The 72,089-nt window shown below is 44.5% G+C and overlaps 1 long non-coding RNA gene across 1 annotated transcript; it reads left to right on the top strand.

Moving 5' to 3' along the window:
- The first annotated feature begins 21,436 nt into the window (after positions 1-21,436).
- Positions 21,437-62,362, top strand: LOC126191366 (uncharacterized). The gene is made up of 3 exons (XR_007538343.1): positions 21,437-21,511; positions 52,032-52,135; positions 62,179-62,362. It is a non-coding gene; the product is annotated as an uncharacterized LOC126191366 (long non-coding RNA).
- Positions 62,363-72,089: the final 9,727 nt, after the last annotated feature.

Here is a 72,089-nt window from a genome sequence, read left to right as displayed (position 1 = left end):
GAAGTTCACTGAGGCTTTTTGCAGATGATGCTGTGGTGTATCGAGAGGTTGTAACAATGGAAAATTGTACTGAAATGCAGGAGGATCTGCAGCGAATTGACGCATGGTGCAGGGAATGGCAACTGAATCTCAATGTAGACAAGTGTAATGTGCTGCGGATACACAGAAAGATAGATCCTTTATCATTTAGCTACAAAATAGCAGGTCAGCAACTGGAAGCAGTTAATTCCATAAATTATCTGGGAGTAGGCATTAGGAGTGATTTAAAATGGAATGATCATATAATGTTGATTGTCGGTAAAGCAGATGCCAGACTGAGATTCATTGGAAGAATCCTAAGGAAATGCAATCCGAAAACAAAGGAAGTAGGTTACAGTACGCTTGTTCGCCCACTGCTTGAATACTGCTCAGCAGTGTGGGATCCGTACCAGATAGGGTTGATACAAGACATAGAGAAGATCCAACGGAGCGTTACGGAGATGATAGATAAACTCCAGTGGAAGACTCTGCAGGAGAGACGCTCAGTAGCTCGGTACGGGCTTTTGTCAAAGTTTCGAGAACATACCTTCACCGAAGAGTCAAGCAGTATATTGCTCCCTCCTACGTATATCTCGCGAAGAGACCATGAGGATAAAATCAGAGAGATTAGAGCCCACACAGAGGCATACCGACAATCCTTCTTTCCACGAACAATACGAGACTGGAATAGAAGGGAGAACCGATAGAGGTACTGAAGGTACCCTCCGCCACACACCGTCAGGTGGCTTGCGGAGTATGGATGTAGATGTAGATGTAGATACTGCTGTAATGGAGCTGCTTTTGCCACAGTAACGCAAGAAATTAGGCACGGCTTTAAGAAAGGAACCGCCCTGGCATTCGCCTTTGAATGATTTAAGGAAATAATGAAAAACCTAAATCTGAACCACCATTATCTCTAATACAAATCTAGTGTCTTATGACTGCGCCATCTCGCTTGATGAGTACAATATCGGCCATAATTCATAACATAGTTTTGTGGAAGGAATAGGATCGGTGCTCTGAACACAAAGACCTTTTACCTATTGCGCTATTTTGTGTCTGTGATAGTCAAGACGTCGACTAGACCATTCCGCTATCAAACTCTGCTTGAAAAGACGAGCTGAATGACTACATCAGACCAGAGAAGTCGGAGACACAAATAAGGCCACAGACACACCTGCCAGGGATCTGCTTTGTCCCCAGTTGTATGAAAGGCCTTTGTTTCATTGGGATAAAATCACACCCGGTGTCGTTTGTGAAACTTATCTAATTCCAAAAGTACGGACTGCTACCGGTTGTCTAGTTATGTTGCTGTAAGAACAGTTCACTTGATAAATAACCCACTGAGTTTTATTTTTAATAAATGTTTAGATTTTTTTTTTTTTTTTTTTTTTTTTTTTTTTGGGATTCACTCAATATCTCAAACGTTATTCCCATACTCAGAATAGGTGATAAACAACTCCCCTAGAACTATCGACCACTTTCTATTATGCTAGTGTTCTCAAAAATATTTTTGAATCACTCATGTACATGCAGTTAAGCTATCCTGAAAAGAATGACCTCCTTAGCAACGATAAATAAGAATTTCGTCCAGGTAAAAGCACCACTCAGCTGTTATCGAAATTGTTGATCAAACTTTAACAGCTTTTGAGAACAAGACGACTGTGTCACTTGTATAATGTGGTCTAAGTAAAGCATTCGACCACATTCGTGTATACTAACAAAATTAGAGTATTATAATATAGAAAAATCCACATTAGCAGTTATTTCTTCCTACCTGAACAACAGAAGACAGTTTGTCTGAGTTAGAAATAGACACTCCCCCTTATTAGAATCTGGTGCAGATGTTCCACAGGGCTCTGTCTTTAGCACCCTCTTTTTCATTGTGGCTATGAATGACCTACCTCTTTGTATATCACTGTCAGTTATCTGCTATGCTGATGATACAACTTCATTTATTTCGCTCCACGACATCAAAGCTCTTGGTAAGACTAAGAAACTCTGCATTAAACTGATTTTTAGCCAATGAACAAAACCCAAAAGCTTATGTTAGGAGTGTCTATGAATGTAGATACTAAATATGTCAAATTCTTAGTATTACATGTTGATGCCAAACTCAGTTGGAAGTTAAATATCAACCAAGTCTGTAAAAACATTTCACCAGTGTTCTATCTCATGTGGAATCTGAGAGATACGATCAGTAATAGTTATCTCTGTATGACATATTTCGCACTCTTTCAGTCACATATATCATATGGCCTACTTATGTGGGGACATTCTCCACAAATCTGAAACATTAAAAAAAAAAAAAAAAAGAAAACTGACTGTGTAATATGCAAGATTGGTCCTAAAGAGGACTGCCGCCCTCTTTTTACCAGGCTTAGGGTTTGTTTATCTATGAGTACGCACTCTTTGTCAAAACAAAATTAAAGAATGTGTTATCAGGGAAACAATTCGCGAACATGAAACTAGAAATAAGGCAAACATTGACATCCCAAGGCACAGACTAGCAATAGCAGGAAACTTCCATAAAGTTATTTGTGTTTGAGTGCTTACGAGGCACAACCTTTTATTTTAAGAACAGTGTAGCGTACAGTACTGCTGTTGCTATTGGCTCTTGTATCAACCCTCGTATCGTACAGGCTTTTGTTTCTTTAGGATAGAACAGCTCTGTGCCGTTTAGACCGCCAGTGAGAGAGCACCACGAGTTCCTGCTACTAATAAGGCGAGTACACCATTCGTTTATTACATATTTTTACGAGTTTCAAGCAGGAGCGACTTCAATAACGGATAGGCACTGTGATTGCTGTGTACAGATGAGAGCTGAGTTGTTGACCCTTCGCTCACAGCTCCAGGCAGTGCTGGCTTCCGTCACACAGCTTGGGGCTGCTGCCAACCAGCATCACAGTGGGCGTTCGGATGCGGGTACGCGAGGGATGTCGAGCACGTCCCACGTGTCCCCCGATTGGTCCACTGCTGTGGCCGCCACGGGTACTGCCTGCACTGAGGTTGATCCCTCACCTGTGGTCGAGTGGGAGACCATTCCAAAGTCTGGCAGACAACAAAAGACTTTCCAAGGGGCCAATCGTAGGGCCTTCCTGGTTCATTTGACGAATAGGTTTCAGGCGTTATCTGTGGCTGACGAAGTCTCTGAGCCGGATGCAGTCATCTACGTTGTTCCAGAGGAAGCCTCTCAGCCCGCAAGGTTTTGGGAATTCACAGGGGGTGATTTGCATGTAGTTGGGAGCTCCAACGTTAGGCGCGTAATGGGGCCCCTAAGGAACATGGCTGCCAAGGAGGGGAAGGAAGCCAGTGTGCACTATGTGTACATACCAGTGGGAGTCATTCTGGATGTGGAAAGGGCGATTCTGAATGCCATGAAGAGTATAGGATTCAGGCAACTGCAGGTGGTGGCCCACGTCGGTACCAATGACATCTGTCACTTTGGATTGGAGGATTCTCTCTGGTTGGTTGGTTGGTTGGTTTGGAGAAGGAGACCAGACAGCGTGGTCATCGGTCTCATCGGGTTAGGGAAGGATGGGGAAGGAAGTCGGCCGTGCCCTTTCAGAGGAACCATCCTGGCATTTGCCTGGAGTGATTTAGGGAAATCACGGAAAACCTAAATCAGGATGGCCGGACGCAGGATTGAACCGTCGTCCTTCCGAATGCGAGTCCAGTGTCTAACCACTGCGCCACCTCGCTCGGTTTCTCTCTGGTTTCGGGCGGCTAGTGGAAATGGTAAAGACTGCCAGTCTTGCTTCCGAAATTAAGGCGGAGCTCACAAACTGCAGCATCGTCGACAGAATCGACTGTGGTTCTTTGGTGCAGAGCCGAATGTAGGGTCTAAATCAGAGGCTCGGCGGTTCTGTGACCGTGTAGGCTGCAGATTCCTTGACTTGGGCCATCGGATGGTGGGTTTCTGGGTTCCACTTTACAAGTCAGGAGTCCACTACACACAGGAATCGGCTACACTGGTAGTGGGGCTGTGTGGAAGGGAGTGGGCGGTTTTTTAGATTAGAAGGTCTTGGGAAACCACAGAAAGGGCGTCCACTTAAAGGGGGCAGGTCAAACACAGTAAAGTAGTTGTAGAAAAGATCGGTATTGTAGTTGTAAATTGTCGTAGCTGTGTTGGGAAAGAACCAGAGCTCCAAGCCCTAATAGAAAGCACTGAAGCTCAAATAGTTATATGTAACGAAACTGACTAAAGACGGAAATAAGTTCAGCCGAAATTTTCTCAAACGACCTACCAGTGTTCAGAAAGGATAGATTAAATACAGATGGCGATGGAGTATTTATTGCTGTCAGAAGTAGTTTACCTTGTAGTGAAATTGAAGTAGATAGTTCCTGCGAAATAGTATGCTTAGAGGTTACACTTGACAGTCTGACTAAACTATTAATTGGATCGTTTTACCTACCCCCCTCCTCCCCCCGACTCAGAAGATATAGTTGCTGAACAGTTCTAAGAAAACTTGAGTTTCATTGCAACTAGGTACCACAATCATACAATTATAGTCGGTGGTGACTTCAATCTACCCTCGATATGATGGGAAAATTATACGTTTAAAGCCAGCGGCAGGCATAAAACGTCATCCGAAATTGTACTGAATACTTTCTTAGAAAATTATTTTGAGCAATTAGTTCATGAGCTCACTCGAAGAGTAAATAGTTACGAAAGCATATTTGACCTCTTCGCAACAAATAATCCTGGACAAATAGGGAGCATTATGACGAATACAGGGATTAGCGACCACAAGGCAGTTGCTGCTAGGCTGAATACCGGAACACCTAGAACCATCAAAAAGAGACGCAAAGTATATCTATTTAAAAAAGGTGATAAAATTACTCTTAACACCTCCTTCCGATCTGATCACGTAAGCGTAGAAAAGATGTGCAATGATTTCAGAGAGATACTATCGACGGCAATTGAGAAATATGTACCATATAAAGTGATGATACTGATCCACCATGGTACATAAAATGGGTCTGATCGCTGTTGCAGAAGCAACGAGAAAAGCATGGCAAATTTAAAAGAACGCAAAATTCCCAAGACTGGCAGGGTTTTGCAGAACTTATTGATACATAACCAACACGGATTCAGAAAATATCGTTCTTGTGCAACACAGCTAGCTCTTTATTCCCATGAAGTAATGAGTGCTGTCGCCAAGGGATCTCAGATCGATTCCATATTCCTAGATTTCCAGAAGGCTTTTGATACCGTTCCTCACAAGCGACTATGAATCAAATTGCGTGCATATGGAGTATCGTCTCAGTGTGTAACTGGATTCGTGATTTCCTCTCAGAGAGGTCACAGTTCGTAGTGATGGATGCAAAATCATCGAGTAGAACAGAAGTGATATTTGGCGTTCCGCAGGGTAGTGTCATAGGCCCTTTGCTGTTCCTGATTTATATAAATGATCTAGGTGATAATCTGAGCAGCCCCCTTAGATTGTTTGCAGATGACGCTGTAATATACCGTCTAGTAAAAATCATAAGACGATCGATTCCAATTACAAAATGATCTAGAGAGAATTTCTGTATGGTGCGAAAAGCGGAAATTAGCACTAAACAAAGAAAAGTGCGAGGTCATCCACATGGGTAGTAAAAGAAAGCCGATAAATTTTGGGTATACGATAAATCGCACAAATCTAAGTGCTGTCAATTCGACTAAGTACCTAGGAATTACGAGCAACTTAAATTGGGAAGACCACATAGATAATATTGTGGGGAAGGCGAAACAAAGACCGCGCTTTGTTGGCAGAACACTTAGAAGATGCGACATACCCACTAAAGAGACAGCCTACATTACCCTTGTCCGTCCTCTGCTGGAATATTGCTGTACGGTGTGGGATCCTTACCAGGTAGGAATGACGGAGGGCATCGAAAAAGTGCAAAGAAGGGCAGCTCGTTTCGTGTTATCGCGCAATAGGGGTGAGAGTGTCAGTGATATGATACTCGAGTTCGGGTGGCAGTCACTGAAACAAATGCGGTTTTCTTTGCAGCGAGATCTACACTCCTGGAAATGGAAAAAAGAACACATTGACACCGGTGTGTCAGACCGACCATACTTGCTCCGGACACTGCGAGAGGGCTGTACAAGCAATGATCACACGCACGGCACAGCGGACACATCAGGAACCGCGGTGTTGGCCGTCGAATGGCGCTAGCTGCGCAGCATTTGTGCACCGCCGCCGCCAGTGTCAGCCAGTTTGCCGTGGCATACGGAGCTCCATCGCAGTCTTTAACACTGGTAGCATGCCGCGACAGCGTGGACGTGAACCGTATGTGCAGTTGACGGACTTTGAGCAAGGGCGTATGGTGGGCATGCGGGAGGCCGGGTGGACGTACCGTGGGGCGTGAGGTCTCCACAGTACATCGATGTTGTCGCCAGTGGTCGGCGGAAGGTGCACGTGCCCGTCGACCTGGGACCGGACCGCAGCGACGCACGGATGCACGCCAAGACCGTAGGATCCTACGCAGTGCCGTAGGGGACCGCACCGCCACTTCCCAGCAAATTAGGGACACTGTTGCTCCTGGGGTATCGGCGAGGACCATTCGCAACCGTCTCCATGAAGCTGGGCTACGGTCCCGCACACCGTTAGGCCGTCTTCCGCTCACGCCCCAACATCGTGCAGCCCGCCTCCAGTGGTGTCGCGACAGGCGTGAATGGAGGGACGAATGGAGACGTGTCGTCTTCAGCGATGAGAGTCGTTTCTGCCTTGGTGCCAATGATGGTCGTATGCGTGTTTGGCGCCGTGCAGGTGAGCGCCACAATCAGGACTGCATACGACCGAGGCACACAGGGCCAACACCCGGCATCATGGTGTGGGGAGCGATCTCCTACACTGGCCGTACACCACTGGTGATCGTCGAGGGAACACTGAATAGTGCACGGTACATCCAAACCGTCATCGAACCCATCGTTCTACCATTCCTAGACCGGCAAGGGAACTTGCTGTTCCAACAGGACAATGCACGTCCGCATGTATCCCGTGCCACCCAACGTGCTCTAGAAGGTGTAAGTCAACTACCCTGGCCAGCAAGATCTCCGGATCTGTCGCCCATTGACCATGTTTGGGACTGGATGAAGCGTCGTCTCACGCGGTCTGCACGTCCAGCACGAACGCTGGTCCAACTGAGGCGCCAGGTGGAAATGGCATGGCAAGCCGTTCCACAGGACTACATCCAGCATCTCTACGATCGTCTCCATGGGAGAATAGCAGCCTGCATTGCTGCGAAAGGTGGATATACACTGTACTAGTGCCGACATTGTGCATGCTCTGTTGCCTGTGTCTATGTGCCTGTGGTTCTGTCAGTGTGATCATGTGATGTATCTGACCCCAGGAATGTGTCAATAAAGTTTCCCCTTCCTGGGACAATGAATTCACGGTGTTCTTATTTCAATTTCCAGGAGTGTATTTACGAAATTGTAATCACCAACTTTGTCTTCCGAATGCGAAAATATTTTGTTGTCATCCACCTACCTACGGAGAAATTATCATCATAATAAAATAAGAGAAATCAGAGCTCGAACGGAAAGATTTAGGTGTTGCTTTTTCCAACGCGTCATTCGAGAGTGGAATGGTAGAGAAGTAGTAGGAAAATGGTTCGATGAACCCTCTGCCAGGCACTTAAGTGTGAATTGCAGAGTAACCATGTAGATGTAGATGTAGAAGAGAGGCGACGAGGTTGTGCAACGTGACAAAAGGGATGTGAAGCCATGCCGACTCCAGCGCCGTGGTCGGCTTCGCTACGTTTCTCGGTTGACGATCCATGATGCGAACAGCCCGATGGGAGTGTACCACAGATTCTCGACTGGGTTTAAATCCCACGAGTTTGGAGGCCGAATGATGAGATCACTCAGCGAATGGCACGAAAACTCTCGCCCGGCCGTAACGCTGCCTCCTCCGGCTTTGATCCTTCCGTCGATTGTTGCAGAGCCGTACATGCCAACGGTGATCTGTCCGATTGAGTGTTAACACGCGATTCATCTTAAAAGGCCACCTGTCGCCAGTCGTTGAAAGTCCAGTTGCGGTATCGGCTTGCAAATTTCGGCCTTAATCGCCGATGAAAAGAAGTCGACACGGGTGTGTGAACCAGGCGCAGTGTTCGCTGAAAGTCGTTGAGGAGACACTGTTGTTAGCTCCTCGGTTCATCTGGGCTGTCAGTCGCTCACCAGCTGCGCGTTTAGTCCCCGTACACATCGCCGCAGCCGTCGTTCAGTTGCAACGTACGGGGGTATAATGTCTATGAAACTTCAAGAGCTCATTACTGCTATCTGACTTATTGCCTCTGTTTAACGCAGCGAATATAACCGCAGTGTCGTTTACATCGAATTAATATGATAATTTATTTTATTAATAAAACTCTTATTCTATCAGTAGTTTGCTTCCTTGTTGTTGTGGTCTTCAGTCCCGAGACTGGTTTGATGCAGCTCTCCATGCTACTCTATTCTGTGCAAGCTGCTTCATCTCCCAGTACCTACTGCAACCTACATCCTTCAGAATCTGCTTAGTGTATTCATCTCTTGGCCTCCCCCTACGATTTTTACCCTCCAAGCTGCCCTCCAATACTAAACTGGTGATCCCTTGATGCTTCAGAACATGTCCTACCAACCGATCCTTTCTTCTGGTCAAGTTGTGCCACAAACTCCTCTTCTCCCCAATCCTATTCAGTACCTCCTCATTAGTTATGTGATCTACCCATCTAATCTTCAGCAATCTTCTGTAGCATCATGTGGTGTCACCGCCAGACACCACACTTGCTAGGTGGTAGCTTAAATCGGCCGCGGTCCATTAATACGTGTCGGACCCGCGTGTCGCCACTGTCAGTACTTGCAGACCTAGCGCCACCTCATGGCAGGTCTAGAGATGCGGACTAGCACTCGCCCAGTTGTACGGACGACATTGCTAGCGACTAGACGTACGAAGCCTTACTCTCATTTGCCGAGAGACAGTTAGAATAGCCTTCAGCTAAGTCCATAGCTACGACCTAGCAAGGCGCCATTTGTAACATTGCATGTATCTTAATGAGTCTCACTTGTATCATCAAGATTGCTGTATACCAAAGGATGCATAAAAGTTAAGTGTTCTAGTAGCTACGTTCTTTTCTTTATCGCATTCACTAATTATCCCGTTCCAGAAATCACGCCAGTCGGCGTGTGTGTACGCGTGCCTTTAAATCGGCTACCCGTCACTGTGGACTGGTTGCCTTGACAGTCCACAACATTGGCGACGAGGATGGGATTAACGGATTGTTCTTTTTTTCCTTGCTTTGCTCTGGTTTGATTTGCTTGTCATGGCTTCGCCACAATCTCCAGATGTACTGTCCGAATTTTATCGCTTGCAGAATCAGCAGACGCAGGCGTTATTGGATGCCCTTGGACAGCTCGTCCAGGGTCAACGTGCCATTCAAACCGATGCGGCAGCCGCCGCTTCATCGCTCCCGCAGCCACAACATGCAGTTGCACCGCAGTTTCGCCAGTTTGACTCAACCATGGAATCGTGGCCGGAATGGTCCCGACAGTTTGGATTCCATCTCGCCGCCTACAGAATTCAAGGTAACGAGCGGCAGCCTCACTTATTGTCTTGTGTCGACGTGCAAACGTACCGTGTGATAGTGAAATTGTTTCCCCGACGCGACGTAGCTACACTGTCCTACGAAGAAATTGTGTCGGCTTTAGATGCCTATTTCAAAGAAACAGTTAATGTGGTTGCAAAAAGGTATACGTTCTTTCGTACAAAACGTACGGCCGGTCAAACTAATCGGGAGTGGGTTGCAACTTTGCAAGGCCTTACTAGGGATTGTGAATTTCAGTGTGACTGTGGCCTCCCTTATTCAGATACAATGGTGCGTGATGCAATAGCACAGAACGTTTCTGACGTTCGCATAAGGGAACAGATTTTGAAACTAGTTAATCCCTCCCTTCAACAAGTGATAGACATATTGGACAGGCAAGACACACTTGACTTTGCTCTGGCATCATTTGAAACTTCGCCAGCTGTGTGTCGCATTAACCGGCCCGCCGGGAGCGCTGCAAGGAACTGTAAACAGCCTTCGCGCACGCCAAGCGCACCATCACGTGCCCCGCGAAAACGAGCGAATGCAGTGCTGAAATCATGCCCGCGGTGTGCAACTAGACATTCGCGTGAACATTGCCCGTCACGCCAAGCTATTTGCTTTTTCTGTAATAAGAAAGGACATGTTCAAAGTGTTTGCCAGAAAAAGCTCAGATCAGACAATCACAACCGTTCCGGGCCCTTTGCTTCGCGCCGGAATCGAACCAAGGACACTCAGGCTCGGGAACCTTCGCCCATGGACATTCATGTAGTTAATGCCACTCCGCCCAGTGTTACTCTTTCTAACAGTGACTGTGTTCGTCCCACAAAAAGTGTGCGTCGACGTCGACGGCAATCCCGTCACGTCGCAAGTGATTCTGTACCAGTGTCTGTTCACGTTGTACAAAACAGTCGCTCTTGTCGTCAGCAGGACAATAAACTTTTTGTAGATTTGGACTTTGCCGGACAAGTGATACCATTCCAGCTCGATACCGGAGCTGCAGTTTCATTGCTCAATCACGCCACGTACAAACAACTGGGCTCCCCGCCGTTGCGTGCCGCAAAAGTTCAGCTCACTAGTTATTCAGGACAGCATATCCCTGTGTTAGGACAGTGCAGCCTTCTTGCAACATACAAGGGACAAACGAAACTTGTGTCGTTTTACGTTCTTCGTTCTTCTGCTGCAGTGAACTTGTTTGGTTTAGATTTATTTCAATTGTTTAACTTGTCTATTGTGAATCAGGTTCTCTCAGTGAACCAGACTGTGCCTTCAGCCAGTGTTTCTAGTCTATGTGAGGAATTTGCAGACATTTTTGCACCGGGCCTTGGTTGCGCTAAGAACTATGAAGCACATTTGGAACTAAAAGTCAACGCGCAACCGAAATTTTTCAGAGCGCGCAATGTTCCCCACGCATTGCGTGATGAGGTCGCAAGAACATTAAAAGATTTAGAATCGCAAGGTGTCATTGAACGTGTGCAGGCTTCTCTCTGGGCCTCACCCTTAGTGATTTTGCAAAAACCTTCCGGCAAATTGAGACTTTGCGTGGACTTCAAAGCAACAGTGAATCTACAACTAGTGACTGCTACTTTTCCTTTGCCCCGCCCGGAAGATCTTTTTGACAAACTGTGCCCGGGAAAATATTTTTCAAAGTTGGACCTCGCAGATGCGTACTTGCAAATACCGGTGGACGAAGAATCCCAGCGCGTATTGGTGGTTAACACGCATCTTGGACTATACAGATTCAAAAGACTGCCATTCGGGTGTGCATCCGCCCCTGCATTGTTTCAGAAATATTTACAAACTATTTGTGCGTCGGTCCCTACTGCGGCAAACTACCTGGACGACATAGTGATCTCCGGAAAGACAGAAGCAGAACATTTACAAAATCTCCGGACATTATTTCAGGTCTTGCGACAGAATGGTCTTCGCTTGAGGAAGGACAAATGTGTGTTTTTTGCTCGTGACTTGCCGTATCTGGGACATGTTATAAATGCCCAAGGCATCCATCCGAGTCCAGAGCACCTCCGTGCCATACAGGACCTGCCTGCACCGCAAAATTTGAAGCAGCTACAGAGTGTGTTGGGAAAAATTAATTATTATCATCGCTTTCTGCGCAATGCCTCTTCCATTTCAGCTCCACTTCATCGCTTACGCCGTAAAGGTGTTCCGTTCGTCTGGTCGACGGAATGCGAACGCGCCTTTCGCCAATTGAAATCGGCGTTGCTTTCAAATACTTGCCTTACGCCATTCGATCCCCAGAAACCCCTTTTGTTGATGGTAGATGCATCGGATTTCGGGATCGGTGCTGTGCTTGCGCACAAAGATGGTTCGCATGATCGCCCTATTGCCTTTGCGTCCAAATTGCTCTCGTCAGCGCAAAGAAATTATTCCCAGATAGAGAAGGAAGCTTTGGCTCTCGTGTTTGGTGTTACAAAGTTTCACGATTTCTTGTATGGTCGTCACTTTACCATCATCACAGACCACAAACCTTTGACATCGCTTTTTCATCCGTACAAGCCTGTACCTCCTCGTACAGCGCAGAAATTCATTCGCTGGTCTATTTTCCTCTCGCAGTACCGCTACGATATCTTGTATCGGTCCACTGCTAAGCACGGAAACGCAGATGCGTTGTCCCGTTTGCCTGTTGCTGAGGATAAAGCATTCGATTCTTCCGAACTTGCTTGCATGTTCATTGATGCGGAAATTGATGACGTGGTCGACTCGTTTCCGATTGATTTTCGTCGTGTAGCTACAGCCACAGCTGCTGACCCTGTCCTTGCTACCGTTTTGCGTTTTGTTGCTACGCAATGGCCCTTGTCGAAGTCGCGGATCGAGGATCCGATGGTTCGCCGATTTTTTGCTCACAAGGAGACTTTTTGTGCGACGTGGTGTTTTGTTGTTGCGTTCTGACAATGATCAGTCTAGGGTCGTGGTCCCACGTTCGTTACAGTCCTCTGTCTTAAGGCTTCTCCACCAAGGACATCGGGGTATAGTGCGTACGAAACAATTTGCTCGTCAGCACTGTACTTGGTTCGGAATCGATGCTGCGATTACGAATATGTGTTCTTCTTGCATGGCGTGTGCCGAACAACAATCCGCACCGCCGCGGAAATTCTTTGCATGGCCGAAAGCCGCTTCCCCTTGGCAACGCTTACACATAGATTTTGCTGGTCCATTCTGGAATGCTCGATGGTTGGTTGTTGTCGATTCCTTCAGTAATTTTCCTTTTGTTGTCCGGATGTCTTTCACGACGTCCTCTGCCACCATCCAAGCGTTGTCTGCTATCTTTTGCATTGAAGGTCTTCCGCAGACTATTGTTTCTGACAATGGTCCACAATTCATGTCCGCAGAATTTCAGTCATTCTGCAAGGCCAATGGTATTCAACATCTGACATCCGCGCCGTTTTCGCCTCAGTCAAACGGTGCCGCTGAACGTTTGGTCCGGACTTTCAAGTCACAGATGTTGAAGTTGAAAGAGTCGCATTCTCGGGAGGACGCGTTGTTGCTCTTTTTGTCTTCGTATCGCTCTCAGCCCCGCGATGGTCGCTCGCCGGCTGAGTTGCTTCACGGTCGTCCTCATCGAACCTTGATGTCTTTGCTGCATCCGCCGCATCAGGTTCCTGTGCAGCGGCAGACTCCTGCTTTTGCTCCTGGCGACGCTGTCTTATATCGCAACTATCGCGGTTCAAGGCGTTGGCTCGCAGGGCGCATTCTTCGCTGCCTCGGCCGCGCGATGTATTTGGTTATGGGGGCCTCTGGTGAGGTGCGTCGGCATCTCAATCAGCTGCGCCTCTGTCGTCGCCTGGGTTCTGCCGCTCCCCGTCTGCTTTCAGCGACGGAGCCGTCCGGTCAGCGCCCTGGGGACCCATCTACTGGCTCGCCTCATCCCCAGGTGTTACCGACGATGCCTTCCATTCTGCCCCATGGCGTCGCGCCGCCGCAGCCGCCGCTGCAGCCGCCGCCGCTGCCGCCCGCAGAGGACGCTTCGCTGCAGCCGCCAACCGCCTCCCTGGATCACGCGCCGCCGATCGCTTCCCGTGACCAGCTGTCGTCCGCCCTGGACCTCTTGCCCGCTCCGGACCACATGGCGTCATCGCGCGTCGGATACCCCGACGCAATGGAGGTCGAGCCTTCGGCCCCTCCTGTCTCATTACGGGCGCATACGCCGCATGTTGACGTGCACCCTGGAGTAGTTTCCAGGCGTTTCCTAGCTCCCCTCGGACCGAATGGCCGGGTGCGGGTGGCACAGCCTCGCCTGTTGTTAGGCTCCCCACCTCATCGTATACGTCAACATGGGGCCCTCCCCACGGCGGGCGGAAGCCTTATAACACGACCGTTCGCCGATTTGCGGGGGAGGAATGTGGTGTCACCGCCAGACACCACACTTGCTAGGTGGTAGCTTAAATCGGCCGCGGTCCATTAATACGTGTCGGACCCGCGTGTCGCCACTGTCAGTACTTGCAGACCTAGCGCCACCTCATGGCAGGTCTAGAGATGCGGACTAGCACTCGCCCAGTTGTACGGACGACATTGCTAGCGACTAGACGTACGAAGCCTTACTCTCATTTGCCGAGAGACAGTTAGAATAGCCTTCAGCTAAGTCCATAGCTACGACCTAGCAAGGCGCCATTTGTAACATTGCATGTATCTTAATGAGTCTCACTTGTATCATCAAGATTGCTGTATACCAAAGGATGCATAAAAGTTAAGTGTTCTAGTAGCTACGTTCTTTTCTTTATCGCATTCACTAATTATCCCGTTCCAGAAATCACGCCAGTCGGCGTGTGTGTACGCGTGCCTTTAAATCGGCTACCCGTCACTGTGGACTGGTTGCCTTGACAGTCCACAACACATCACATTTCAAAAGCTTCTATTCTCTTCTTGTCCAAACTATTTACCATCCATGTTTCACTTCCATACATGACTACACTCCATACAAATACTTTCAGAAATGACTTCCTGACACTTAAATCTATACTCGATGTTAACAAATTTCTCTTCTTCAGAAACGCTTTCCTTGCCATTCCCAGTCTACATTTTATATCCTCTCTACTTCGACCATCATCAGTTATTTTGCTCCCCAAATAGCAAAACTCGTTTACTACTATAAGTGTCTCATTTCCTAATCTAATTCCCTCAGCATCACCCGACTTAATTCGACTACATTCCATTATCCTCGTTTTGATTTTGTTGATGTTCATCTTATATTCTCCCTTCAAGATACCATCCATTCCGTTCAACTGCTCTTCCAAGTCCTTTGCTGTCTCTGACAGAATTACAATGTCATCGGCGAACCTCGAAGTTTTTATGTCTTCTCCATGGATTTTAATACCTACTCCGAATTTTTCTTTTGTTTCCTTTACTGCTTGCTCAATATACAGATTGAATAACATCGGGGAGAGGCTACAACCCTGTCTTACTCCCTTCCCAACCGCTGCTTCCCTTTCACGTCCCTCGACTCTTTATAACTGCCATCTGGTTTCTGTACAAATTGTAAATAGCCTTTCGCTCCCTGTATTTTACCCCTGTCACCTTTAGAATTTGAAAGAGAGTATTCCAGTCAACATTGTCAAAAGCTTTCTCTAAGTCTACAAATGCTAGAAACGTAGGTTTGCCTTTCCTTAATCTTTCTTCTAAGATAAGTCGTAAGGTCAGTATTGCCTCACGTGTTCCAGTATTTCTACGGAATCCAAACTGATCTTCCCCGGGGTGGGCTTCTACTAGTTTTTCCATTCGTCTGTAAAGAATTCGTGTTAGTATTTTGCAGCTGTGGCTTATTAAACTGATTGTTCGGTAATTTTCACATCTGTCAGCACCTGCTTTCTTTGGGATTGGAATTATTATATTCTTCTTGAAGTCTGAGGGTATTTCACCTGTTTCATACATCTTGCTCACCAGATGGTAGAGTTTTGTCAGGACTGGCTCTCTCAAGGCCGTCAGTAGTTCCAATGGAATGTTGTCTACTCCGGGGGCCTTTGCTTCCTATGGAAACGATAATGCTTTGATTATGGTCTGTTATCAAATCTTATATTTATTCATTAAAAACAGGATGATCAATATTCCTAACCTAAAACATCACAATCAAATTAATTCCCTAAACTAACTATCCTCACATTGGCACAATGGAGACTTTATGCCTAATCGTCCCTTTCCCTAACTTACCTAGGTTAATACTGGCCACGCAAGTGGTTTTACTGAAGTTCCACCTAGACGGACACAGAATCAGAGAGCTCAAGCAAAGAGATAGTGGAAGGCGTACGCAATTTCAATTACAGTGCCCTACATTGCCAGATGTTTGCTGTAATATCGCCATAATTCAGCACGTAGACTGCGACAGTCACCGAGCGAGGTGGCGCAGTGGCCAGCACACTGGACTCGCATTCGGGAGGACGACGGTTCAATCCCGCGTCCGGCCATCCTGATTTAGGTTTTCCGCGATTTCCCTAAATCGCTCCAGGCAAATGCCGGGATGGTTCCTTTGAAAGGGCACGGCCGACTTCCTTCCCCGTCCTTCCCTAATCCGATGAGACCGATGACCTCGCTGTCTGGTCTCCTTCCCCAAAAACAACAAGTACGACAGTCGTCCCAGGCACCAGCGTGATGTCGCCTCTCCCCTGTCAGAGCAGACCCTCAGCTTCCGCCTCGCACCGCCGCCGATCTTGCTGCCGCCAAACTTTGTCGTTCCTCGCACATGCATCCATACGCTTTTCGGCGAATCAGGACTCTAAAATTTCGCGCGGATCTCCCGCCTTTCATGGGCGCGCCGTATTTGTGTCCCCCGTAAGCTGCAACGGCGGGAGACAGTCTCTCTCTGTCCCGGACTTACGCCCTCTCTCTCTCTTCTTCCACCTGTGAGGTCTCCTGCTCTCCCAGTACCCCCCTGTGGTCACAAGTGCCACTCAACTGTCAAAGCAGCCGCCGTGTGAAGCACCGGCCAGCTGCCAGCCACCTCGCTTGTTCGACATCACAAACAACTCTTTCCTGTGTCCGTCCAAACAAGAGATGGGCAAAACTGTTCTTTTCAGAGATCGGATCAGAACTGTTCACTCCCTGAAATGAATTAGCTCTTTTTCATGACTCACCACTCATTTACAATAGAAAATAAATGGAAGGCACATTCCCCTTTAAACTTGGTTTATTCCAGTACTATACCTGTATTTTGATCTTATTTGATCCTATTTTGAAGTAACACAGATAATGAGTAAGAATTTTGTATTGTTTATTGAAATTTCCACGATATGACAAAGTTTTTGATTATTGATTTATTTTGCACTATCGTGGTTTTTTGGGTGATCGGAAAATGTTGTAACTTGAGATTTACATTAAGAATATATTTGGCTATAATGTATTAAAATTTCATTAACCACATACAAATACATCGCAAGCCAAATATCTTTAAAGTGAACGTTTCCTTCCGAAGACGCCTAAAATCGCAAAATCCGTGTACCAGAATAAGAAAAAATATATAAATTTGACTGTAAAACGAAAGTGCTGCATATAGCCTTACGCAAAATGAAACAAGGAAAATATTGGTGTATCACACTTTGCGATACGTTTATCGGTTCGCTCGTAATTAAAGCGTAAATTCGAGTGTCCATAATAAAAATCCTATAGTAAGAGGAGTCATCAGGAACCTAATCTAATCAGTTTAAACAAATTAAAATAAAATAAAAACAACTGATGTATACATAACATAATAATGTAATATACATAGCGGTATTACTATGAAGAACAATATCCAGTGGGGACGAACTCTGATGCAGAGGTGCTCAGTCGAGCAGGTCGAGCCGCGAGCTGTATTACTGCATGAGCTGAGACCGCAGAGACCAGAGTGACACCTGAGTCGCTTTGCTCAACGCTCTGGCTAGAGTCGAGACGGTGGAGTGAGCGTTGAGCGGGTGAGTTCCGAGGGTGGGGGGAGCGGTGAACTCACCCACTCCGAGGCAAATCGTCCGTTCCCTTGCAAGCAGGTTGTTGCAAGTAGTTCCTATGTTATCCGCTAGGTGGCTCTCTGTCCTGTTGCTCGCATCAACTGCCCAGAGGGCAGGACGTGCGACTGAAACGATCGCCGACAGAGTGCGATGCGAAGTTAAGCTGCGCCAGACACTGCACACGGCAGACAACGCACAGAGACGGCACGGCATATGTGAGACACAAAATCCAATGGGGCACTGCACAATGCAGGCAGCCAAGGTGGAAGCAGGGCAGAGGCCGGCTCTGGCTGTGTTGTTGGCGTGCACTGTGCTGTGACCAGCAGAGGCGCCGCTGATATCCTCTGTCTCTCTCTCTCTCTCTCTCTCTCTCTCTCCCTATCTCTCTGCCGTGGGAAACGTTTGGAGCTACCGTTCTTTTTTTCATAATCACTGATTGTTCACTCCTTTGAAAGATTCAACTCTATGAATCAGTTCAAGAGCGGATCCCCCATCTCTACCTGTGAGGTCTCCCGCTCTCCCGGTACCCCCCTGTGGTCACAAGTGCCACTCAACCGTCAAAGCAGCCGCCGTGTGAAGCACCGGCCAGCTGCCAACCACCTCGCTTGTTCGACATCACAAACAACTCTTTCCTGTGTCCGTCCAAACCACGTTCCCAATGATAATATGCACGGTTCTAAAATCTTACGTACCAGTATTAACATTTATATGTTGATACTAGTATTGTTCTGTCAAGTGTCTATCTCTGTCCGCGTGGTATTTCTCTCCTATTATTTTCTGAATAAATACCACGTGAGGTGCTGAAATCTGCCACCTTACACAGTCCTGTCATCTGTGGTCGGCGTTGCCTCAGGGCGGTTTTGGATAAAGCCATTTATGCCATGCACGGTATATTTTAACCAAGGCGCTGCGCAAACAGTTTACAAACCTAGCCGCTTCGTAACTGTTTCCACTCTTGGCCCGTAAGCCAATGGTCGTGCCCTTTTCGACGTCAGATAAATCGCCCCGCTTCCTCGTTACAACAACTGTTTTCGGCGTCCCGCAACATGCTTTATGTTCCCTCCGCTGATGCTGCTGCCTCCTGCCCTCTGTGAGTGGTTACTGCACGTTGATGCCAAACATAGGCGGTGGTCACGTTAATGCGACTGGACCGCGCAAATTATGTCAAGTTTCTCAACAACGATTGCGATTACTGTCAAATTTAACCACTGAAAACGATTCGTTGAACTCAATAGACTTAGATTCCACGAGGGTATGCTCAAAAGTAACGCCTCAAAATTTTTTATGTGAAAACTCCTACAGATTATTAAATGTAACAAACGTCACTAACATTATACATCTTTATTCTTCGTATCTACATATTTACTTCTCAATATAGTCACCCTGGCGACGGACACATTTCTCCCAACGAGAGACCAGCCCGTTGATGCAGTCACACTGGTATGTTTGACTTTGTTGACGGAGGTACAACCTCAGCTCTGCTTGCTCCCGTTCATCACTGTCAAAGTGACGTCCTCCAAGGTGTTCTTTAAGATCTGGAAACACATGGAAACAAGATGAGGGCCCAGTCGGGACAGTACGGTGGATGACAGTGAACCCAATGCGTCGTATTGTTGCAGCATTCGCAGCGCTCGTGTGTGGTCTGGCACTGTCGCGTTGAAGGGCAGGGTGTTCAGTGTGAGGAGGAATTCTCCGAATTTGGGTTTTCAGTTCTCTGATGGTCTCTGAAGCGCCACTGTATTTACGTTACACACCGCGACGTTACAGCCTACTATTCGAAGCCTTCTAACGGCAGAGGACAGCAAGTTGCCTCAGCGAAACGGGGAATTCACCCGAGTAATATGCATAACATGAAATAGCTCAACAGATATTGAGAACAGAATAAAAATTTCGGAGGCGTTACTTTCCAGCACATCCTCTTATTTTCTAAGCGTTTACTAACTCAAATAACAGAAAAAATTCTGCGTAATATTTTATACAATACAAAACACTGTTACTACGTACACTACTAGCCATTAAAATTGCTACACCAAGAAGAAATGCAGATGATAAACGGGCATTCATTCGACAGATATATTATACTAGAACTGACATGTCATTACATTTACACGCAGTTTGGGTGCATACATCCTGAGAAATCAGTACCCAGAACAACCACCTCTGGCCGTAATAACGGCCTTGATACGCCTGGGCATTGAGTCAAACAGAGCTTGGATGGCGTGTACAGGTACAGCCGCCCATGCACCTTCAACATGATACCACAGTTCATCAAGAGTAGTGACTGGCGTATTGTGACGAGCCAGTTGCTCGGCCACCATTGACCAGACGTTTTCAATTGGTGAGAGATCTGGAGAATTTGCTGCCCAGGGCAGCAGTCGAACATTTTCTGTATCCAGAAAGGCCCGTACAGGACCTGCAAAATGCGGTCGTGCGTTATCCTGCTGAAATGTAGGGTTTCGCAGGGATCGACAGAAGGGCAGAGCCACGGGTCATAACACATCTGAAATGTAACGTCCACTGTTGAAAGTGCCGTCAATGAGAACAAGAGGTGACCGAGAAGTGTAACCAATGGCACCCCATACCATCACGCCGGGTGATACGCCAGTATGGCGATGACGAATACACGCTTCCAATGTGCGTTCACCGCGATGTCACCAAACGCGGATGCGACCATCATGATGCTGTAAACAGAACCTGGATTCATCCGAACAAATGACGTTTTGCCATTCGTGCACCCAGGTTCGTCGTCGAGTACACCATCGGAGGCGGTCCTGTCTCTGATGCAGCGTCAAGGGTAACCGCAGCCATGGTCTCCGAGTTGTTTGTCCATGCTACTGCAAACATCGTCGAACTGTTCGTGCAGTCGGTTGTTGTCTTGCTAACGTCCCCATCTGTCGAGTCAGGGATCGAGACGTGGCTGCACGGTCCGTTACAGCCATGCGGATAAGATGCCTGTCATCTCGACTGCTAGTGATACGAGGCCGCCGGCCGGTGTGGCCGTGCGGTTCTCGGCGCTTCAATCTGGAACCGCGTGACCACTATGGTCGCAGGTTCGAATCCTGCCTCGGGCATGGATGTGTGTAATGCCCTTAGGTTAGTTAGGTTTAATTAGTTCTAAGTTCTAGGCGACTGATGACCTCAGAAGTTCAGTCGCATAGTGCTCAGAGCTATTTGAACCAGTTTTGATACGAGACAGTTGGGATCCAGCAGTGCGTTCCTTACTACCCCCCTTAATCCACCGATTCCAAATTCTGCTAGCAGTTATTGGATCTTGACCAACGCGAGCAGCAATGTCGCGATACGATAAACCGCAACCGCGATAGGCTACAATCCGACCTTTATCAAAGTCGGAAAGGTGATGGTACGTATTTCTCCTCCTTACACGAGGCACAACAACGTTTCACCAGGCAACGCCGGTCAACTGCTGTTTTTGTATGAGAAATCGGTTGGAAACTTTTCTCATGTCAGCACGTTGTAGGTGTCGCCACCGGCGCCAACCTTGTATGAATGTTCTGAAAAACTAATCATTTGCATATCACAGCATCTTCTTCCTGTCGGCTAAATTTCGCGTCTGTAGTACGTCATCTTCGTGGTGTAGCAATTTTAATGGCCAGTAGTGTATGATGCGAACAGCCCGATGGAAGTGTCCCACATATTCTCGATTGGGTTTAAATCCCACGAATTTGGAGGCCGAATGATCAAATCACTCAGCGAATGCCACGAAAATAATAATGATACGTCGCTTGTGTGGTTACTGAACCGGCCCTGATCGGTGTATCCAGCTAGCCAACTACTGGGGCTGGGGCCAAGGTCACGCACAAGGACTGCGGCCATGCGACGGACGTGAGCTGCGGGCGTGAGATAACGAGCAGGTGATTCCCCAGGCAGAACGCGAAGCGCGCAACAGTCGGCTGCGGCTATAAAGGCCTGACAGTTCACTGCTTCGGAACAGACGCCACCCGCTGCCGAGTTAACACGCCACGTGCCAGAGGCAAGCCTTCAGCCAAGTAAGAATGCGCCACGGTTCTTCCTCCAGTTTACCAAGCAGCTGCACAGACCTGGCGAAGTTATAACACTACATAAAAGACGAACACGAATTCTACCGACTAAACTTCGCACGTATGCTCAGTATTATATTAATTTATTTCGAATCTTTTATACGCGACTACCGCATCTTTCGTTTTCGATCGAATTTTAGTCCGGAAACGCTTGTACACATAATTTAAGCATCGCTGCGGCCATTTTCGTTCTACTTGCTGACTGTCAGAAACTATAAAAAACTCAATGTCAGTTTTATGACCCACACTTCTGTGATATTTTACTCTGCGATAGCCAACTTCTAAGATAAAAAAAAATTTCTTGCTTAGGCTTCTCTTCAGAACAACTTCATGACAAAGTTTCAAGCTCTCAATGTGAGCATAGTGTGTCGAAGGAATTCTAAGGCAATGTAGCTGTGAACCATAAAAGCATGCACAGTGTGGGCTTATTTATAAGTGTGAATTATTTACCGAACCTTATTATTGGAGTACTTAAGTAATACTAATACGAATTCATCCTGCTTAATTCAAAGTATTTTATGCGCAAATCTCAGTATCTAGACTTTCTTGGTACGTATTCAGACAGTTTTTATTTTTCTGAATCTGCTGCAGGCGTCAAATCTAAATGTTCAGGTTGTTCAAACTAAAGCTTGCAATAATTAAAAATGTTATCCAATGCCAGCTGTCGCCAAATAAGTTGAGTATTATTGTCCTATTGGATTTTAGCGTTCGGGAACAATGCACAGTATTCGCGACTATTGTAGTACTCGAAATTTTCCAACAGTGCCTGGCAAGCGTCGTTGAAGTATGTTGGGGAAGGGGACCCATGGTCTCGTTTCATTTCTAAACCCCCATTCATTGTTGTTGTGGTGTCACCGCCAGACACCACACTTGCAAGGTGATAGCTTTAAATCGGCCGCGGTCCATTAGTACATGTCGGACCCGCGTGTCGCCACTGCCAGTAATTGCAGACCGAGCGCCACCACACGGCAGGTCTAGAGACGTACTAGCACTCTCCCCAGTTGTACGACGACTTTGCTAGCGACTACACTGACGAAGCCTTTCTCTCATTAGCCGAGAGATAGTTAGAATAGCCTTCAGCTAAGTCCATGGCTACGACCTAGCAAGGCGCCATTAACCATTTCTAGAGAGAGTCTCACTTGTATCATCAAGAATGCTGTATACAAATGATGGATTAAAGTTAAGTATTCCAGCAGCTACGTACTTTTCTTTATAGCATTCATTACGTATCCTGTTTCAGACCTAACGCCAGCCGGCGCGTGTAAACGCGTGCCTTTCGGTTACCCGTCACTGTGGACTGGCTGTCTTGTCAGTCCACTAAAGTTGTATTTGTCTTGTACTGAAAATATCAGCATAACAGTGCAAATATCTGTTGTGAGTACTGTGTGTTTTGTGTGTAAACAAACTTCTTCCATTAACACACAGTATTAGTGCGGGATTAGCCGAGCGATCTTAGGCGCTGCAGTGACCTTAGTAGCTAAGTCCCATAAGAATTCACACATTTTTGAACATTTTTTTGTTTTTTTTGGACTACAACATTGTTCCAGATGCGAATGAGGGCGCTTTGGTTCGCTGATTGCAATTTTTTGTCGTGATATTTCACGGGGACACACTGAACCACTTGATAGTGGTATGCAAAAGTGTCCTGAAAGCTTTCACAGTGTGATGCGTTTTCCTTAATCACCATTGTACTTGTTTACCGTATCGTCAGCGCATGCTTCTGATAACGGTCACGGGAGGGGGCAAGTGCAGTAATATCGTGCTCGAGCAGTACTTTTTGTTGAAAACAGTAATGCCCACCTTACTCTTGCTCCTCAAGCTTGCATTCAGTACTGCTCTGTGCTGTCTCACGTTTGTTTTCTAAGTGATGTTTGTCGTACGTTAGCAGTGATACAAAGCAGTACTATGAATAGATTTACTCATGGCAGAGTTGGCCAATATGCACGTCATGTATGGGCTCCACTGGAAGAGTGTTACAACGACCTTGAACTGTTCCAGAAGCGACAGCAAACACATAACAGTAGTTTTCATTTGAGGGTTGATGCGTTACTCTGTTTTCTGCATTATACATTATCATGAGTGCATGTTACAGGCTTTTTTTATTCTTGTGACGATATTTTTACAGAAACGAAGGTAATGTGGGTAAAAAAGTGAATTAATCATAATTACATTATTTCTCTGTAATAAACTTTCGGAGACCATGGCTCTATTGTGCTAAAACATTCGGAAAATGTCCCAGGATCTCCTGGTAACTGTCGTCGGTGGAATTCGGATTCACCCTGTATAAATCTTTGTCCTTAAGCTGCGGTGGGACGGAGCTTGATCCTGATTATAAATATTAATAAAAGCGTAGTATGTACGCATTACTTCATCACTGCCGAATATTTAAAGCTTTTTTGGCATATATTTTGTAAAGTAAATGACTCCTAAATCTCAGCGTAGTCTATAAATTATTCTAAGATGCCTGTTCTTGCCATTGTGTCAATTTTCTTTAATGTTTTCTTTACAGTATACCACAAATTACTGATAACAGCTGAATTGCAAAGCAGTTCATTTGTTTCAACAACATAGTCTGCAACACTTTTGTGCATCGATCATGTCTGTTCGTATTGCACAATGCGCAGCCAACCTGCCCTATAGCGGATCGGTTCTCGTATTTAATGGACTTTAAATCATTCGCCTTAACTGATAGCTGTCCCAATACCTAACTCCCAAGTGCTTCACAAATAATATAGATCTGGCTTGGGTCAAATGTTCACCAAACAGGAGCCAACACGTTAAAGCCCCATTAATGTGCAGCGGATAATTATTTAAAAGTCTTCGCATGACTTTAAATGTGTATCTGACACCAAGGACACACGTATCTCCTACAACCGCAAAAAATGAATTTCAGAGAGTAAATAGCACTTTCAAGGGATAACTATATCTCTCTAATTCGTGCAATTTTCATCAAATCAAAAGATAATTGAATTACTACATTCTTGCTAAATTAAAAATCTACACAGACGCTCATATCTTCTCAGAGTATCAAGAAAAACCTTGAATTATTTGAATAAAACTAACTTCCGCATTTGTTCTGGAAGTCCATGTTACAGGTGCAACGTCTTGCGAAAACTAATCAAATAATATGAAGAACATATCAGCGTTAATAAAGGTCTACCGATGTGGCCGAGCGGTTCTAGGCACTTCAGTCCGGAACCGCGCTCTGCTGCATCGGTCGCAGGTTCGAATCCTGCCTCGGACATGAATGTGTGTGATGTCCTTAGGTTAGTTAGCTTTAAGTACATTACTGGTCATTAAAATTACTACACCAAGAAGAAATGTAGATGATAAACGGGCATTCATTCGACAGATATATTATACTAGAACTGACATGTCATTACATTTTCATGCAATTTGGGTGCATAGATCCTGAGAAATCAGTACCTAGAACAACCACCTCTGGTCGTAATAACGGCCTTGATACGCCTGGGCATTGAGTCAGACAGAGCTTAGATGGCGTGTACAGGTACAGCTGCCCATGTAGCTTCAACACGATGTCACAGTTCATCGAGAGTAGTGACTGGCGCATTGTGACGAGCCAGTTGCTCGGCCACCATTGACAAGAAGTTTTCAGTTGGTGAGATATCTGGAAGATGTGCTGGCCAGGGCAGCAGTCGAACATTTTCTGTATCCAGAAAGGCCCGTACGGGATCTGCAACATGCGGTTGTGCATTATCCTCTTGAAATATAGGGTTTCGCAGGGATCGAATGAAGGGTAGAGCCACGGGTCATGAGACATCTGAAATGTAGCCTCCACTGTTGAAAGTGCCGTCAACGCGAACAAGAGGTGACCGAGACGTGTAACCAATGGCACCCCATACCATCACGCCGGGTGATACGTCAGTATGGGGATGACGAATACACGCTTCAATGTTTTGCCATTCGTGCAAAATGAGTACACCATCGCAGGCGCTCCTGTCTGTGATGCAGCGGCAAGGGTAACCGCAGCCATGGGCTCCGAGCTGATAGTCCATGCTGCTGCAAACGTCTTCGAACTGTTCGTGCAGATGCTTATTGTCTTGCAAACGTCCCATCTGTGGACTCAGGGATCGAGACGTGGCTGCACGATCCGTTACAGCCATGCGGATAAGATGCCTGTCATCTCGACTGCTAGTGATACGAGGCTGTTGGGATCCAGCACGGCGTTCCGTATTACCCTCCTGAACCCACCGATTCCATATACTGCTAACAGTCCTTGGCTGTCGATCAACGCGAGCAGCAATGTCGCGATACGATAAACCGCAATCGCGATAGTCTACAATCCGACCTTTATCAAAGTCGGTAACGTGATGGTACACTTTTCTCTTCCTTACACAAAGCATCGCAATAACGTTTCACCAGGCAACGACTGTCAACTGCTGTTTGTGTATGAGAAATCGGTTGGAAACTTTCCGCATGTGAGCACGTTGTAGGTGTCCCCATCGGCTCCAGCCTTGTGTGAATTCTCTGATAAGCTAATCATTTGCATATCACAGCATCTTCTTCGTGTCGGCTAAATTTCTCGTCTGTAGCATGCCGTGGTGTAGCAATTTTAATGGCCAGTAGTGTAGTTCTAAGTTCTAGGGGACTGATGACCTCAGATGTTAAGTCCCATAGTGCCTAGAGCCATTTGAATCAATTGAACCAAGAATGGTTTACTACCTGATGCATTACGTTATACGCCAGGCTGTTCCAGCTGGTCGGCTCCGGTGTGAGCCGCGGAGCGCTCCCTGCTCCAGGGAGCCGCGTCGCTCGCTGTGGCCACTCGAGTGGGCCGGCACGCCGGCGCGTGGCACGGCTGCCTGAGGCAGGCGGCAAGGCGAGCGTTTTGACGTGCCAGCTGCGTCTTACAAGATCGACAACCTCATACTCTTAGCTGATAAGACGTGATGACATGCTACACCAGGAAATACGATGTTCGGGAAATAAATAGGAAACAACTGTTTTATAAGAAAGTGCATACTAAATTTATTGGGCCTCTGTAGCTTGATACTTTCTTTTCATTACAAACCGAGCGAGGTGGCGCAGTGGTTAGCACGCTGGACTCGCATTCGGGAGGACGTCGGTTCAATCCCGTCTCCGGTCATCCTGATTTAGGTTTTCCGTGATTTCCCTAAATCGTTTCAGGCAAATGCCGGGATGGTTCCTTTGAAAGGGCACGGCCGATTTCCTTCCCCATCCTTCCCTAACCCGAGCTTGCGCTCCGTCTCTAATGACCTCGTTGTCGACGGGACGTTAAACACCACTAACCTAACTTTTCATTACAAGATCGGAAATATCAGGCGTCAAAGTGTTCGCAGCGTTAATGCGGAGGATGAGCTTCATTGTTACATCCTGGAGAAACGATCGTTCCTTACTATTTACTCTTTTCATTGCTGAGTAAAGCTGCTCACAACAATACGTGCCAACATGCACATGATCTGAGTGGCATTGTTGTGAAGCTTGGGAAATGTTTTTTGCTGTAATGAACGATACCATCGTGACAGATCCGACGTGTTGTAGTACCTCTCTTTCAACAAAGTTGAACTTTGCAAATCAATAATCTCTAATTGAAGTGACAATGACAAGCATCGGGGGAAACTGAAAAACGAATGCTGAACAACTTAAGTTCCAATTCCAAACTAGTGAGGTCTCGGAATCGTGTTTCAAACGACGTGATGAGCTGCTTTAACTTTGCTTGGTAATCGCCGAAAGTAGTACCTTCAGGTAGTTTTAAAGAAGCAAGACGATTGAAGAACGTTAAATGTCCATTATTCATATGCCTCTCAAGTAAACGTAACTTTTGCATGAACGCTTTGATCTGGTCGTGCATGTCAACTATTAGCTGCCCTTTGCCCTGCAATGACAGATTTACATTATTTAGATGCATAGTTATGTCAGCTAGGAACGCCAGCTCTGATATCCATTTTATATCTTTCAGAAAACTCATTTCTTCCCCTTTCATTTCGAGAAAAAGGGTTATTTCCTCACGAATGGCAAAGAAAACATCAAGAAATTTTCCCCGACTCAGCCAACGAACTGTACTGTGGTAAGGTATATCCCCATACTCCGCTTCCATATCTTTCAGGAATCCTTTGAATTGGCGATGATTCATACCGTGACGCCGCAAAAAATTCACACACTTCACGACATCTATCATTACGCCACCTAGCTCTATTGTTTCAGCGCACAGTGCCTCTTGGTGAATAAAACAATGAAGAGTCAAAATGTCTTTCCCGAATTCGGCCCTGAGTTTATTTTTCAAACGAGAAGCATAACCTTGGTGACACCCGATCGTTTGTGGTGCACCGTCTGTCGCTACAGAATGGAGCTTATCCCACGGCAAATTCATATTGTCCACTGATTCACAAACAGCTTCAAAAATGTCACGTCCTGTTGCGGTGTAATCGAGTGGTACCTCATCCAAGAGTTCTTCAGTTACTTGCAGCTCCACGCACAAAAACTGCAAGCTGAGCACAGTCCGATATGTCGGTGCTTTCGTCAAGCACTAGCGAAAATGCAACAAAGCTCTCCGCCTTTTTCCTGAGCTGTGTCTCTAAATCCGCTGCCATGTCCAGGATTCGACGAGACATTGTCTGCTTCGACAGGCAAACCCCATCAATTGCCTGCACCTCCCTTGGAAAGAAACATTCTGCAACTGCTACAATGCACGATTTTACGAGTTGTCCCACCGAAAACGGCTTGCCGCTCGTCGAAATGATGTGAGCGACCCTGCAGCTTGCTCGAACTGCAGATTCAGTAGTGTTTTCTCCGCTCTCATTCACCTGAAAATTCTACACGCATTACAGAACACGAACTATGTTGCATATTTTGATACTCTCCGTATTACGAAACCGTTTTTAAACTTACGTCTCCTGGTATGTCGTTATTAAGCCTGGCTTCAAGTTCTCTGCGTGAAACGCCTTCTACCTGATCGTAGTGCGCTGCGTGAAGACGCGTATAATGTCGTTGTATATTGTACCTCTTCGCAGAATTAAATACTTTATGACATACAAGACACTGCCGACGACCATCCCTCTCAATGAATAGAAAGGTATCCTCCAATAGAGGTACAGGGCTCCCGCGGCTAGTCATAGCTGTCATTGAACACGGATTATTGCGTCAGTTGCGGCTGTATGCGGCCAGGGGGCAGTGAGTTCGCTTTCCCCCTCCACGCGGGCTCCGAGCTGCCGCAGTGAGCGCTCCGGAGCGCTCCGGCTCCCTGGAGCTCGGTTGGAACAGCCTGTTATACGCAGTCCAGTAACATTAACGTGACGCTCACTCAAAAGCCTGAATAGCAGCCTTTTGGAACGCGGACTGCAGCGAGACCTGCAGGAAGAGAATCGGCGAGGTCCTGGAAGGTACCGACAGGGCTGTGGAGCCACGTCGACTCCAGTGACGTGGCCAGCTGCGATAGGTTTCACGTCGGAGGAGGCACGGTGCGCGGTGGTCCCACAGATTCTCGATTGGGTTTAAACTCGGCGGTTTTAGCGGGCAGAGGGGTACGGGAAACTCATCCGGGTGCTCGTCGACCCGCACACGTGCACCGTGAGCCGTGTGTCACGTTGCCATGTCCTGGGAGTAAAAGCCATCTTGCAGAGGCAAAACAAACTGCATGCAGGGGTGGACATTGTCCCCAAGGATAGATGCACACTTGTGTTCATCCACTGTGGCTTCCAAAACGACGAGATCACCCAGGGAGTGCCAGGAAAACATCCCCCACACCATATCTCTCCCTCGATCGCTGCAGGGTGTTTGCTTTCAGATGTTTCACGCCGTACACGCCAACGACCACCTGTCCGATGGAGCACGAAAGGTGGTTCATCTGAGAAGGACAACACTCAGTGGGCATTCAGTTGGGGAACTAGCGTGCACATTCCAGCCTTCGTCGCAGATGAACACCGGTCGGCATAGGTGCGTGAACAAGGCGCGTACTGCAGGAGCCTTATACGCAGCAACGTTTGATGAACGGTCGTTGAGGAGACGCCGCTGGTAGATCCTCGGTTCAGCTGGGTGGCCAGTTCCTCAACACTTTCAGGTCCAATCGCCCGTACACATCACCGCGGCCGTTATCCCCTGATCCACCACAGTTGCCTCGGCGCCGGTTTTGGATAGCGCCATTTTGCCGTGCATGGTATACAGGTGGCACGCAAACAATTTATAAACTTAGACGTTTCGAAAATGCTTCCATCCTTGGCTCGAAAGGTAATAATCATGCCGTTTTGGAAGTCAGATAAACTGCTCCGTTTCCACATTACGACAACGACTGCACTGCTTCCTGCATCCCCCGACGCGCTTTATATACCCTCCACTGCTAGTGCTGTCATCTGGCGTCTGTGAGTGGTTATCGCACGCTGACGTCGACCGGACCGTGTAATTCACGACTACTTTTGAATCAGCATCAGCTGCTTTACGGTCATTGCTCCCCGGTCTACTGCCATATTGCCGTCACTACTCATACTCCTTACGAACAGGTAGGCCGTTTCCTGGTGGACTGGAATGCAGCGTGGCGGTTCGTTGCTTACGTGAAATAATTTTTCAAAACTATTGGCTCAAATGGCTCTGAGCACTATGGGACTCAACTGCTGAGGTCATTAGTCCCCTAGAACTTAGAACTAGTTAAACCTAACTAACCTAAGGACATCACTCACATCCATGCCCGAGGCAGGATTCGAGCCTGAGACCGTAGCAGCAGCGCGGTTCCGGACTGAAGCGCCTAGAACCGCTCGGCCACAGCGGCCGGCCGGAAACTCTTCCCGTGCCTCTTGTGTATACAGGGTATTCGGAAATTCACGTTACAAACTTCTAGGACTTGTAGACGGGAGTGAGTGTATAATATTTTGAACAGGAACCTATGTCCGTAAACGTACCGTTTCTGTTCTAAGGCTGTTGAAATTAAGTCGTTTAACTCATCCACTTCTGCTTGGGGAATTGAATTACATGTGACGTAGTTCAGTTATTAGGTAAAGATTCTAAACGAAACATAACAAAACATCCTCTTATCATTTAATCTCATTTGATTGCGTTAACACTTAAACATTACGTGTTTCTGTTATTCCAAAACAGAAGCCAGCACGCCATCTATACAGAATAGTACTGATGCATTACAACAGCGGCTCGATGTGGCGACGACCAGCATTGTTACAGGCGTTGTACCTACGAAGTATGGTACACATTCTCCATAGCGCCTGGTGTCTCTTCAGTTTCTAGTGCAGCGGCCAGAAATCGTGCCAGGAGATCGTCTTCCGTCTCGTAAATTAAATTTCCCCTACGACCCTACAAGAAGCAGTCCATGGGAGTAATACACGTCAACCTGTCTACTTTCGTGCATACTAAGACAAGCAACTCTGACGCATTTCTGCCGGCCGCTGTGGCCGAGTGGTTCTAGGCGCTTCAGTGTGGATCCGCGCGACCGCTACGGTCGCAGCTTCGAATCCCGCCTCGGGCATGGATGTGTGTGATGTCCTTAGGTTAGTTAGGTTTAAGTAGTTCTAAGTTTTAGGGGACTGATAACCTCAGAAGTTAAGTCCCATAGTGCTCAGAGCCATTTGAACCATTTTTCTGACGCTTTCCTGTTTCCCTTAGCAGACATGGACGCGATACACATCTTGACTGAAACCGTCTTAGAATGGAAAGCGTGCGTTTCCGGATATGCGTTCCTATTCAAAATATTATCTACTCACTTCCCTCTACAAGTCCTCGGGGAAGCGTTTCGTAGTATGTGAAGTGCAATGGAAACTTGTGTGGCCCTGTCTTTCGCAGTTGAACGACAAGAATGGTACATAGTAGTAAAGTGTGAGGCAGTTAGCTGGCATGCACAGTCGAGTGCACAATGGGACTTGAGATATGAAGTTTGTAACGGGAATTTCCCAACTCCCTGTATACTCACGCGGTTATCGCCTATTTGTCAATGTGGACTAGGCACTGAAGAAAACGTGAAAGATATTTAGTCTTAGCAATGCGGTAGGTTAATTGCAGTTCTCCTACGTTAGGTTTGTAGTGGTATCGAAGACATTTTGAGTAATAGGACGGCCTACATTGACCAAGAAGGCAACTATTCATCATAACTATTGCTAACGCCAGGAATGCTCGGGGAATTGTGTTATCATCGCTGCTGTTTTCCAGTCACGTTAATGACATGTCAGAAAAGGCGGGCAACAAATCAGAACTGTTTTTTGATGAGGCTGTTGTGTAAGAGGAAGTGTTGTCGTTGAGCGGCTGTATAAGATACTGAATGACTTTGACACAGCTTCTGTTTGGCGCATTTAATGTGAATAAATTCTTCAAATCTTTGGCCATGGCGCTCGTAGTTGTTGTGTAATTATTTAAGGTATTTCAAATCGTCTTTGCAGCTACTAAGAAGCATGTTTATTCCGTGTTACGCCTTTTGTTTTGTTGGATTGAAGCGTCATCGGCGACTGCATTTTTCCATTATTTCTGCTTACATCCAGAAGTGTCGCCTGCAGACAACACAAAGGGAAATTAGACAGAAACAATACAAGAAGACGTGGGAAATATGTACGTAGACGACGCTTTCAATAGATGCAAAGACTGATTTCAAACACGGAAATTAACGTGAATAATTGTACGTTAATGTGAATGGGTAGAGAAACATTCCCCAATGTTCGATTTCATTATTAATGGAATGCTGCTTCACAAAATCACGTCGGTTGCGCGCATGGGTGTAAAGCTGCTAAATGACGTTAAATTGAACGAGGACGTGCAGTGGCGTGGGGATGGATTTGTTAGCCATCGATTCGATAGATATAGGAGTGTCAAGAAAAATCTTCACGGTCTTTCGTGGGAATCATTACAGGGAAGAAGACTACCGTTCTGCGGAAGGCTGGGAGGAAGTTCAGAGAACCATCTTTTACAGAAGATTGCAGAACGATTCCACTTTCTGCAACAATCATCTCGTTCGAGGACTGAGGACAGTAATGACAGCATATGGGAGATTAGGAATCTGACAGAAAGATACAAACATTTTTCTGCTGCTGCATTTCAGACTGGAACAGCTAAGGAAATGACTGGCGCTGAACATGCCACCCATCGCCACACACGGTACATGAGCTCGTGGATTATGTACGTAGATGTCAGTACTGTAGTGAAACGGATAAGAAAACGTTTTTCAGATTGTGAAGTGCCGAACAGTGAAATCAGAACAAATTGCGTACAGTACATGGTTAACCATTTTTATTTACAACTTATAGTTGAAGCCTTCCAGAACACCGCAAGCCCACTAACCTTACTTCTGGGAAAATTAATTATTTTCGTAATATCTCTGAAACAATTCAATTTCTTACAGTGATATTTTGTGTGCGGCTAAATAATATATGACTGTATAATCTTGTTTCATACGAGCATTATCAAATGAATGGTTTCAGTATGAAAAAACTGGTCACATTAGAGTGGGACTCGTGCATTGAGGGTTCCATGCAAAATTAATTTTAGGCACATTCAGAAGGATGTAGGTCGTTGCAGTAGGTACTGGGAGATGTGGGAGATGAAGAAGCTTGCACGAGATAAAGTAGCATGGAGAGCTGTATCAAACCAGTCTCTGGACTGAAGACCACCACAACATAACAATAGTTCCTCAGACTAGTCCGGACATACAACAAGAAGCGTGCAGGGGCCTTCAGTTTATACTAGATGAATCACCTAAAACTTGCACCACAAATATTGCGAAATTGGAAATCGCTATTGATGTGCAGTTTTCACAGAATGGATTGGTAGTCACGTACACGTATTGTTAGCCAACACACAGCCAGCAATAACATTAGAAAGTATATTTTTTTCTGCAAACATACACTTTGTAAATGGAACAATGACTATTGACATTAACAAACAAAAAGTAGGGTAATTTAGAAGGAATCAAGTGCGAATCGTTAACGAGTTATCGTATTTTGAAAAGTTCCCACACCGACACTTCTAGGATACCTGTGGTAGCAAACAGTAAAGAACAACACAAGTGCACACACTAGTTATGTGGATTCTGACCAGCAACGAGATAATTGACCATCACAGGTGGTGTTCAAAATGACTACAGCAGCTGCAATACATGCTTCCAGTCTGGTACGGAACGACTGCTGCGCACATGCCAACATTTTAGCGGAGTTGTCCGAGCAGGCTGCAGTAATACGTCGTTGCATAGCATCGGGTGTAGTTAGTATGTCTTTCAGCTTTCCCCAGAAGAAAAGCCTACAGGCATCAAATATGGGGAACGGGCCGCCCAAGGTACAAGTCCTCTGCGTCCTATGGAACGGTTTGCAAAGAATTCGAGAAGACATGCTGCAGTACTTTCTTGCCCTATAGGCTGGACAACAATCATATTGGTAGCACAAGTTCCTCCTAGTCAGCAGAGGAACGTCTTCTAGCATCTGTGGAAGATGGTCGATTAGAAGGCTGCGATACATGAACTGTTTCAGTGTTCCGTCTATGAAAAACTGGCGTATGAACTGATGGTGCACTACACACACCGCACGTATACACTTCGTGGACGCTGATGTTCCGCCTGCCGTAGCCAACGCGGCTTGTCAAAATACCTGGTCATGATTGGTAAATGTGGCTTCATCTCTATACATGATACATCTGGAGTATCCCGTCGTAATGCCCATCTGCAGAAGATAATAAGATTCTCATGATCGTTCTCATGGAGGGAGATTTGATTAGAATTGAAGCTATGTCGATGGAAAATGCGTAGGGCACTTGCCTGACTCATGCACTTCCTCTTGCAATTGCGTGTGAACTGAGGTGCGGATCAACCGCAATATCAGGAAAAACATAAATTTCTCTCTTCTGTCTTCACCTTTTTCCTTCTGTCTAGATATTACACTACCACTTTCACGTCACTAGGTGTTGATAAATAACTGCAGAGGTGGTTGACATTTATTGGGATATCTTGCCGCATACACAGTAGAAGAACGAACTGCATTCTTCTTCCATTCTCCACACACCATGAGTATGTCGGCCTTTTTGCATCGGTAAATCCCCTCGTCCACTCACGATTTATTGCTTGGGCTGTCACACACTAAGTAACTAGCGAGTCGCGATGCACTCAAGCAACACGCAAGCACACTGTCAGCAAGCAAAACAACTCCGTATCTTGCAACTACACAGGTTTAATGGCACAAACAAGTGTTGGTGTGAAAACTTTGCAAAATACGATAGCTCGTAAACGACTCACACTTGACTCCTGCAACAAACACCACTGACATTCTTGCATACCCGGCTATTAGTTTGTTAATGTCAATATACACTCCTGGAAATGGAAAAAAAGAACACATTGACACCGGTGTGTCAGACCCACCATACTTGCTCCGGACACTGCGAGAGGGCTGTACAAGCAATGATCACACGCACGGCACAGCGGACACATCAGGAACCGCGGTGTTGGCCGTCGAATGGCGCTAGCTGCGCAGCATTTGTGCACCGCCGCCGTCAGTGTCAGCCAGTTTGCCGTGGCATACGGAGCTCCATCGCAGTCTTTAACACTGGTAGCATGCCGCGACAGCGTGGACGTGAACCGTATGTGCAGTTGACGGACTTTGAGCGAGGGCGTATAGTGGGCATGCAGGAGGCCGGGTGGACGTACCGCCGAATTGCTCAACACGTGGGGCGTGAGGTCTCCACAGTACATCGATGTTGTCGCCAGTGGACGGCGGAAGGTGCACGTGCCCGTCGACCTGGGACCGGACCGCAGCGACGCACGGATGCACGCCAAGACCGTAGGATCCTACGCAGTGCCGTAGGGGACCGCACCGCCACTTCCCAGCAAATTAGGGACACTGTTGCTCCTGGGGTATCGGCGAGGACCATTCGCAACCGTCTCCATGAAGCTGGGCTACGGTCCCGCACACCGTTAGGCCGTCTTCCGCTCACGCCCCAACATCGTGCAGCCCGCCTCCAGTGGTGTCGCGACAGGCGTGAATGGAGGGACGAATGGAGACGTGTCGTCTTCAGCGATGAGAGTCGCTTCTGCCTTGGTGCCAATGATGGTCGTATGCGTGTTTGGCGCCGTGCAGCTGAGCGCCACAATCAGGACTGCATACGACCGAGGCACACAGGGCCAACACCCGGCATCATGGTGTGGGGAGCGATCTCCTACACTGGCCGTACACCACTGGTGATCGTCGAGGGGACACTGAATAGTCCACGGTACATCCAAACCGTCATCGAAACCATCGTTCTACCATTCCTAGACCGGCAAGGGAACTTGCTGTTCCAACAGGACAATGCACGTCCGCATGTATCCCGTGCCACCCAACGTGCTCTAGAAGGTGTAAGTAAACTACCCTGGCCAGCAAGATCTCCGGATCTGTCCCCCATTGAGCATGTTTGGGACTGGATGAAGCGTCGTCTCACGCGGTCTGCACGTCCAGCACGAACGCTGGTCCAACTGAGGCGCCAGGTGGAAATGGCATGGCAAGCCGTTCCACAGGACTACATCCAGCATGTCTACGATCGTCTCCATGGGAGAATAGCAGCCTGCATTGCTGCAAAAGGTGGATATACACTGTACTAGTGCCGACATTGTGCATGCTCTGTTGCCTGTGTCTGTGTGCCTGTGGTTCTGTCAGTGTGATCATGTGATGTATCTGACCCCAGGAATGTGTCAATAAAGTTTCCCCTTCCTGGGACAATGAATTCACGGTGTTCTTATTTCAATTTCCAGGAGTGTAGAAAAGGGCGTAAGACAAGGATGCAGTCTTTCACCTTTCCTGTTCAATCTATATATGAGAGAGAAAATGACTGAAGTAGAGGAAATAGTGAAGAGTGGGAATACAATTAAGGATCAAGACAAATCAGAGATCAGATTCGCTGATGATATTGCTACCACAATGAAACTGAAGAAGAATTACAGTACCTGTTACTGTAATGCACTGTCTAATGAGTAAAGAATATGGACCGAAGATAAACTGAACAAAGATGGAAGTATTTAGGATTAGCAGAAATTTGAGATTAGTGATAAACTAACATCGCGAAGTAGACGAAGTGAAGGCCGGCCGCGGTGGTCGAGCGGTTCTAGGCGCTACAGTCTCGAACCGCGCGACTGCTACGGTATAAAGTGTTCCATTTAAAAAAGTGTTTGCTTGCACAAAAAATACACTTTCTAAGTATTATTACAATGGGTACGTTGGCTAACAATAGGAGCTCCTGACTATTATTAATAGCAAATGGTTCAAATGGCTCTGAGCACTATGGGACTCAACATCTTAGGTCATAAGTTCCCTAGAACTTAGAACTACTTAAACCTAACTAACCTAAGGACATCACACACACCCATGCCCGAGGCAGGATTCGTACCTGCGACCGTAGCAGTCCCGCGGTTCCGGACTGCAGCGCCAGAACCGCACGGCCACCGCGGCCGGCTATTAATAGCACTTTCGATTTCCGCAGTATCTGCGGCGCAAATTGTAGGTGCATCACATTGTACGTATAGAGAGAGAAACCATAATAAAACGTATTTATTTACTTACTAAAACATGACTTCAACTTCCATGTTATGTTGACATGCAGTAATATTCGTCTAGTATGCTTTTGACGGATGATGAATGCGATGTATGTTCAAATGGCCAAAGATATTTTTAGTGTGACATAATTACAATTTGACAATTTTCAGATTACTTACGTTATTTGTACTGTGAAACCTTGCTTCTTGCCAAATTTCATGATCCCAGGTCAACCGGAAGCACCCTGTAGATTTTGATGAGTGAGTTTTCGAGTATCAAAGTATGTGACATAAATGGCCGTATCTTTTGACTGCATTGATTTAGAGGCTTCCAATTTTCACACCGCCAAGGGGACCGTGGACCTTATAGTGTGCGACACAAATCTGAAATTGATATACCAAACTGTTCAATAGAAAAAGGGGCTTAACAGACGGACGGACAGACAGACAGAGAGACGGACAGCAAAGCGATGCTATAAGGGCTTCATTTTTATAGGTTGAGGCATGAAATACTAAAAATGTTTTAAAGAAATCTTGTTTTTGTGTTGTTTTGGAAGTAACTGTATTCCAGGTTGTGTAGCTTCGCATTAAGGCATTTTTAATTAAGTTAGCAAGAAAGTAATGTTGTTTATTTTGACCTAAATTTGTTTATGATAGTGTAAACTATTGAAACGTCCCCTTTGAACAATTTTACATGTGAAACGTCCACTTAGAACAATTATACAAGCCTGTGCTTAACCTGACACACAATATTATTTAGCGCAACGCAATCTGACTTTCAATAACCCCTACAAAACAATGGCCCTGACTAACTTTAACCTATACCTTTTACAAATCACTTACCTCACAAAAATCTTCGCTACTGGAACTACGGCAATACGGCGAGCGCCACTACTGCCAGCTAAATAAAAGATTCAAACTACTGAAAGTACTAACTACTGATAGGGATAGTTAGCAAATGAAAGATATTAATAGAGAACAAACACTGTATTTACCTTAATAGTCATCAATAGTCATAATATATACAGCAGCTCATGACATCAATTTTTACAAATTTCAAACTCCGCCATCTCTGTCCTCACATCCGCCACTGCTGGCGGCTCCCCTCCAACTGCCCAGCGCTATGCGCTGTTCGCATCCAGCTATAGCAGTTCATGACAACAATGGCAGACAACAATGCAAACTAGCCACATACTGCACACAGCACAGCCAGTGATTTTCATACAGAGTGCTATGTAACGTTGCCAATAAAAAACATAAACAGCAAACTTACATAAAGAAAACATAAACAGCCTACTTACATAGCCCCCATGCTCCCCACAAAAAATTTTACAAATGTTTTTGGCCAGTGGCCAATACAGATTTGAAAAATTTTTTCATAATTACAGTAAGAAAGATATCAAATGCACACACTTATTAATACAATGTTGGTCAACAGCTAAAATTTTCTCACAGTCAATAAAGACAGTCCTGATCATTCACCACAGTAAAACTGCCATTTCTTTTATCAAAGTCTGAGCAATAAAAGGCAATGCACACGGAAGTAGTGGATATCCATGCAGTCTTGAAGAAGTAGTGTTGTCCTTCCAACAGAAAGACAGTGCTGACTCTTGAAATGCTGACAGGTAATGGGCCACAACAGAGCAAACCCACAGCAGAGTTAGTCGACGTGTTGAAGAAGATTGGTAGGTAGGTCATCACAGAGCAGACCCACTGCAGTCCTGGTAGAGAGTATTGGTGGGCCACCAGAGGTGCAGACCCACTGCAGTCCTCGTAGAAATAATGGTACTGGTGAGTCAGCAAAGGTGTAGACCCACTGTAGTCCTGTTAGAGATGGCCAGCAGCCATCTGGTGCGACAGTGCAGGTGCACAATCACCATTGAAGAGTCTTGCGTATAATAGAGCAAGTCCATGAACCACCACTTGTGCACTCACAAAGTTTTTGGAATTGTCCTTAGAACCAGCAATGCTGTTATCCAGTCCCTTGCGGAATTACTAACACACGTGCAAACACTATCAGTCCCTATTTCTCACATATTGTCCATATACTATGACCAACAGAATGTGTGCAGTGAAATGAATGCTTACAAGTTACTTAATTTGATTAACTGGTGTCAATTACAATTATATAACATAAGAATACAATTACAAAGATACAAAATACATCATTAAAAACATAACAATACAGATAATATTTGTAGTGCAGGCTTTACAAAAAAATAGAAATAAACATATACATCAGTGTTACAGGAATGATGACATGAGTACATACATAAAAGATCAGAATAACTTTTGAAACGTCAACTTCACACATGAGCATTAAAACAAAACAGAATAAATAAAGTCTAAGCATCTTTACAAAGAAAATAACAGAGTATTAGAAAAATTCTACAACATAGCTCTCATCAGCTAAACACATAAAGACAGAAAAAAAAACACAAATACACAAGGGTACACAAACACATAGTGGGATAACACCAAAAGGAAAGGACAATACACAATTACATATTTGGAAAAGGCAGCAAAGAGGAAAGGACAGGGTTTGGTTTACTGCAGTATTTTGCTTGGAGATCTCCCTTCATTCCATAGATCGTTCGTCTTATTTCAACCTTTGCTTCCACCAAAAAAATCCTATCCAAGCATGCTTTCTGTATTTATGTGTTCACATATTTCTTACCTCATTATTTATTTCCAAGATAATCCTACCTATACCTCCTTCCTGTATTCTATTCATATTTCTTTCAAAGTAATTATTTCTGATTGTACAATACTCATTGGGGCCCAAATCTTTCTTCGCAATGCATTCTTTACCTATTCTCCATAGTCAGTTTCTTATATAGTCTACCCCCTCTTCAGCTAACTTAAATCTACTGAGCTCAGATATATACCAAGGGACGAGGCAATGCAGCAAAAAAAAATAATTAACACAAACATCAATGACAAAATATAGAAATGGCAAAGCAAGCAGCATAAATTAGCAAAGCAAGTGCAATATTACAACTAATATAAGGCAATGCAGGAAACAAGAAAAACTAGCTTAGAAGAGTAACACAAAGTCAAATTCAGTAACGGAATAATTTTTTTCAGATTTTGTTAGCACTCGGCTAGCAAAAGCAATGGTTTTCTGAACAGTAGTGTCATTTTCTATGGCTTCTTGAAATAAGTGGGCACCAAGACCGACTTTAGAAGAATCTGTGCTAAGGCAGAAATCTTGTGACAGATCTGGATGAGCTAGTATTGGCGCGTGAAGTAACGCTTCTTTCAAAGAATTGAATTCCAACTGTGCTTGTTCGTCCCAGTTCCAAATAGTATTTTTTCCAATGAGAGAACAAAGTTTTGGTGTAACTAGAATTTGCATATTCAGAAAACGACGGTAAAAATTTACGAGACCTAAAAAACTACGTACTTGTTTTTTTGTAGATGGAACTGGAATGGCTCTGATTGCTTCTAACTTTTCAGGATCCGGCTGAATGCCTTCAGAAGAAATAATATGTCCCAAAAACTTCACCTTTGTCCTACCGAATTCAGACTTTTCCAAGTTAACTGTAATTCCAGATTCTGCAAAAATACGTAACAAACTGTTGAGGATGCGGTTATGTTGTTCCCATGAAGCTTCTGCTATTAGAATATCGTCCACATATAAGGTGATGTGACGTTTTAAGAACTCAGGTAATATGGAATTTAACCCGCGAATGAATGCTGCGGAAGAAATGTTCAAACCAAAAGGAAGTTTCCGAAACTGATAACAAACGCCGAAACAAAGGAAAGCTGTGTATTTTCTGCATTCTGGATGAAGTTCGATCTGATAAAAGCTGGATCTGAGATCAATGGAAGACAACACTTTTACACCATTAAAATTTTGAAGAAGTTCTTCCATCGTCTGCGGCCTGTCTGTTTCAGGAATAATGATAGTATTGATTTGTCTCGAATCTAAGACAAGTCTGATCGATCCATTTTTCTTCTCAACAACATGTAACGGATTGTTGTATGAGCTTACTGCAGGCTCAATAATGCCCTCGTCAAGCATAGATTGTATTTCTGTTCTAACACGGTCCCTATAATGTGCTGGAATTACGTATGGTCTAACACAAAATTTAGTATGCTCACGAACACGAAATTGGTATTGAAACCCCTTGATTGTTCCTGTTTTGCGAGTAAAAACTGTGGAATGTGCTTGTAAAATCTCAAAAAGGTCCTGCCTATCAGTGTCATTACAATTCTCAATTGTCTGAATTTTATTCTGAATTAACTCATTAATTTCAAATATGCCGTCGATGTCATCCCTGTCAGTACTTGCAGAGTGATTGTTAGTGTCTAGTTCCGTAGAAAATTCCGAACTGTTATCTAACAGAAGGTAAAGCCGATTAATTTCCTCATCATGGTTTGAGAGCCAGCCTTCAAATTTCAAAGCTATTGACTTACCTTCTTTCTCTAAACTTATTTCAGCATCGTGAAAGCTTAAGATTGCTTTGTATTCATTCAAAAAGTCTACTCCCAGTATAATTTCCGTCGACAATAATGGAACAATAAGGAAGTTCATAGAGAAGCTGTGGCTTTGACAAAAGAATTCTAAATTGGTTTGTTGGCGTACATCTACACTTTTTCCAAAGATTGCACCTTGTAATTTAATCTTACGTAACGGAAGTGTGGGGCAATCGTTCGCTTTGTTGCATTTGCTAAAAGCTGTTTCGCTAATTACTGAAATGGGACTGCCAGAGTCAAGTACTGCCGTAAATTTTACGTCATTTACAGTAATATGAATCACAGGATATGCAATGTTGTTATGTTTTACGTCGTGTTCCTGGAGTAAGATGTCTCTAATGTCTTCCATTTTTACGTAATTACTAGCTACGGCAGCTGCGTCATCAGTTTCATAAGTACGTCTTGTGGCTGCCAGTGGTGTGAGTCATCGCCTATTGTCTCTTTGTTGGCGCGCGTCGTTATTGGGATTTGGAGACCTAACTTCTACAAATTCACGTTGCCCAGAGGGCCCAGCTCTGTTAGAAACCCGCCAGTTCTGATGAAATTCACGTCTGTCGTTTTGTCGGTAGTTTACATAGTTTCTTTCTTGTCTGTCACGTGGTGGAGAATTTCTCTCTGAGTCGTAACTGCGTGCTGGACCGTTGCGTCTAAAGTTATTCTGTCTCCCTTGATAATAGTTATATTGGTTCCCATATTGTCTGTTTCTCTGATTGTCTCTGTGATAGTCATTACCACGGAAAGGTGATCTTTCCCTGTAACTATTACTCTGCCAGTGGTTGTCATATGGGTGGTGTCTGTTTTGGTCACGATTTACGTTGTAAGAATAGGTTTGTCGTGGCCATTTATTGTTTCTGTCGTCACGGAATTGTGACGGATGTGACCTGTAGTGATTGTTTTCCTGTTTTCGCATCCCGCGACTGTCTGTGTCAATTTCCAGTTCTTGTAACAGTCCCTGAAAAGCTTCAATGTCGTCTTTGCAACGTCCTGCCAAAATAATATGCCGTAAGTGTTCAGGTAATTTGATTAAGCAAATGCGGATGAGTTCTGAGGGGCTGTATGGGTTTGACAGGTATTGATTCTTGTGCAACATGTCTTCAAAATATTTCACAAGACTGGAAAATTCAGATTGTTCGAAGTGTTTCCTCATCATGATGCTATGTTTCACTCGGTCCTGTGTGGCTTGAGACCAATATGCTGAGAGGAAGGCATGGTAAAATTCTCCTTCACTGTGGCAATCGTGAATGACCGATCGCATTCTTACAGCTGGTTCATTCTCTAAGTAGCCACACATAAATTCTAACCTGTGTTCTAATGACCAGTTGGGAGGAAAACAATGAGAGAATTGATGGAGCCACGCTTGTGGATGAATGTCGTTGCCAGAATTCTTAAATGTTTTGAATTTACGTGTAGTAATGAACAGCTTATAGTCAAAATCATCGTGTCGGCGAGTAGCATGTCGGTCATTGTCACGTCGTTTCGGCGGTTCCATCTCAAAATTCGGTGTACCTTGCCAATTTCTTTCATAATTACCGAAATGCCCTGTGCTATTATTTTGTGGCTTTTCCGTATTTCTAAGTTCCTCTTCCCGTGTTGGAGCGCGAGTATCCTCTGAAATATGTAATTCTTGTATTACCTGTGTCAACTGATCTTGTACTTCCCGGATTTCTTTTTTGTACTGTGTATTGATTTGATTTTGATTTTGTTTGAATTTTCTAATTTGTTCATACTCTTCTGTGTCAGTGAAGGCTATGGGTCTTGTGTCATTCAGATCATCATCTACCTTTGTAGATAAGTTAGTAACCTGATCCGAAAGTTCGGCTACTTTCTCTGATAATGAACTAATTTCCCCCATGTGTCTTTCTACTGTGTCCTTTAAGTTTTCCTGAGTTTTTGCAAGTTGCGTAACCGAATCGGTAGATGCAACTGAGTCCATTTTAGCTTGCAAGGTCTCATGATTTTCATGAACAATAGTTTGCAGCTCTTTTATGGCTGCTTCGTGATTCTGTAATGCATTTTCATGCCGCGAAAAAATAGGCTGAAAATGCTCACAAATTTGTGTTTTTACGTCATTACAGACTTTTTGGCATTTCGATTCAATGTTATGTAACTCAGTAGTTAGATCTTCACGTGTTTGTTCAAGTGTGGTGTCTAACTTCCGAAGATTTTGTTCCATTGTGTCTAACTGTTGCTGTGTTCGTCTCTGGTGTTGTTCCATTTTTTGCATTAATTGCAATAATAATGTATTAGTGTCTGGAATCTGTTTCTCTACTCTTTTCGGCAGTGCATTTGCGCCGGCAACATTCACATTTTGACAAGCTGAAAATGTGTCTTGACTTATTTGAGAAAACGGTGAGGACGCAAAACCTGAATCTACAGTATTTGCAATATTGTGTCCTATCATTTCGGATTCCTGAGGCGAGCTGTTGCCGACCGACCGATCGATAATGCTTCCCTGTTCACTACCTGTTTGACTGTCTACGCCATTGTTTGACGTCCGCTCCATTTCCCTATGCACAGTTACCAAATTACTACTTTGAACATTAGTTAACTCATTACACAGTGGCGCTAACACATTGCTTTCGTCTTCACTGTCGTTTCTCAGTTTACTTTGGAGCCGAGTGTTACGTTTTTCACACGCCATTATTGTGACAATATTTCACACGATAACACAGAAAAACACAATTTGAAGAGCAAAAATAGGAGAACACATTAACATAGCACTGAAAATAATATCTAGTTAATTGCAGCTGCGAAATACTTGGTGCAAATCTATATGCATGCCACAACTGTTTTACAGTACAACAATGAAAGGCTGCAACTACAAAGGAGATTCCCTCTACAATTACGCACTAGCAATAAACAAAAGCTACACTAAATACACAAACTACAAGAAAAAATCAGAAGATTCCAGTGAGGTATCCTAGGCTAAGGGTCGACATATGAAACGTCCCCTTTGAACAATTTTACATGTGAAACGTCCACTTAGAACAATTATACAAGCCTGTGCTTAACCTGACACACAATATTATTTAGCGCAACGCAATCTGACTTTCAATAACCCCTACAAAACAATGGCCCTGACTAACTTTAACCTATACCTTTTACAAATCACTTACCTCACAAAAATCTTCGCTACTGGAACTACGGCAATACGGCGAGCGCCACTACTGCCAGCTAAATAAAAGATTCAAACTACTGAAGGTACTAACTACTGATAGGGATAGTTAGCAAATGAAAGATATTAATAGAGAACAAACACTGTATTTACCTTAATAGTCATCATTAGTCATAATATATACAGCAGCTCATGACATCAATTTTTACAAATTTCAAACTCCGCCATCTCTGTCCTCACATCCGCCACTGCTGGCGGCTCCCCTCCAACTGCCCAGCGCTATGCGCTGTTCGCATCCAGCTATAGCAGTTCATGACAACAATGGCAGACAACAATGCAAACTAGCCACATACTGCACACAGCACAGCCAGTGATTTTCATACAGAGTGCTATGTAACGTTGCCAATAAAAAACATAAACAGCAAACTTACATAAAGAAAACATAAACAGCCTACTTACACTATAAATACATCTCCACTTTTAATCTGATCCCAGACTTCACTTTCTGAATCAACATATTTCTCATTTTGTGTTATGTATTTCTCCATCTGCTCCTCAAAGTATCAGCGATGATGTGATTTGTTGATTAATGGCTGCTGCGCGCTTCCCCATGGCCTTTGCTTTAGAAGTTTTTATTGGTGTGTCATTTTCCTAACCACATTTAAGCATTCGATCATTACGGAATCGTTTGTGTCTGAACTAACATCTATCGGTGACAAGACCACTTATAGTATTACTTACAGTCACACGATTATAATGGTACTCAGTGTTATTATTTGTCGTCGTTTTGCACTTCCCTTAATTATTTGTCAGAAGAACATGTTTTTTCGAACTGGACGTAAGTGTGATCGGAGGCTTTCCCGGCGTGTGTCCAGTTTCCAGGGCTCTCGAGCGTCCAGCCGGATGCGATCGTTAAGTCCGACTATATTTCGGTGAATAACCTTTCCGCCATCATCAGGTGGCTCTGATGGAACGGTCTGTCTGCTCATTGTCAGTGTTATTTATGCCCGTCAGTCGGGCTTCGAATCCCTGCGCCGACGGTCCGATTGCGGCCGCCATGTCGGCGCAGGGAATCGAAGCCCGACTGTTGGACATAAATAACACCGACAACGAGCAGACAGACCGTTCCATCAGAGCCACCTGATGATGGCGGAAAGGTTATTCGCCGAAATGTCGCGGGACTTCAACGATCGCATCCGGCTGGACACTCGAGAGCCCTGGAAACTGGACAAAGTGTTTCATAATCTTCAATCAAGGATTGCTCAGCATCAACAATGCTTATACTACTAGCACCTTCCTGCATCATCTTAACCCACAGATTTGGTATGCAGCCAGTATCTTGCTTTCTTTTCTTCAGTTGTATATGGGCAAAATTACGGTCACAAGGCAGGCAAATTCAGCGGAATGAAATGCATCATTTCTGCTCAGAATCAGGAAAGCAGTAGTTCATGGTCCTGAGCTGTTATGAGTATCATTACCTCTGTAAAATGAGGCTACAGAGGTCATAGGGTACCTCCTAATATGGTGTCGGATCTCCTCTTGCCCGGCATAGCGCAGCCACTCGACGTGACGTGGACTCAGCAAGTCACTGGAACACCCCTGCAGAAATACGGAGTCATGCTGCCTCTATAGCCGTCCAGGTGCCACATAAATGTTCCATGGCATTCATGTCCAGAATCTTCTTAAAATCAATCGCGAGCAACTGTGGCCTGGTTACATGGCGCATTGTCATCCACAAAAATTCCGTCTGTGTTTGGGAGAATGAAATCTATGGATCACTGAAAGCGGTCTCCGTGTATCGGAACATAACCATTTCCTGTCGACGATCGGTTCAGTAGGACCAGAGGACCCAGTCCACTCCACGTAAACACAGCCCACACCATTGTGGAGTCACCAGTAGCCTGCACAGTGCCTCGTTGATAACTTGGGCCCGTGGCTTCGTGGGGTCTGCGCCGCTCACTAACCCTATCGTCAACTCGTAACAATTGAAATCTGGGCTCGTCTGACCAACCCGTGGCTTTCCAGCCGTCTACGTTGTCCTCGATGGTGAGTGTTCGTCGGAGGTGAGTGTATCATCTGGAGTGCCCCAGGAAAGTGTGGTAGGTCCGCTGTTGTTTTCTATCTACATAAATGATCTTTTGGATAGGGTGGATAGCAATGTGCGGCTGTTTGCTGATGATGCTGTGGTGTACGGTAAGGTGTCATCGTTGAGTGACTGTAGGAGAATACAAGATGACTTGGACGGGATTTGTGATTGGTGTAAAGAATGGCAGCTAACTCTAAATATAGATAAATGTAAATTAATGCAGATGAATAGGAAAAAGAATCCTGTAATGTTTGAATACTCCGTTAGTAGTGTAGCGCTTGACACAATTACGTCGATTAAATATTTGGGCGGAACATTTCAGAGCGATATGAAGTGGGACAAGCATGTAATGGCAGTTGTGGGGAAGGCGGATAGTCGTCTTCGGTTCATTGGTAGAATTTTGGGAAGATGTGGTTCATCTGTAAAGGGGACCGCTTATAAAACGCTAATACGACCTATTCTTGAATACTGCTCGAGCGTTTGGGATCCCTATGAGGTCGGATTGAGAGAGGACATAGAAGAAATTGAGAGGCGGGCTGCTAGATTTGTTACTCGTAGGTTTGATCATCACGCGAGTGTTACGCAAATGCTTCAGGAACTCGGGTGGGAGTCTCTGGAGGAAAGGAGGCGTTCTTTTCGTGAATCGCTACTGAGGAAATTTAGAGAACCAGCATTTGAGGCTGACTGCAGTACAATTTTACTGCCGCCAACTTACATTTCGCGGAAAGACCACAAAGATAAGATAAGAGAGATTAGGGATCGTAGAGAGGCATATAAGCAGTCATTTTTCCCTCGTTCTGTTTGGGAGTGGAACAGGGAGAGAAGATGCTAGTTGTGGTACGAGGTACCCTCTGCCACGCACCGTATGGTGGATTGCGGAGGATGTGTGTAGATGTACGTTCCAACCGATATGGTCACGAGCCCAGGAGTGGCGCTGCAGGCGATGTCGTGCTGGTACCAAAGGCACTCGCGTCGATTGTCTGCTGCCACAGCCCATTAACGCCAAATTTCGCCGCACTGTCCAACATTGATTTCTGCGGTTATTTCATGCAATGTCGCCTTGTCTATTATCACTGACAACGCTATGCAAACGCCGCTGCTGTGTGTCGTTAAATGAAGACCGTCGGCTATTGTACTGTCCTTCGTGACAGGTAATGCCTGAAATGTAGTTCTCTTGGCGCACTCTTTACACTGCGGATCTCGGAATATTGAGTTCACTAACAATTTTCGAAATGGAATGTCCAATGCGTTTAGCTCCAAATACCATTCTGTGTTCAGTCTTAATTCTGCGTTCAAAGTCTTCTTAATCACGTCGGACACCTTTTAGTCAGAATCACCTGAATACAAATGACAGATCCGCCAATGCACTACCGCTTTATACCTTGTGTAAGCGATACTATCGCCGTCTGTATATGTGCATATCGCTATCCCAAGACTTTGTTCAAAATTTTGTGCTGTTCTGGCTGTTAATCATTTGTATAGCGTGGGATGAATACACTGATATCAATAACTCGTATACTGCCAAAAGATGGACTTGTGCTATTTGGAATTAATGGCTTCAATTTGCTCACCTATTTTCAGACTGACGGGAATTGTCTTTAACGCAGTTCAGCCTATTTATAGCCGTAAAAAAAGTAATATTCACCTTTTTTTCTCTGTGCGACCTCCTTTTCAATAATAGCTCCGGATGTTACTACTACGCCACAGTTGCCAAAGAATGTGTGCCGTAGTGTAACTATTGCTGTGAAACTGTTTTGTGAGGGGCTAATAAGTTTTTGCTATCTATATTATGCGTAATAAGCTTCTAACACATTTTCCAGTACATACTGTCCTGAGAGTATGTGCTGCGCAAATGTCTGAAAAATAGTTTCTCTGATGTCTGAATGTCACTCCTATGCCCACCATTAAGAAGAATATTCAAAGTACTCTGGAAGTCAAACCTTATTTCTTAACATCTTGCTTTTACACCGAACAACTACTCACACTTACTGTGCCATAATATTACAAATAAGAAAATTAAAAATAAAAATAATATTATTCACCGCATTTAAAGGTACAAGACGCAAGTGGGAAACTAAAGAAAACGAGGCAGGCTACCTAGCTTCACAGTTTCAATCGAAGTCGTTCAAAAAAATTACAGGCAATGCCACTGTTGTCAGATTTTGGTACTGTGTGTCACGAAGAATTTTCTTTGTAAGGAGCTTGTAGGTGTAATCTCATAAAGTGTGTAACAATGACGTGAGTTCATTTGTAAAAAAAAAATCAATCTGTAGACTGATGTTTCGTCCACGTTTGTACTTTGCTGACCACTCAGTTTCGAAGCCTAGGCATGTCAATTTCTTGTAAATATATACCTGCAGTTACGTTGTGTGTCTGTGTAATTACAAACACTGGTATTTTGTCTTTTATCGGAGTCTTGGTGCTTATTTCCGTTGAGTTAGGTAACGGAAATATGATCCTGAGACTGAAAGACTATATATAGCCACAACAAGGAAAACCACAAATACATCCGAACAGTTCGAGTTTTCAGAGGTTTACGCTATGCCACTTGTATGTTTACCTATATTCCTATCTCAGATTTCTACTAGACTTCATAAAATTCAGCTGCTCATTGGTAAAAATTTTCCTTGAAAAATGAAGCCTTCAGTTCATGATTATAGCACAAGAAAAATTATCTGAAAAGACGTAAGTGATATTTGCTTAAGAGAACCAAGTACTTCAACTTTGGCTCCTTTGTATTAAGATGCATAATTTTTAGCAAGCGAATATAAATAATATTTATTTACGTGTGCCTCTATTTGTGACTGCATTGGAGTTAATTATAAAATGTAGATGTACATTCAACAGCACTGTCCTAGCCGCTCATTATCGTGTACGTAATTGTCTTGTTTCAGTGTTGCCCCTTACTCGTCTAAAAAAACATTGAACTTTAAACGAGAGAAGCAAAGGAAATTGTTCGAGAGATGGATGTTGCGTAACGAAACACTAGCAGTTTGTAAGTAAATAACTTTACAGGAAGAAGCAGTGACACGTATGACCAATTTGCTTTGGATTTATTGTTTTTGCGTAAACATGTCACTGCATCTTGACGAATTTTACGCTGAAAGCTCTTGATAAATCTGCAAATGGGCCTGCCTATATCAGTTTACACATCATCATCTACAATAATGGTACAGGATGAAGACGTTATACAGGGTGAGTCACCTAACGTTACCGCTGGATATATTTCGTAAACCACATCAAATACTGACGAGTCGATTCCACAGACCGAACGTGAGGAGAGGGGCTAGTGTAATTGGTTAATACAAACCATAAAAAAAATGCACGGAAGTATATTTTTTAACACGAATTACGTAGGGATCCAAAAGGAACGGTGATGGACCTTAGGTACAGAAGAGACTGGAACAGCACATTACGTCCACATGCTAACACCTTTTTATTGGTCTTTTTCACTGACGCACATGTACATTACCATGAGGGGTGAGGTACACGTACACACGTGGTTTCCGTTTTCAATTACGGGGTGGAATAGAGTGTGTCCCGACATGTCAGGCCAATAGATGTTCAATGTGGTGGCCATCATTTGCTGCATACAATTGCAATCTCTGGCGTAATGAATGTCGTACACGCCGCAGTACATCTGGTGTAATGTCGCCGCAGGCTGCCACAATACGTTGTTTCATATCCTCTGTGGTTGTAGGCACATCACGGTACACATTCTCCTTTAACGTACCCCACAGAAAGAAGTCCAGAGGTGTAACATCAGGAGAACGGGCTGGCCAATTTATACGTCCTCCACGTCCTATGAAACGCCCGTCGAACATGTACCTTACTCCTCATGGTAATGTACATGTGCGTCAGTGAAAAAGACCAATAAAAAGGTGCTAGCATGTGGACGTAATGTGCTGTTCCAGTCTCTTCTGTACCTAAGGTCCATCACCGTTCCCTTTGGATCCCTACGTAATTCGGTGCTCTCCGATACACACGATCGAACAGCGGAGGAGTGGTACTCAAGCGTCAACTTTAGGTTACAATATCTCCGGATGTAATTAACATTTTACAATGCAACAAACGGCACTGATTACGTATTTGTTTATATGTTCAGATGTGCTAACAAAACTAACGGGGCTCCATTTAAAAAAACGTAGGTTTGTGTTAAAAAACATACTTCCGTGCATTTTTTTTATGGTTTGTATTAACCAATTACACGAGCCCCTCTCCCCACGTTCGGTCTGTGGAATCGATTCGTCAGTATTTGATGTGGTTTACGAAATATATCCAGCGGTAATGTTAGGTGACTCACCCTGTATACGTATGTAATTCTGAACTGAAGAAAGACTAGGAAAAGTGGTGGAATATTCCATTTGTTTTGGAAAGCGGTTTTAAGCCTTTAGACTGAAATGAAGAAGCGGTAATCATCTTAAGGTTTTATTTGTAACATATTCAGTTTGCGACTAATACTATTTTCTTTCCTTCGACTTGCAAAGAGATCAGAAGGATTCATAAGGGTATGTAGGATAACGCATCTGTAACAGAGAACAATAACACCAAAATGAGGTAAAATGAAGGTACGTGAAGGACAGTTGAATAATAATGGTATCCGGAATGACAAATTGCCATTCGGAAAGGTTGCGCCCTATTTAGCAATGCCCCTGTGCTTTAGTTTATATCAGATGGACGAACTTTATTCTGAATATATCATAAATGAATGCAGCAGTTCAATATTTACAATTTAATTCACAAAACTAAAAAGATGAAAACATTCCCATTGAAGACATAGAAAACAAAGAGCTAACAATGAAATGTGTTGGTGTGGTCTTCAGTCCTGAGACTGGTTTGATGCAGCTGTCCACGGTACTCTGCCCTGTGCAAGCTTCTTCATCTCCCAGTACGTACTGATCGTAAATATTTATGAGGTGTATTCAACAATTAATGAGGAAGATGATTACATTGACCTTCATTGCAAAGAGACAACAACTGATTCTACAATGTATAGTGTCTATACTATATTGCTATGGAAATTGCCGCAAGTAACAAAATGAGACCAAAGGAATATAGTTACGGTTAGTCTGTCATATCAGCACTTTCTGACTTGTCGTTCACAACGTCAGATCCGCAAAAGCATCAATATCACCCACTTTATGATAATTGCAAGTGAATTTGAGGTATTGAGAAATGGCAAAGACTATTTAAAATGAAACGATAATATGTGCTTTCAGAAACAGTGGAGTTCCAGTGAAGTGCAAAATGCACCTGCAGTTTGTTATTGTATCTGAGTCATTTGAATGTCATGTCTGTGAAAGGTCTCTTAGAAGCGAATGGTATCGTTTTCTTACAGAAAGTTGCAAACGCTGCTACTGGTGGATCAACATGGAAAGGAAGTCGATGAGTTGTTTCATCTTGGCCGTGCTGCTGGTTGCTGTTATACTGCCTTCAACTACGGTGAGGAATTATTACCATTATAATAATTTAATCCTCACATTAAAACACTGGAATCGTCCTCTTAATACACAACATATCTTTAATATTTCCGAACGCATGCGAAATGAAATGAAACGTAGGGCTTAACGTTTAGTCGACGAGAGTCTTTGGACAGCCGATTCTGGAAGGATACGGAAGGAAATGGGTCGTGTACTTCTGTAAGGAACCATCCTCGGCACAGTTTTTAGCGATTTACGGAAAAGCAGAAACACTAAATAAGGGTGGCTGGAATGAACTCGTATTCTGGGACATGACTGTTCGCAGTACTGCCTGATCATCTAGATTTTGGTTCCGTGGCTTCCCATAATCTTTTACGACAAATTCCTGGAAGATTCATGTAACAGTGCACAGAGGATTTTCTTCTTCCTCCTCCAATATGAGCGCGTGCTAGGTCTCTAATGATAGTGTTGTCAAACGGATGTTCGACATTAATCGTTCTTCCATTCTTCCACATTCCCTGGTCTGCCAGTTCTGCCTGCTTCACTAACCTATGCAGATATCTAAAGTACTTGTTTTCGAAGCAGCACCGGGCATGGATGCAGAATTATATGTTCGAATGCCACAGCCCTACTAAGGGCAATGCGGGTCTGGCGATGAAGAAAAAATAGGACCTTATTGTGGAGTCAGTCAGAAAGTGTTCTTCGTTCCAGAATAGCTGGCATTAGGCGGCATCACAGTCTGCACAAAGTGTTTGCGTTGATGATGGTGACCCGTGGTGCTTTAAACATTTAACCGACAGGCTAATGAATATCTGAGGATGCTCGTGCCCGATGAGCGAAACTATCAAATAAATGAAATAATACGCAACCTCTTGCGGGTAAGGACACATTAACTACAACGGTCGCTGTGTTCCCTGGTGGTAATACATGGGTTTGCTATGTCATTGTTGTAGTTGAGACTATAGGCTGAAAATAAATACACAACCTGACATAAAAAAGTGAAGCACGTAGGAGCGGAAACGAAAGAAACACGACGGGTTGCGAGAGTATGTCATGTTAATTCAATGATTACAAAACTGAGAAAAACTAGTAATGAAGTTCGTAGTCTGAGCATGTCAAGATAATGTTGCACCCCCTCTCATCTTGATTGAGAAAAGTGTCGTAAAGCCATTTTACCCTTTCCTGATGCACGATGGTTCAAAACTGCTGTAACTTATCCTTGATGTCTTGGGCATTGAGCATTGTGTCTAAGTTGACATCAGAGCTGGTCATACATTCTATCAGGGACAGATCTGGGGAACTTGCTGGCCACGAAAGTACCTCAGCATTACGCATGTCAAGATAATGTTGCACCCCCTCTCATCTTGATTGAGAAAAGTGTCGTAAAGCCATTTTACCCTTTCCTGATGCACAATGGTCTAAAACTGTTGTAACTTATCCTTGATGTCTTAGACATTGAGCATTGTGACTAAGTTGACATCAGAGCTGGTCATACATTCTATCAGGGACAGATCTGGGGAACTTGCTGGTCACGAAAGTACCTCAGCATCACGCATGCAGTTCGTAGAAACACATGCAATGTGTGGATGAGCGTTGTTCCATAGAAATGGCACAACGATACTGTCGCATGGGTGGTAACGCATGAGGACGTAGGATGTTTGTGACGTACCGTTGTACAGTTGAAAATTTTCACAATCACTGTCAGACGTGGCCTGTAGTCATACCCGATGCCTCCCAACAGAATGACACTAGGTGTAACGCTGATGTGCCTCTCCAAAACATCGGGTGACAGGGATCTCTCTCCAGGTCGCCTCCACGGTCGCCCACGAAGGTCATCCTGAGTAGTGCTTTTATTGCGTATGGCATCGATAATATACTACTTGGATTCAACTGCAGTGGTGTTAATGGTAATACAGTATACGTAAAGTACACATAAAATAAATTACATTCATTCCTGATTGGGAAAGTCTTAGATTAAGTGGATAAGACAATATTATCCATTTGATAAAATAAATTTAAAAAGAACAATTGGATGAATTACACATAGAAGAATAAAGCCAATTTTGATAAATAGGATAGAGATTCTAAGTTTGTAATCGTTAGGAAAGTTCTTTAAATATCTGGAAGCAATTGGTTGTAGGTTTATATCTAAAATTTCCATCAAGGAGACTGCATCCTCAGAGACCTCATGTATATTGGACATGTAGTGTATTGTTTGTCACTGGTGTCCGCAGTCACACTTGGCACTTTTGGCGATTCCCTTCTCGCACTGTTCTAGGCGCTACAGTCTGGAACCTTGCGACCGCTCCGGTCGCAGGTTCGAATCCTACCCCGGGCATGGATGTGTGTGATGTCCTTAGGTTAGTTAGGTTTAAGTAGTTCTAAGTTCTAGGGGACTGATGACCTCATAAGTTAAGTCCCGTAGTGCTGAGAGCCATTTGAACCATTTGAACTTAGTCGCACTTCTAGTCCTGATATTGTTCGTGCTCGGTGCTTGTGCGACATAGGGTGGTCCGCAGCCTAGGTAAGTGGCATCCACGTGGGGCTCGTGTAGGATCGACAATGAGACCAGAGTCAGGATTAGCTGCGAATCACTCATCTCGCCTTGCTGTTTCTAGCTGGATTCCTTCAGAAGTGAGCCTTTTTCCAATTCTTAAGGAGGGTTTCCTAGTCTAAAGTCGTTCCCTTTGAGTGGCATGACACTCGTGGCGTAGTGGATGCTCGCGATTTCTGGAGCATTTCTCCCATTCTCCCAACACAGCTCGACGTCGTATCTTCGGTGGTTGATATTAGACAGAACACATTCTGGGGTGTGGATTTTATTGTGCCACATATACTTCTCATGACCACATTCAGTTGTGTAGAAACCATGTCTGTATGAGCAATATTCAACCATAGTGGGCAACATTATTCACCGACATACCATACAAGTGAGAGGGCAGTTGTTTTCAGAACTGACGCCTTAGCTGCCCAACTTGTTCCAGAGAGTTTGTTTAATATGTTGTTTCTAGTTCTCATTTTGTGACTGTTTCAGTTCGGTGTTTTCTGTATGTTAGTGAGCGATCCAGGATCACGTCAAGATATTTTGGGGAAGGTTTATATGACGGCAACTGATTTCTGAATGTAGTTCGCAGTTTACAGCCAGCATGCCTGTTATTCGGATGGAAGGTGGAAGATCCAATTTTGTTTACATTTACTTTCAGTCGTCAAACATTAAAAAATCATCTAGAGTTCGCAAATCCAGAGTCAGATCCTTTCTGAAGTAGTAAACTCAGTAGACTGCGTTACGAATGCTATTTCATCAGGATGGATAAATGTTCTTGCTTTCGTGTTTGGTAACTCGGGAACAGATAGACTGAAAGGTAGCGGGGTTAATACGGATCCTTGAGGTAGTACGTCACTTAAATTTTTCATCTCCGATACTTGAACACTGAGGTGAACTTGGAATTTCTGTTGGACAGCTTATTATTGAGTAGTTGTGCAATTCTTCTACATGGAATTGTTCTTAAGAATTTTAGAAGATTGCCTTTCTGCCACACTGTATAGTAAGCTGATGTTAGGTCAGTAAATACAGCCATTGTTTTCTTCTGATCGTCCGAGCCCTTCCCTATGTAAGTTGTCAATCACAGCATTTGATAGCTGCAGTTGTGGCCTGGTCTAAAGCCAATCTGTTCTAGGGATATGTGTTTCATGATAATTGGTGCTGTCCTATTGTAGAGTACTCTCTCCAGTCGGAGGGCAGAAGATCTATAACCTTCGGGGTTGTTACCAGATTTTGGCAATTTCTTCAGGATGGTAAGTATCTTCATTCTCTTAAAAAGCAGTCTGCTTCTTACGACAACATCGTTTAACAGTGCAGCTAGCCGCTGCACTGCACCTTGACCAGCATGTTTAAGGATCTCAGGATATATGCCTCCAAAACCAGCAGCTTTACAAGGTTTGAAGGTGTCTAAGGCTGCAGCATCTTCGGCTGTAGAGATTTTTTGTGCAAACTGGGATGGCTGTGCTTGAGAAATTTTAGACTCTAGCTTATGTTTCACTCCTTTGACTTTCTGTTTGTTGTCGTTCTTTTTACACCGACAATCAAAATATGGTTCAGATGGCTCTGAGCACTATGAGACTTAACATCTGAGGTCATCAGTCCCCTACAACTTAGAACTACTTAAACATAACTAACCTAAAGACATCACACACATCCATGCCCGAGGCAGGATTCGAACCTGCGACCGTAGCGGTCGCGCGGTTCCAGACTGAAGCACCTAGAACCGTTCGGCCACTCCGGCCGGCTACAGCGACAATCCTAGCTACTATTTTGTTAGGATTTATTTTGTCTGGTAAGGTGTTGTTAGCTCTTGTGGCACTAGCAGCTTTCTTATAAGTTGCATGCTTTCTTGCCTGAGTGTTGGAAAGACATGTTTTCTGTTAGATCCCTCTGTCTATTTTGCCTAATTGTGTCTAGAGCAGAGATCTAATTCATTCGATTGCCAGAAAACATATTCGAAGGAGCTATATGGAGAACTACATCCCCGAATGGAGTCCTAGATGCTTGAAACTGTATGCAGAATTTCAGACGACTGAAGACACCGAGATAGCACATGATATGATCTGATCTCTGCTCTAGACTAATTCATTCGATTGCCAAAAAACATATTCGAAGGAGCTATATGGAGAACTACATCCCCGAATGGAGTCCTAGATGCTTGCAATTGTATGCAGAATTTCAGACGACTCAAGACACCGAGATAGCACATGATCTGTCTGTCAAAGCGATCATAATGCCTAACTTTATGGATAATGAAGTGAATAATATAGTCAATCTCTTCAGAAAATTTTTCCCAATTGTTCCATTGTGGGTTTGGTACAGACCTGACTATTTGGATTCACCAAAACAGGTCTGTGGTAGCTTTTAGGAAAATCATGTGCACCTTCCTGCTGCTCTGCAACTGTAGTTCATTGTTGTGGGTGATAACAATAACAGAGGTCTGGGTTGCATTTTTGAGCCCATCTAGCTGAGTGGAATGTCCACTTGTCCTTCCCGTCGAATAATAAGAAAAGACGTTCCATTTTAGCCCTTCCGATACCTTCGTGCCATCTTCATCCGTTTTTCTGTAGCCTCGTTGTGAGTTACGCCTATTGAAGTCTCCAGTTACTGCTACCAGGTGTTGGATATCTTGATCATCTTCTTTCATCCGTGATTGTCTTGGGTCTTATGGATGCCCACAATCCATGTGTTGGCCCCTTTCAGCCTGATGGTATAGATGTTATTTTCTGTTTTTGTTTGGGCATCTGTTACATTCGTCATTCTTGATGGACGTTGCAGATACATAGCTTGAGTGATATGTGGCAGCAACTAACGGACATAGCCAGATATCGTACAGGTGGAATGAAGCTGGATTGCATCTGACCAGTGAGATCCTATAGTAATATGATATCCACCTCATTTTCAGTTGTTATTTGAGTCAGATTATCACCTTTTGCTCCCCTTATTCGTTCTATGTTTAGTTGTAAGAGCCGCAGAGTATCCCCCAAGTCCTTTGTCAAGTAGTTCTGGGGAGAACTGTTTTGTTTCACTGCTGTGTATCTTCTAAGGCTGGTAATTATGAATCGCATCTGTAGCCTGTTCAGCCGAAACTTAGTTACGTTTCCCGGTGTACGACAGTGGGAGGCAAGTCTACTACTCTACCAGTTGCTGATAACGCTGTCTCACACAACTACGTAGCATCTCCGTGTCCTTCGTTGTGAGCTCTTAGTGTCAGACGCTGTTCCCGCCCCTTCTAACCCTCTCAGGACTGGTAACAACACTAAACACGAACAACAGCAATGCGCACTGTTGGCTGTTCTATTTATAACAGAGAACTACAACTCTGTTCGTTTACACACGTGGCAATTGTGTCTACAAGTACAAAGTTATATTGACAATCCGACAATTTCTTCTAGGTGCTTCACTTTTTTTGTCAGGCACTGTACAATATAAAGGAGTTACTATTCGTCACTGATTCCCTCACAAACATAATGCCTGACTGATATATGACATGTATCACTGTTGCTGTTGTTTTCGTTATCAAGTTTTTGAACGAAGATACAGCGCTGTTATTCACACATTACTGCACTTTTTTCCGACAAGTGAGTCTCGCACTTTCTGTATTTGAACACATTTTTAGTATCCCCTTGTCAAGCAAAAAAAAAATGTAAGAAGCCATTTTTGAGACTTACGTACGACCCTCTGATTATCCATTCCTCAAACAAACTGAGCGACACCACTGAGTACCAGGAAACATAGTACCAACTTGTGACATCAGTTGGCATCGACTACTGTACGATCCAGCATTCCTGAAAACCACTCTATTAAGGGGGGTAGGACGTCAGACGGGCCGACTTGGAGCAGGAGAGGCACCACAGGACATTTTAATTTCCACTCTCTATACTTTTACAAATAAATTCAAAAAACTTTGCCAGCATGACCAGAAAGGATTCAGGATTCATACTCATAGCAGTGGAAGTTTCTTTTTAACATGTGAAATTTCATCATTTTTTCACTTACTATTGGCTGCATTTGTTGCTATAGGTATAAATCTATTAAAACTGTGGTAAAAATTGAGATAATTAACTATAAAATTTGAGTTTTTTTCAAACATGAAGTTTAAAATGTAACAGCTCATTCAGGTTTTCATAAATTAAATAAATTCTAGAGTTTCATACACCCTTAAGTATGGTTTGCATGCTGTGCAAAATGCATCGACATTCGTCATCCGCCCTCCCGCCATTTCTCTTTCCCGTTCCTGAATAGCGCACTGTTTTGACCCTGACGATTATTTCAAGAGCAATAGGTGAAAGGAAGAAACATGATGGTTGACTCCTTTTGTAGCGTACGGTTTCTTAAATTTTATAGTAAACCCCTCTGAGTGAGCCACAATGCCTGTGTTTTAACGTCATTTGCAAGAGGTTCTTCGTGACATTCTCGCTCTAACAAAACATGGAAGTAGGCTGTTTAGGTTTTTATGTTGGTAACGCCACGTAGCGCTCTGTATGAAAATCGCTGACTGCGCTGTGTGCAGTCTGTGGCTGGGTGGACTCATTGTTGGAATATTCGCTATTGTAAAGTTGGGCAGTTAAATGTGAACAGCGCGTAGCGCTGCGCAGTTGGAGGTGAGCCGCCAGCAGTGGTGGATGTGGGGAGAGAGGTGCCAGAGTTTTGAGCGGACGATCTAGACGTGTGTCCGTCGGAAAAAGGAAATTTGTTTAATTGGATGTCACAAAATTATATGTATATTATGACTTTTGAACGCTAGTAAGGTAAATACATTGTTTGTTGAAACTTCCTGGCAGATTAAATCTGTGTGCCGGACCGAGACTCGAACTCGGGACCTTTGCCTTTTGCGGGCAAGTTCTCTACCAACTGAGCTACCCAAGCACAACTGACGCCCCGTCCTCACAGCTTTACTTCTGCCAGTACCTCGTCTCCTACCTTCCACTCCGCTGCAGAGTGAAAATCTCATTCTGGAAACATCCCCTAGGCTCTGGCTAAGGCATGTGTCCGCAATATCCATTCTTTCTGGAGTGCTAGTTCTGCGAGGTTCGCAGGAGAGCTTCTGTGAAGTTTGGAAGGTAGGAGACGAGGTACTGGCAGAAGTGAAGCTGTGAGGAGGCGGCGTGAGTCGTGCTTGGATAGGTCAGTTGGTAGAGCACTTGCCCGCGAAAGGCGAAAGTCTCGAGTTCGAGTCTCGGTCTATCACACAGTTTGGATCTGCCAGGAAGTTTAATATCAGCGCACACTCCGCTGCAGAGTTAAAATCTCATTCTGGAAACATTGTTTGTTCTCTATCAGAATTTTTCATTTGCTAACTATACCTGTCAAAAGTTAGTGCCTTCAGTAGTTAGAATCTTTTATTTAGCTGGCAGTATTGGCGCTCGCAGTAGTTCGAATGACGAAGATTTTTGTGAGGTAAGTGATTCATGAAAGGTATGGGCCATTTCCTTGTAGGGATTATTGAAAGTCAGACTGCTTTGCGCTAAACATATTGTGTGTCAGTTTAGTGATGATCAGAATAAGTAAAGAGAAAACTGTCTACGTTGAGTTTTGCTCAGCTGTTTGAAAATCAAATAACGTAAAAGTTTTTCCAGTACTGTTATTCTTAATTATTCTAAGGGGATGTTTCAAACAAAACTGTGATGACACTAGCTGCTCTTCTCTTCTTTGGCAGGAAGGAAAATTAGGGTTTAATGTTCCATCGTTAACGAGGACAGTTAGACGTGGAGCATAAGACCGGACTGGGGAAAGGTGGGGAAGGAAACCGGCTGTGTCCCCTTGTAAGGAAACACCGCGACATTCGGGAAAACGCTGAAAAGCTGGATCTGAATGGCTGTACGGAGGCTCGAACACCGGTCCTTCCGAAAGCTCTCTTTTGGATCAACTCCTCATCCTCTGATAATCCTACCCCTAAGGTTCCCAGACTGACTAGCATGTTGGCACAAGGCAAGAGTACACGGGAAGTCACATCTGTGGTCCCTAAACGTACCACACTAATAGTCAGCATACAAACAAATGGTCTCACATCAACAATACGTAAGGCTGTTAATACCACAGGGCAGACGTGGTAACTGTGGGCATAGTACAGGGTGATTCAAAAAGAATACCACAACTTTAGGAATTTAAAACTCTGCAACGACAAAAGGCAGAGCTAAGCACTATCTGTCGGCGAATTAAGGGAGCTATAAAGTTTCATTTAGTTGTACATTTGTTCGCTTGAGGCGCTGTTGACTAGGCGTCAGCGTCAGTTGATGCTAAGATGGCGACCGCTCAACAGAAAGCTTTTTGTGTTATTGAGTACGGCAGAAGTGAATCGACGACAGTTGTTCAGCGTGCATTTCGAACGAAGTATGGTGTTAAACCTCCTGATAGGTGGTGTATTAAACGTTGGTATAAACAGTTTACAGAGAATGGGTGTTTGTGCAAAGGGAAAAGTTCTGGACGGCCGAGAACGAGTGATGAAAATGTAGCACGCATCCAGCAAGCATTTGTTCGCAGCCCAGGAAAATCGACTCGCAGAGCTAGCAGAGAGCTGCAAATTCCACAATCAACTGCATGGAGAGTCCTACGAAAAAGGTTGGTTATGAAACCTGAACGTCAACTACCCGAGGCGATGGATTGGCCGCCAGGCAGCCCGTGACAGAGTACTTCATCACTGGCCTCCAAGAAGCCCTGATCTTACCCCCTGCGATTTTTTCTTATGGGGGGTATGTTAAGGATATGGTGTTTCGGCCACCTCTCCCAGCCACCATTGATGATTTGAAACGAGAAAGAACAGCAGCTATCCAAACTGTTACGCCTGATATGCTACAGAGAGTGTGGAACGAGTTGGAGTATCGGGTTGATATTGCTCGAGTGTCTGGAGCAATATTGAACATCTCTGAACTTGTTTTTGAGTGAAAAAAAAACCTTTTTAAATACTCTTTGTAATGATGTATAACAGAAGGTTATATTATGTTTCTTTCATTAAATACACATTTTTAAAGTTGTGGTATTCTTTTTGAATCACCCTGTATAATAATCAGTATTTTTTTCGCATACGTTACAAGAAACTCCAGATAATCAGACAATATTAACTGCATTGGTAGAACCAAACTCCACACAAAAACATTAAAAGTTTAATGTCAACTGTACTGTACAACTTAGGTCAATCACCGGTTAAGTATTTCGTTCATTGCATTTCCGATATGCCTGAAAGCGAGCTCCTAGAACTCGAAAAGTATCGCAAAAACGTCAGTTAAATGGAGCAAATTTGTGCGCGGTAGCCGTTCAGTGCTTTATAAATATACATGTACTGTGGTGGAGTGTGTTATGTGTATTTTCTGCGCTAGCTTTCACCGTGGTGTCACTTCTGTTAATAAGACAAAGTGATATACAGCAGATCTCTCTCTGGTCAAATCTCACAGATATTCAGCTTTTTTTGTGTTTTACATTTTTCACTACGTTTCTCTTGGTAAAGCGCAACGTCCGAGTAGTCAGTGAGACAGGTTGCTGGTCGACCTTTTGCAACAGTGATTTACGTTTCTTTTCTGTTGCAGGTGGCAGAGCAGTGCGAACCAAACGCTTGTGCATACACCTTATGCCAGACGAACACTAGGTGCATTTCCTATAAGGACAACGGAGGGTGCAAAGCGAAGTGTGTGCCTCTAACAAATTGTAACAGCAACTGAAAGTCATCCTAAGAATAAAAGCAACGAGAAATGAAATGAAAATAATACAAATCTTCACAAATTAAAAACATAAATGTTTTTTTATGTCATCTTTGTTTCCTGGGCTAGTGGTTCCTCTACAATAACTTTAGTTCTAACTATTCACGAAATTTTAATTACTTCTGGAATACTATTGGAAGACGAGACTGCACTACAAAATACGTTTACATGTAACGATCTGAGAGCAGATCTCCTTCACCTCAGAATCTGTATCTCTTGCGATTATGGACTCGTGAGCATTCTGCCTCTTGCAGAAGTTTGTTATTGACTGCGTTATCTGCGTACTTCTAAACGACCATTCAAAATGTCAAGCTTTTTCCTCCACACCTTCCAAGCTCACATGGACTAGAGTGAACTAGTGAATGGTGGGACAAAGGATACGGCAAGAACTTAACAGCAGCCTCAAGGTATGTGTTTGAAGCGGCATTTCGTGATAAGCTTGTATTGTTTATGGAAAGAGAAGGCTGAAAAGTGGATTAACGTTTGATTAGTTTGCTTAAGACTCTTGGAAATACATGGTGCTTTTCTGCCATGTTGGTTAAGGACTGCAGTTCGGATGCCTGTAAGTCGTTCAGAAGGATCTCTAATTGTGTTACGGAAGTCGTTACTGACGTAATTAAATAACAATAAAATACATTTACCTAACCTCGTCAATTAACAGTAATCGATAAGAAAAATATTGGAAAATATTTACATTCTACCTAGTTTTGAGAAAATATTTGATTAACTCTTCTTGAGTGAGACCTTGTATTTAGAATAAATCCCCTGTGTCCTTGCTTTATTTTTTAATGCTGCACCTTGCACGAAGTTTTACAAATTTCCGTCCACTCTGACAGGTGATTGAAATGTTACAGACGTGCATCTTGCGGTACATGCGGTTTGTACCTCTTTCCCTCCACCGTTTTTCTGAGTGACATTAGGGTCTGACTGATGTGCTATGTCGCTGATTACTATGGCAGAATCATACTCATATGCGGCACTACTACCCTCTTCTAGCGAAGCACATGACTCTCGGGAACTTTCTGCTTTGTAATCAGGATCACTATCCGTATTATCAAGAAACCAAAGATCGTATCGAATCTTGAACTTGAATTTTTCATACCGATACCCTCCAAGCTCAACAAAGGCTCTCGAACTGTGTTGCTACAAGTAATTCTGGGACAAAAGATATAGCGGTCACTTTGTCTTGTACACAACATACAAGTGAGGAAAAGGATCCCAAGAATTAATGCGTAGGGAAGAAGAACACAAGCCTCGCGATGCCAATTGAGGACCTACTCGACCGAATAGTAGCGGCTCCGGTCAAAGAAAACCATCTTAACGGCCGGGAGAGCGGTGTGCTGACCACACGCCCCCCCTATCCGCATCCTCACCTGAGGATGACACGGCGGTCGGATGGTCCCGATGGGTCACTTGTGGCCTGAAGACGGAGTGCTTTAGTGAATAAGAACACAGATATTTCTGTTGGCATCAAATCAAACACTGCTTGACAAAGAAGTGAAGCACCCAGAAGAAGAGAAGGAAAGATTGAAACTTCACCTGTTCAGAGGGTAAATGATGTAATTAACATGGCACCTGTCTCTACGACCTGTCAACGTGGTACTTAGGTACTCCCTTGGCCACGAAGATCTCCAGAGCGGTTTCCAATAGATAGCCTCTAAGACGGTGTGTGTGTGGGGGGGGGGGGGGGGAGGGGGGGGGGAACACATCAGCTTTATTACACTTCCCAACAGAATCGGCGCTAATGTAAAATTTACAAAGACCTTGGGAGTGCGAGCCCACGTATCAATATGGTGTCTCACTCGTTTGGCCTGGATGCATTAGCGCCGATTCAGTTGGGAAGTGTAATAAAGCTGATGTGTTCCCCCCGCCCCTCCCCCCCCCCCCCCCCCACACACACACACATACACACACCGCCTTAGAGGCTATCTATTGGAAACCGCTCTGGAGATCTTCGTGGCCAAGGGAGTACCTAAGTACCACGTTAACAGGTCGTAGAGACAGGTGCCATGTGTGGACGAGCATTCTTCTATTGGTAAGTGACAGTAGGATACTGTCATATGTGAGGTAACGTGTGAGGTCAGGATGTCTGTGACGTACCGTTGTGTCGTCAGTATTCCCTGTCACAACCAGCCGCCACTTCAAGTCAGACCCGACAGCTCCTCACATCAGAACGCCAGGAGTAACACCGCTGTGCCTCTGCAAGACACAGGAAAAGTGCGGCTCTCCCCAGGTCGCCGCTATGCTTGCCGACGATGGTTCATCGCTGAACACAATCAGACGCCATACATCGGCAGTCCATGCTCCCCAGTCACGGCAGCACTCCAACCGCAGCCGCTTATGTTGTGGTGTTAACAGCAGGATGCCCGTGGGACGATAGCCCCGTAATGCGACTGCTGATACTCTCTGACTGACGGTGCGAGAGGACGCACAATGCTGCAGGGAGTCCATTTCTTGTTCTCGGATGTCGGGCATAGGTGTGAATGAGTTATGATGTGCTAGGTGCACAATGCAGTGAACCTCCTTTGTGATGGTCAGACATGGAACTTTCACATCGAATATTGACGTTCCCATGCAAACCAACACTGGCCCACTGTCACATCCGAATGCCGCACAGTTCTCGATATTACACGATTCGACCAAGCGGCCAAATGGAGAGTCACAATGAGCCTCCTTTCAAATTCTGTCGAGTGCTGATAACACGGTCTCGCCATTTCCGTGTTCTTCACAGGGTTCTCAGAACATCTGACGCTATTCACGCCCCTTTTGTGCCCTACCAGACGTGATAACAACACTAAACTTTAACAACACTAACTATCTCTAGTGGCCATTCTTAATGTCACAGAGAACTGCAATTCTGAAAATCTACTGTACATAGCCACCGATGGTGTGTACATGTGCGAAGTTACATCGACATTTAACTGTATCTTCTCGACGCTTCGATGATCGTTGGGTTTTTAGATTACAAAAAAGTTTTTGGCAAAAGTCTTCCATCTGCGTGGCGATAAAGTGAATTTACTATCTGAAATAGCACGAGTCAGGCAACCAAACAATAATAGCGAAAACATAACTTGTGTATTCCATAGTGATACTTTCCAGAAGCACCACACAATGAGAAAACCTAGTACAATGTAGCTCAAGTGGCTACAAAACGAAAAGAAAGAAAAGTCCTGTCACTTGCCGCTTTCAGTGGCACTTGGAATATGAGGTGTTGGGTTGGATTGTTTGGGGGAAGAGACCAAACAGCGAGGTCATCGGTCTCATCGGATTAGGGAAGGACGGTGAAGGAAGTCGGCTGTGCCCTTTCAAAGGAACCATCCCGGCATTTGCCTGAAGCGATTTGAGGAAAAGACGCAAAACCTAAATCAGGATGGTCGGACACGGTATTGAACGGTCGTCCTCCCGAATGCGAATCTAGTGTGCTAATCACTGCGGAACCGCGCTCAGTAATATGAGGTGTCATATGGAAGTGGTAAAACTATGTGACAAAATTATTATTGAATGTATATTACCTCTTTGCTTCCTTATAAAATGTTGAACAGGTAGTGTCGCTTTCATATCATTATGCCTCAAACAGTTAACCGAGTACAGGCTGCGATGAACATTTCGTGACAAACGCTCTGCCCTATTGCTTCCACCAGTGATATCGATCCAGCTGCAGTATTGAAGTTTAAAAGTTATACTGGGAAACTATTCCCATGTTCAATCTTTGAGCTGTTAAGTGTACGGGCTCATTGAAATTCATTCCTTGGACACCCTGTCTGTACAGATATGACTAAAAATGTTAATATTACGATTAAACTTACATCAGGGAGAATACTCACACTTCCTTTCTCTCTCTCTCTCTCTCTCTGCTATACATCAAAAGTTAAGCGCAACGGACTACACGTTACTACCCTTAGAAATTGGTCATCCCCAAATTTCGTCTCACGAAATCTATATTTTACAACTGTGCGCAACGAAACACAAGCTCCTAACCATTAAAGAAATAGTTAATCATCGAATCCCACCAGAAACAACTATCGATGAAACAATGGAGGACAAGAGAATTACTCCACCGTCCTTTAAAAACAACAAATACAGTATAAAGTTCCTTATTGCGTGAAACTCTCCCATACTTCTGCTTTAATTGTCTCGTAACTGACCACGTGTGAGACGTTATAACACCTATCTCGAACAAGACGATAATTTATGACTTACCTTTAATCTTGCTATTAGAGCTACTTAGCTTGAACCGTGGGCACAAATATGAATGATAGAGTGCAATCTTTTATGTAAGTGGTCGCAGTATGTACAAGTCTGTCGTGACCACATGTGGCATACATCAGAACAAATATAGACAGTTCTCACAGTCGAAATAAAATCCGTGAAGGTACATTTTGATAATACTCCGTCATTCCATAAAGTTACAAGACTGGGGTAACAAAATATACAATAGGTAAGGTAGTGGTTTTAATGCTTCGGGTGTTATAGATAGTCTCCCCCCAGAGTACAAGGTACAGATCCTTTATAGAACCACGGGACACTGTCAAGAGAGTCCCTTTCTGGGATGCCGTTAAACTCGTGTGTCACATTGGCGGTTCTGTTGTCACAGCGTTGATATTTCATGTGAATGCACTTTCTGTTTTTGTGGTGGGTTCGTAGTGGTCCAGGAGTCCACGCGTCCTTGGCTTTGCTCGCGAGTCAAAGTGTGCCGGACAAACTTTGCACACACTTTTCTCTTCCTCAAAATTTCCTGGAGAATATCTGGGAAACTTAATTTAGAGGTGTTGCTCTATTGCGATACGTGTCACAACAACGTTGACGCACTATTACCGCAAGGCCACAGCTACCTCGAGATGACTGGGTGTTTGTGTTGTCCTCATCATTTCATCATCATCCAGGAAAGTGGCGAAATTGGACTGAGCAAAGATTGGGTAATTGTACGGGCGCTGATAACCACGCAGTTGAGCGCCCCACAAACCAAACATCATCATCATCATCATCAAGGCCACAGCTTAACACTTCCTGCTCGCAACTGATTGGTCAAATGTATATCTGTTGTTTGTAGTTGTTAGTTCAAGATTCTGCGCTGACGTCACTTTAACGCCAGGAATAAAAATCAATTTCGGAACTTTTTGGACGAACTGTATAAATCTACATTTTGAATTTCTGAATATAACAGAAACAATACTTAATAACAACACACAAGTGACAGTTAAACGCCGGCCGCGGTGGCCGTGCGGTTCTGGCGCTGCAGTCCGGAACCGCGGGACTGCTACGGTCGCAGGCCTCGGGCATGGGTGTGTGTGATGTCCTTAGGTTAGTTAGGTTTAAGTAGTTCTAAGTTCTAGGGGACTTATGACCTAAGATGTTGAGTCCCATAGTGCTCAGAGCCATTTGAACCATTTGATTTGACAGTTAAACGAAAATCACATCGAGTAATGGGCAATAAAGATACACATGTCTCAAAATTTTATCATTCTACGGAACACTACAATATTTGTATGGTTAAAATAAACTCCTCAAGTACAATAGATGCGTTCAACAGATACACACAAGGAAACTAAATACCCAGTCACCTCCTCGAATTCAAGCGCTACCTACGCAGGCGTATGATGAACAGATGACATTTTCCCACGGTAAGTCACATAAGAATTATTCAGAGACTGGCATAAAACCAACGAGAGATCCGTACACATTCTGACAGAGTGTCGTGTTTTCGTCGAGAACCGACAGCTGATGATGATGATGATGGCGATGATGTTTTAGTTTGTGGGGCGCTGAACTGCGGGCTCATCAGCGTCCGTACAAAGTCCCAATTTTTACATAGTGGAATCTAGCCACTTTCACGAATGATGATGGAATGATGAGGACAACACAAACATCCAGTTCCCGGGCAGAGAAAATCCCCAACTCGGCCGGGAATGAAACTCGGAACCCCGTGATCCAGAGTTTAGCTGATGATACAAAGGATTCCTTACATTGAAGACGTGCTGAAGATATTACGAATTACAAAAAGTTTCTTTTTTAAATTTTATCCATATTTCGCAGCTTCAAACGTGACTGTATTTAATATATTGAAGCTGTGAATTACAAAACGCATTCAGTCACAACTTTTCGTGTTTTATCAAGTACACAATGCATTTCGGACCATGTAGGTCCATCATCAGGTGTTAATCGTCGTAATACATGCTTTATTATTTCTCTTGAGTGAGGTGAAATACATATTCCTGCCACGAAAAGGTTTGATGTTAGGTTATGAATCTCTTAAGCAAAAAGCGCAAAATATGTGGGAAATAGAGGAAAAGATGGTGTAAACTTACCAAATAATCCAAGAGAAGTGTTTTTAACGTTTTAGCACAAGCATACATTATTTTCTCCATAGTTTTCGTACGTATCACTTCATTCAAGAGGCAAACTCGCATACACATGTTTGTAAACATTTCACAGATGTTTTTGTACATGGTGTGGTCAAAGATGAATTTGTTCGTAGTGCTAAAGATATAATTACTAAACAAAATCAAAAAACTAGAATCCATGTTAAATGAACAAACAGATTTCGCAAGCCACAGCTATTTCAGTAATTTTAAAGACATATTCTAAGGTCATTTCCTGCATATGTCAATTGTTTCCTTCATATATCAATTGTTTAATAATTACATCTTTAGCACTACGAATAAATTCATCTTTGACCACACCGTGTACAGAAACATCTGTGAAGTGTTTACCAACATGTGTATGCGAATGTGCCTCTTGAATGAAGTGATATATACGAAAACGATGGAGAAAAGAATGTATGCTGGTGCTAAAACGTTAAAAAGGCTTCTCTTGGATTATTTGGTAAGTTTACACTGTTCATCTTTTCTACTATTTCGCACACATTTCCCCCGTTTGACTTAACTAACATCAAATCTTTTCGTGACAGGAATATGCATTTCACCTCATTCAAGAGAAATAATAAAGTATGTATTAAGACGATTTACACCTGATGATGCACCCACAGGGTCCGAAATGCATCGTGTACTTAATAAAGCACGAAAAGTTGTGACTGAAGGCGTTTTCTAATTCATACCTCCAATCTAAAAAAAAAGTTGCTTTCCGAAATGATACAAATATACATATCGTGTCTGCATGCAAGTGGGCTCGGGTTCGATTCCCGGCTGGGTTGGAGATTCACTCCGCTCGGCGACTGGGTGTTGTGTCGATTTCATCATCACCGGCGCGCAAATCGCCGAATGTGGCGTCGACTGAAATAAGACTTCCAGTTGGCGGCCGAACGTCCCCGAAAGTGGCCTCCCAGCCAACGATGCCATACGCTTATTTCATTTCCATTTATACAAAACATTTCAGCTCCATAGTCATTCAAGCAACACATATCAGCAAACGAGATGACAGTAATTCTACCTGAAATGACGTAAAGAAACGAAAAACGAAACAACAATCATTGACTTGGTACATGCTTTCATAAGGCATTACATTTTGTGAAACGACTTTTAAAATAGTTCTGTACTGCAAAGCATTAACATAAAGATGACTGAGAAGGTGTGAAACTTATGACCTGGTTGAAGGCGTCGTGGGCGCAGATTTTCATAAAGTTGGTAGCAAATGTTACTCAGATTTTTCATCTGCGAAGAGATTGCTGCTGTAAAACACGAGACAAAAAGCCAATCCTCTTCATCCTTGCAAGTGTCACAGAGGAGAGGCAATCTCACATATTTACAAGCCACGAGCAGAGAGCTGAACCGTTTGAGCTGGATGAAAGTTCTGTGGTGAGACATGTCTGCAGGGACTGGGGCTGTTGCTGGGATATGCGGCTTCATACAGGTTGTTGTGGTGACAGACTCATCTGCAGTTTACGCCAAAGTATAGCTTAGGTTCAAATTTAAAGCCGCACAGGATTAGCCGAGCCGTTGTTTCACAGTTTCCTTAGCCCCGCATTTTGCTCTCTTTCCTTATGCCTTTATCTACAACTATTAGCATGTTTCTAGTTATGTGCGTCCCCAACTCGACGCAACGAGTGCACTTGCTACTTTTCAGTTCCTTACTGTTAAAAAAAAATTTAAAAGATTTAAAAAAATTAACAAAAGTTAAAAATAAATAAATGAATAAATAAAATTTTTAAAAATTCACAGTAATACACCAACTGCATCCTTTGTACCGCATCCCCAGGATGGGAGGGGGGAGACATGGTGGCCAGGCCTCGGGTTGCGACCCCTGCCCACCTTGCCTCCGCCAGACCACTACCTGATCCATCTCCCACCCTTAAAAAAAGTTGAAAATAATAAGAAAAAAAATAAAATCGGAAAAAAATTTAAAAAAGCGGTCTAAGGCGCTGTAGTCATGGACTGTGCAGCTGGTCCCGGCGGAGGTTCGAGTCCTCCCTCGGGCATGGGTGTGTGTGTTTGTCCTTAAGATAATTTAGATTAAGCTTAGGGACTGATGACCTTAGCATTTAAGTACCATAAGATTTCACACACATTTTAACATTTTGAAATGTTAAAACTGTAAGACGCCACTGGGCTGGAGCTAAACACAAACAGTGCCTTTGATCTGAATCGAATGAATCTGTTCGATGTGCAGATCGCTCCCTCACAACGCAGATGTACACTCCTGGAAATGGAAAAAAGAACACATTGACACCGGTGTGTCAGACCCACCATACTTGCTCCGGACACTGCGAGAGGGCTGTACAAGCAATGATCACACGCACGGCACAGCGGACACACCAGGAACCGCGGTGTTGGCCGTCGAATGGCGCTAGCTGCGCAGCATTTGTGCACCGCCGCCGTCAGTGTCAGCCAGTTTGCCGTGGCATACGGAGCTCCATCGCAGTCTTTAACACTGGTAGCATGCCGCGACAGCGTGGACGTGAACCGTATGTGCAGTTGACGGACTTTGAGCGAGGGCGTATAGTGGGCATGCGGGAGGCCGGGTGGACGTACCGCCGAATTGCTCAACACGTGGGGCGTGAGGTCTCCACAGTACATAGATGTTGTCGCCAGTGGTCGGCGGAAGGTGCACGTGCCCGTCGACCTGGGACCGGACCGCAGCGACGCACGGATGCACGCCAAGACGTAGGATCCTACGCAGTGCCGTAGGGGACCGCACCGCCACTTCCCAGCAAATTAGGGACACTGTTGCTCCTGGGGTATCGGCGAGGACCATTCGCAACCGTCTCCATGAAGCTGGGCTACGGTCCCGCACACCGTTAGGCCGTCTTCCGCTCACGCCCCAACATCGTGCAGCCCGCCTCCAGTGGTGTCGCGACAGGCGTGAATGGAGGGACGAATGGAGACGTGTCGTCTTCAGCGATGAGAGTCGCTTCTTCCTTGGTGCCAATGATGGTCGTATGCGTGTTTGGCGCCGTGCAGGTGAGCGCCACAATCAGGACTGCATACGACCGAGGCACACAGGGCCAACACCCGGCATCATGGTGTGGGGAGCGATCTCCTACACTGGCCGTACACCACTGGTGATCGTCGAGGGGACACTGAATAGTGCACGGTACATCCAAACCGTCATCGAACCCATCGTTCTACCATTCCTAGACCGGCAAGGGAACTTGCTGTTCCAACAGGACAATGCACGTCCGCATGTATCCCGTGCCACCCACCGTGCTCTAGAAGGTGTAAGTCAACTACCCTGGCCAGCAAGATCTCCGGATCTGTCCCCCATTGAGCATGTTTGGGACTGGATGAAGCGTCGTCTCACGCGGTCTGCACGTCCAGCACGAGCGCTGGTCCAACTGAGGCGCCAGG

Source organism: Schistocerca cancellata, chromosome 6 (genome assembly GCF_023864275.1).
Source record: "Schistocerca cancellata isolate TAMUIC-IGC-003103 chromosome 6, iqSchCanc2.1, whole genome shotgun sequence".
In the NCBI taxonomy this organism is placed as follows: Eukaryota; Metazoa; Arthropoda; class Insecta; order Orthoptera; family Acrididae; genus Schistocerca; species Schistocerca cancellata.
This window is presented reverse-complemented; position numbering and strand designations above follow the sequence as displayed.